This window comes from Periplaneta americana, chromosome 15, assembly GCF_040183065.1.
Source record: "Periplaneta americana isolate PAMFEO1 chromosome 15, P.americana_PAMFEO1_priV1, whole genome shotgun sequence".
In the NCBI taxonomy this organism is placed as follows: Eukaryota; Metazoa; Arthropoda; class Insecta; order Blattodea; family Blattidae; genus Periplaneta; species Periplaneta americana.
In genome coordinates this window covers 180,983,765-181,055,853 of record NC_091131.1, presented here as the reverse complement: position 1 = coordinate 181,055,853, position 72,089 = coordinate 180,983,765, and the positions used below count along the sequence as shown (strand labels likewise).

Genomic DNA, 72,089 nt, shown 5'->3' with positions numbered 1-72,089 from the left:
GTGGTAAATCGGGAATTAACTGTGGATTATGATGCAGAGAGTTCCATTTTTTCCCTTGAGATTGTGTTATCAAATTTTGTTTGTTGAAGTCTAAGTATGTAGATTTAATAAATCTTTTCACAGAGTAATACGTAGATTTAGTAACAGGTCTGTAAGTAGCAGTGCTTTGCTAAAGCATCCGCATTCTAGTTTCCCAGGATTCCACAATGGGATGGTATCCATTGGAATACAATTCTTTTATTGAGTGATATTAATTGAGAGAGCATTTTAGTTATTTCTGCTGTTTGAGATGAAGGTGTGTGTTTAGAGACTATTGATAGAATAGCTGCTTTGGAGTCTGACAATATAACTGCATTTTTAAATTTATTGATGTGGCATAGAAGATTCCTGAGACTTTCACTTATTGCAATGATTTCTCCATCAAAACTTGTTGTTCCATACCCAAGAGATCTATAAAGTGAGAAGAGACAGCATGTAACACCTGCACCGGCACCTTGTTCTCTGGAGATCAAGGATCCATCGGTGTATAAATGAAGCCAGTTTTGTGGAGGGTACCTAATATTAATTGTCTCTAAAGACAATTGTTTCAGTATTTCAGTGTTTACTTCTGATTTCAGTATTTCTTCTGTTAAATTTAGATTTATAAAAAATGAAGATGTAGCTGTATATTCCTGCTCCTGCATTTGGGTAACCATGTATTTGTGAGCCATCTGTGTATATTCTGAGCCATTCGGGTTCTGGGTATTTACTGTTGATAGTCTCCAAGGCCAAAAGCTTTAGACTCATTGTGTCTGTTCCTTTTTTAAAAACACTTTGGTTTAGGTCTGTGAAGCAGTCATGGGATTCTATTTCAGTTGGATTCTGTATCATGGGTTGGGGTTCATTTGATATAATTGAATATTGTTCTTTTAGCTTACGTACTTTCTTCACAAATCCATGTTGTGTTTTGGGGTTTCTTTCTTATTTTCGTATTTGTACCAGTATTGACCATCCGATAGTCTGATTAGCTCTTCATACAACAGCATGGATCTCTCTGAGGGTCAACATGGCATCCACAGCAGTTATTTTTACAGTCTTAGAGTCGACCAATTGTGTGTTTTACATTCCAGGAAGAACATACTTTTGATATGTAGTGCTTAAAGTTGAGCGAGCACATTCCCATTTGCATCCTGGAAGGCGTTTTAGGATCCTCCGTTGGTTTGAAGTTTGGGAGCTAATTTTCTCCACTTGTTGTTTCCAGGATAACTTATTATCAAAGGTTACGCCCCAGTCACCTCCCAGTCAGCTGTTAACTGATCAATAAACTTTCTAGACCTCAAAACTTTTATAAAACATTTCCGTTTTAATTTTGACATATAATGGAAACCAACCTCCAATAATCATTCTCAACATAATCTTAAGGCTGAGTTTTGAAGAACAGAAATTTTTTGTAGATGAGTTGCTGATGCTCCTCCCCATATTTCACATCCACAGGTCAATTTTGATCGTATATAAGCATTATAAAACAGACGCATTCCAAAATATCAAGAAAGTTATTTCATACCATGTTCATCCTCCTCCAGTCTTGACACTGAATTGCTAGCTATTGATGCTGCTCTTCAGTGTGTTACTCAAATTCCTGAAAAATCTATTTCCATACTTACCGACTCCAATTATATAATTAAATATGTACCAAACCTATGTGCACATAGAATTATTCCACTTCGGAAACAACTAAGTAAACTAAAAGAACTCCAAAAGGAAATAACATTTCAATGGATACCTAGTCATTGTGGTATACCTGGAAATGAGAAAGTTGGTAATATTGCAAAACAGGCAACATACCGTATTTACAACCAAGACCTCTTCAAGTGGTATCTCTATCCGTGCTTTTGCTTCAGTGAAGTCTCATTATACAAACCTATGGATCAACAATTGGCTCTCTTCTGACAAAGGAAAAATTTTACAGTCTGTACAAAAGAAACCAAATGACCTGGAAATGTACAAAAACTTGCCCTAACAAGAGCCAGAACAGATCACATTGTCACTCAATTATACCTACACCGATTTCACATTTCTGATAATCCTACTTGTCTGTGGTGTAATAATCATGATGAACACATTCTTCTATACTTCCATCCATAAACCACAAAAGAAGTAAATTAAAATCATCAGTACCAGTTGCAGAAGACACAGCCCGTCAGTATATATTGACTACACCCCAACTCTGGCTACTAGCAACAGGCATCTATAATGAACACCGATCAAACTACCCCTCATTTCTCGTGTGTGTGTGTGTACGTGTGTGTTGTTTTTTTGCTCTGGATTTCACAATGAAGTCGTCATCTTTCTTGCTTCCCCACATTTACAATAAAAAAGTGGTCTTCCAATGGATCCCGGCCCACTGTGGACTGAATGGTCACGAGAAAGCAGATATGTTAGCAAAGAAAGGAACTAAAATCAACTTAAAAACAGATTACAATAAGAAGTTTGATGACACAAAATGTGATGCACATTTATGAACCTTTTAGCTGTCACTTTTAAAGCTCTGGTGCACATAGTTTTTAAATTACACTAAACTTTGTTTGAAATTTCTGGTAACTTTAATTGTTTGCTTTATTCTCACACAAAATAGTTAATAACTTTATATCTCCGGAACTATTAATGTTATATGCATGATATTTGAAACACACATTCTTAGGCTATTAGGAAACTTTTCTGTGTAACAGAGATTTGTTATTTTGTTACTTACTTACTTTTGGCTTTTAAGGATTCCAGAGGTTCATTGCCACATTTACATAAGCCTGTCATCAGTCCCTATCCTGAGAAAGATTAATCCAGTCTCTACCATCATATCCCACCTCCCTCAAATCCATCTTTATATTATCCTCCCACCTATGTCTCGGTATCTCCAAAAGTCTTTCTCCCTTCGGCCTTCCAACTAACACTCTATATGAATTTCTGGATTCGCCCATACGTGCTACATGCCCTGTCCATCTCAAACGTCTGGATTTAATGTTCCTAATTATGTCAGGTGAAGAATACAATGTGTGCAGTTCTGCATTGTGTAATTTTCTGCATTCTCCTATAACTTCATCCAGGGGCGTATTTTGCGGGCTACCGGAGCTACCGGCGGTAGCCCAAGGAAATTACAAAAGAAAAAGTTTATAATATAACATAATGTAATAATTTTGTATTATTAGTTTTACCATAGTAATTAAAATTAAAGTAATTGTTAGATATATTTTGTGTAATAATAGGGTCAGCGGTAGCCCAAACCCTTTAACCAGTATACGCCACTGACTTCATCCTTCTTAGCCCCAAATATTTTCCTAAGCACATTATTCTCAAACAACCTTAACCTCTTTTCCCCTCCCACAGTGAGAGTCCAAGTTTCACAACCATGTAGCATACGTTTTTAGAAAAGTTTTTATGACCCTTAATTTTGCAGGTGTCTATGATCACAATAATTACAAGCTACAAATCTCTTTCAGTATATTTAGTCATGGATCTAAACCAGGGACAATCGTGTTCACATTGATTTCATGCAGGCATTGCCCCTGTAGTTTAAAAAACCCTTCATGCTCTTCTGTTTGATGGGTTTTCTATCAGGACTTTTAAAACAGTGCATAATGAATTATTATTATTGACGTAACATGATATGGACATAGATTTTATAATAAATGTTTAATGATGAATTTCTGTGAAGTTACATAGTAAAAAGGCAATATGAATACTGTATAATTTATGAATCTGATATACAGTAGGTTACCTTTTTTATAATCATTAACACTTTTGTTAAATGTAAATAACATGCAAAACAGACATTTCAAATAATATTACTGATGTAACATTCACTTGTTACTGACATAATCACTGCAAATTACATTTATCTCTGTTTAACTTATGGAAGAAATTTATCGTATTTAAATTACGATCAGAACAGTAAAAATAAGTATTAGAATATAAATGGACGATTCTCCTGGACTTAGTAGATATTGTAGAGTTTTCCAAGACGATATTGTACACTTTTTTGACAAACAGAATGTGGAAATATTCTGTTCTTCGCTGTGCATGGCATCTTCCAATATGATTCTGTTGAATGTTAATGCTGCACCTTTTACATGTTACACATCATCAGTGACCAATGCATATGATTTTGTACTGTTTAAAGTATTCAAAACAGCTGAAAATGTGATAATACCCTTGTTGACTCAATGTGTGGACATTTCATCCTTGTGTTTTATTCCAACATTTTCTGCAAAATCTTTTTGTAATAGCCTACAGCATGTTAGGTTGTAAGATTTCCTTTCAGATATTTTATTTCTTGCAGTTGTGTTTTTGCATAGAAACATAGTTTGCATAAACCCTTAAGATGTCTGATCAATATATTTCTTGCAGTTTCAGGAGGACAGGTGACTGCCTCCATTTTATGTGTCTGTCCACCTGTACTATCTGGGAATAGATTTGTTATAAACTGTTCAGTATTACTACATTTGGCATTCCAAGTAGCATGCGATATTCTAGTCACATGTGGACATTTCTAATAATTTATTAGTAGAAAGGATATTCCAGTGCACTTGCATAATCCGTCAGTAAGAAGGTCCACATTTGACAACAGCAAACATTTTTATCTTTTTCAGAAACTGGAAGTATATACTGTATTTTGGTCGTAAACTAGCAAACTTAGATTTTTTAATTGAACATTGGATATTCACTTTTAAAAACTATATGCTTCCATTGCTGTCATCATAAACACTCTCTTCTGTTTTCTTTCTTTTTCTGGATCTTTATTGATGAAAGTGACAAAATCTTTGTGCTCCGGACCACTTTCGTAAAATTGTGAAACAGCTGAATAATCATGAGAGTTTTCACCTTCCTTCTGCTTAATTTCGCAAGTTTCTATGACTCCAAACTTTTCAGCAAGTTTCTTCACAACAGCACGTTTCTTTCTTGGAGATGTTGGTAATGACCTTTGTGCTCGATGTATTGTCTTCCCCAATGACTGAGACTTAGATGGTGAATCATATCCAACATCTCTTAACATTGCTTCAGCCTTTAATTTCTCTCTGTACTTTCTCATTCGTAATTTACTATTATTTTCAGTTTATTTTTTCTTCTGCACTCTAGACCATTTCTTTCTTAAAGTGGTTTCTGCTGTGCATTCTTTTCTTGATTTCTTAATTTTTTCGTCACTTAGCTTCTCCCTGTATTTTCTACCTTTTCAGCAGAAGATTTTGGCAGTATGTTGTCCTAAACCTTGATATTTGAAGTTGATAATTAAAGAGTGTTACATCAGTAACATCAATAGCTTCAAAATTAGTTTCGAAAAAAAATCACAGATTGCATGAGCTGAATGGTAATTAAGTTTGTTAGAACCTGTATAGTCTTCCCTGATAACAGTCACGCTGTCCCCGCAGTGTTCAGGCTTAGGGTGAAGCATGCGTCTTGCAAAATATACATTACTTAAACTGATTTATTATTAATTAAAGTATTAAAGTACTCTTGAACCATAAATGTAATAAAAACATTATGCAAAATTATTTGTTGCAACTGAAAATAATAATGTGGACATGTTTACAAAATGGGTGTTTGTAAATGTGTTTAAAAGATAAAGGGATAAAAATAATCATAATTATAATTGCTATTTATGCAACAAGTTGCGAAATAATAGCATTTTAAGCATGACAAGTGAAGATTGTCCAACACGGCAAGTGCTTAAAACACTGGTTTCGCATGTATTTCGTGCAAAATATTTTGAACAGTCACTCGAGAATCCTAAATGTATTTATATTTTAAAGAGAATGAAATTGTTGATTCGTTATCACGCAATGGCGAACTTATGATGTTGAAGACGAAAGTGTATTATATTCATATAAAAAGAGATAGATTTCATGGCCTTTGGATATGTAGTGATTGTTTTGCTGGTTGTTATGAAGTTGTTTTCTGCTTGTTATGTAATTTGGAATATACAATTATTACAATGAAAGTGATAAATGTAATTAGAAAAGTGAGTGATTCGGAAGTGAATAATTTATATATCAAATCTCCAAATGTAATTTCAATTTTAAATAATTGTGTTGAGAATATTTATAATAAATAAATAATTGGAATTTATGTTTTCAGTATTTCTAATTAGTGTGCTTAAAAGTACTTCAGGCATGGAAATTTACTTTTTAAGCATGCTAATATATGGATGCAGAATTCAATGAATTTTTTATGCTAAAATGAGAATCGAAAAGTCGTCACCATGAAACGAATGTCTAAAAAATAATTATTTCTGAGAAATGTTAATCTTTCGAAATGATAATTGTTTCTCTTGAAGTCGTCAGCATCAGCCTCCCTGTATTTACTCAGCTGCATACCGACACCTCTTGTAAGGCACTACTCTGTATTATATCCCAAAATTGTTAGTCTTAATTATGAAACAATCTGTTTATCTGTATCCAATTAGAACTTCACAGAACATTTACCTTCAATAAATAGCAATACTCTCTAGTTACTGCTAGCCTCTTCATATAAACAGCATAAAACACATTCTTATTATTTTTCCAGCTATCTGTGTTTGAAGCTTGTAGCTATGTTTAAACACAGGTGTAACGTGGCTTTCCCGCAGTGAACAGTTTCTCAAACTCCAACCCATGGAAGTTATCCTTCTGTTCTGCAGGACTGCTTCTATTCCAACAAATGTAAATCAAATATTCAAAGTTCGTGATTTCGCACCCAGCTAAACTTCACATTAATTTGGAAAGTAATCAGTAATGACGAGGATTCCTCTGCTAAATTTCATATCCATGTGTCCTAAGTGAAAAGCTCTGAGAGGATTGCCTACAGGTTGTCGTTTGAGAATCACTTGTGCAAAGGTTCACACCCGTGGCACTGGACAGAACCAGAAATCTGGTGATGTCTGGTGGAAACCATGCACTTTGATGAGGTCTGGAAGCTTCTGGTTTGGTGCCGGCTTGAAGATGAAGTTCTGCAGCAGGACACTAAGGATCAACCACATGTTCTGCAGCCAAATGTCTGACCCACACACACACACACACACACACACACACACACACACACACACACTTCCCTGCAACACATTTCGAAATTATCAGATGGTACAGGAAAAACATTGACGAGAAAGTGTACTAGTGAGCACTTGAGTAAGTGAATAAGATACTGGGTAGTGAACCAACAAATAAATTAGTATGACTTGAGGCTTTCCCGGCGTTTGATATAGAATAACTCTTCTTGGGTTCTCAGCCAGGTGAGTTGGAGATTAGATTCCAATCTTTCGACGGCTAGCTCTGCCATCTTCTTCAGGGAAGAAGTGCATGTATGAGGGATTATGTGGTTGGAGTTGTAGGAAAATGGACGACGTAGGTATATAGGCCTAATGACGCAATAGAGGAATGGGGCGCAGTGTTGCATTCACCCGTGACTCACATCAGACACAGGAGCAGCAAAATCGGAATCCCAAATAGAAGTTTATTTTCGAAACAAGTCCAAGGTTATAATCTATCCATCTGTGAAGATTCTCACCACCATAACTCTGCCGAATGTGCAGCGGGAAGAAAGCTGATGTAAGTAGAGCAGAGAGGTCACCAAATTCTAACTGCAGTCCAAAGGACACCCTTTACCCTCGAGCATATGGATGCTAGAGCCCGATAAAATGTTAAAGAAAAGAACATCCAAATTGGCTACTCGGAGGAGACTTTTTTAGAAAACGAGAACGAAAGGGCTGAGATTCCCGCATGCTTTACTATAAATCATTCCACATTAAGAAAAAGTCATTGGTTTCATGGACCTTGCAGAGCACATTGTGGAAGCTGTGGCAGGCAGGCGTTTCTGTGCCAACTGTTCATTTGATCGAACAGCCCTATATGCTCAATGCGTTTTTCTTAACGTGGAATAAGTCTATAGCAATCAGTAAAAAAAATGAGCTTCTCCACCATTCCTGACAGACTTTACGTGAGATAAAAGTTTTTGAGCCTATCAAAAGTTGTTGCTTTGTCAGCTGTCCGAAGACAGGTCTGAATCTCATAAGTGACACCAATAAGTCATCACTCATGAAGCAACTAAGCCGGAAGATAATTGGGTAGGTGACCAATTTCTTTTCCCCTCCATTGCATACATTGCCGACTAGCTACATATTACATTAATCAGACTTCAGAATTATATGATACAAACAATTGTTCTTCCTCTGGCACGTATTGTCAAGTGAGATGTACTGTCTGATAATAGATGTACATATCAGCCAGAACCTCAATCAGAGGTACTATCAAAAGTGGCTGGGAATATTTCAGCCTTAATTCTGCAGTAGCCAACGACTGGACAAGAAGTGTATGGTTACAGAAGTAAGAGAATTGATAACTTGAGTTGTCAAACGAAAAGACGAATAAAGGATTATGAGAATAAATAAATAGGTCTATACAAATCAGTTTGCTATTATATCACTGTCTCTATAGCACTGATGAATTCTTAGAGTTGCTCTATCTTAGATCTTGTCTTCAAGATAATTCAGAGTAGTTAGATGAGGAGTCTATTCTACAATTTTACAAGTATTTGGTTTACACACTGCAAATGGTCCTTTTAGCTGAAGTTGGCTCAGCCTATAGTTTTCTAAAATTAAGTTCCAGATTTTGTGTATTTGTATTTAATATTATAGTCATTTATTATATTTAATACAGCACTGACGAAAACGAAAATAATGGCTTTTAAAGGAAAGGACCCAGTGAACTCAAAAATTGTAGTTGATGTTAAAATTTTCAAGCAGACGTCACATTTTAACAGTCCAGGTTACAATGTTTATTATAAGAAGGGTATACATGCAGATGGGGCTCATTGCAATTTTACGAAAAATTGGTTTATTGGCTCCGTCTATAGCATTTTCAGAGGACTTTCATTTAACATAAAGTGAACTGGAAAAAAAAAAAGACTAACAGCGATTAGTTCATTTTAAAAAACACTGAAATTTAAGGGGACTTGGTAAGCCAAAAAATCTTGAATTTTTCATTTTTCATTTATCTTTCAGATGACCCATGATTTAAGTTTGTATCTTATTCCTAAGTATGTTTTTTTTTTTTCGGTTTAAATGAACAGTGACATTTAAGTGGGCGTGTCCATAGGCGGAGAGAGAACCATTTCCTTGGGGAGGCAAAGGAAGACATAATTAATTACCTCCTCCTCCGTTATAGCTTGACCGTGGTACAGTATATTGGAATATGATCAGTTAATAAAGGTATTTTCGGGGGGAGGGGCATGTTTTTTACAGTGTTACATCCATATCGGCGATGTTTCAAACCGAGTTGTATAGGGCTTGAACTGTAGGTCTGCTACAAATTATAATAGGGCATAACTTAAAACAATCTCCCTCTTTTTCTCTCTCGTGCAGAAACACATGCATACATCAATAAAACTACGTAACAGTGCTAACAGAAATATTTTTATATGAAGCTTACCTTCCGAAGATATATGAAATGTAATTTCTAATAATTATTTTATTTAATCTCATTTTTTAAGTTTACACATTATACTGGGATCACTTTTCTTTTTCCTGCATTGTCGTGCAGTATGTTATTCATACATTTCGAAGTGGTGGCCTCAACAACTGCAGACTTCAAAGACAATAGTATAGGCTGTTACGAAAGAAACATTACAGTGCTTCCATTCCTCAAATGAGGTAGTATAGGAATTCTTATACATTCAGAAATTTAAAATAAATACAGTATTATAGTCCAGGCACATGATCAGAAGACATTAATTCATCAATTTAAGCACAAAAACTTAATCATAAACAAAACAAAAAAAGATATTTTGAATTCAATAGAATAATAGAAAAAAAAAAGAGATCAGACAAGTTGGGGGGGCAGTGGCCCCCATTACTCCGCCTATGGGCTTGTCTCCTGTTCATCTAGCATACTACCACAGTCTATTATATACAGTCACGAAGCTTGAGTTTTGAGGGTGCTAGAAACAATAGACTGTGACGGTATACCTTATTTTATTTCAAGGAGTGCAGTTCGATGTTCAAATAAGCCACCGAACTGCACTCCTTGAAATAAAATAAGGTATACTATTTTGTATTGCCTGTAATGAGGCGATATTAGCGATCCTAGTGGTGAGCAACTATCTAATGTTTGCATATTTACTACGTATTGAGCTTCGCGACTGTATATACTAGACTGTGATACTACTATGTTAGTTTCAAATTTTGCGCCTTATGTGCGAAATTTTTTCATTGTAGGGAATTTATGTGTATTGGCACACCTGGTTTACCGTCTGTGCTTTGTTTCGTAGCAACGGATTTGTTTACAGTGTTGTGATGTTATACTCGTGCTGTACGGAGTTCTATTATTAATTGTGTTACGATACAGTTCAGTTGCATTATAGAGGTGCATTTTGTGATATTTTCTTACAATATGGGTTACAAAAGTAGCTTGAAAGTATTTAAGAAGAGAAGAAATGTTGGTAAACGTAAGAACTCTGTTAGTAAGGTGAATTCTAACCTACAACCCTCTAGCACACGTGGTCAGTGTGAATCTGTAAATAGTGGCTGTGCATCAGGAAAGAAACTTGAAGATTCTAAAATCAGATATGAAACCCTCAAACAAGAACACAGTGTTAGTGATACCAATGGGGTTATAGATGTTGGCATATTATCTAGTGTACTGCAAAATAATGTATTCTGTAAAGGCTGTGGCAAAGGTGGGATATCTCTTGAGGTAAAAAAGCACATTGATCTTGCTGCAGAATTAGTTTTAAAATGTAAATACTGTGCGTATGGTGTAAATTTTTACAACTCTTCATCTATTGATATTTCAAAGATAAACCCAATAACATGTAAACTCTACACAATAAATGTTAGACTATGTATGGCCTTAGGGCTATAGGAAAAGGTAAGACAGGTGGAGAGACTTTATGTGGCATTTTGAATTTGCCACCTCCTCCAACCAGGTCTACTAGATATAACATAATAATTGGATCTGCGATTGAAAATGTTGCATTACATAACATGAAGGTTGCTGTGGAAGAAGCAGTTGCAGAAAATGATAATGTCAGAGGCATATCAGCTGCCTTTGATGGGACGTGGCAGAAAAGGGGTCACATTTCACTAAATGGCGTTGTGACGGCAACTAGTGTGGACACTGGCAAGGTAATTGATGTTGCTATATTATCAAAACATTGTAGGTGTGAAGGTAGAACAACAAATAAACATGAAACCGATTGTGAATGTAATTACAGTGGGTCAAGTGGTGGAGTGGAGGTTGCAGGTGTGACGAACATTTTCAATCGGTCACTCAGTTCATATAATGTGAGATATGTGAAATATTTAGGAGATGGGACTCTAAGTCATTCAGTGCTGTTGAGGAATTGAAACCACATGGGAATGACGTACAAATTAGAAAATTAGAGTGCATAGGCCACATACAGAAGAGAATGGGCATTTTGAGGAGACTGAAAACCAGTGTGAAGGGACAAAAATTATCGGATGGTAAGGGTTTATTAGGAAAGGGGAGGCTAACTGACTCAGTTATAGACAAAATTCAAAACTATTACGGCATGGCCATAAGACTTCTATTTACTATTTTCCCGAAACACATAACCACAGTGGACCATATGACGATTCACCATTGTTATTCTCATCCCAACCGACACTTGAGACAGGCATTGACAAGAACCGAGTTCTGAATGGGAGAAGTGAAGGCTGATGGGTGGGGGAATACCTGCTAGGCCACGAGGCCGCAAGAAATGTATGTCAGTTTCAGCTTTCCCAGTGCAACCATAAAACCCGGGGAAATGCAGAAGCCAGACACGGCATGAGTGATCCTGGCTTCAGGAACAAATTTTACTGCAAGACAGGTCTATATACATCACAAGGTTTTCTACTTCTACAACTCTATATGCTTCATTGAAAGAACTAATATAATAGCTATGATATATACGACTAAAAACCACTAAAATTTTGAGTTTAAGAAAACAAAGTGACAGAGGCCCAGCCTCACTTGCCTCAGCCAATCAGCCGCCACTGTACAAATCTACCAACATGGAATTTCATCTCAGACTAAAACCTGTCTTGACCCTTTATACCCATTGGTGACTGCACATGATAAGGTCGCAGGGCAGATCTTGCCTCCTCTGCTATACCAGATAATGTTGTTGTTTTCTAATGCCAGGCGTTTGACAGTAAAGTCATTTGACCTCTCCCACTCCAATATTTTTCAAAGATATTGTCATGGCCAGCCACTGAAGCACAGATTTTGAGGTGTTCCGAATCCATTTCTTGGTTTGAGTTGCACAATGGGCAGTTAGGGGACTGATATATTCCAATTCTATGCAGGTGTTTGGCCAAACAATCATGGCCTGTTGCCAATCTAAATGCAGCTACAGACGATTTTCGTGGTAAATCGGGAATTAACTGTGGATTTTGATGCAGAGAGTTCCATTTTTTTCCCTTAAGATTGTGTTATCAAATTTTGTTTGTTGAAGTCTAAGTATGTAGATTTAATAAATCTTTTAACAGAGTAATACGTAGATTTAGTAACAGGTCTGTAAGTAGCAGTGCTGCCCTTCTTTGCTAAAGCATCCGCATTCTCGTTTCCCAGGATTCCACAATGGGATGGTATCCATTGGGATACAATTCTTTTATTGAGTGATATTAATTGAGAGAGCATTTTAGTTATTTCTGCTGTTTGAGATGAAGGTGTGTGTTTAGAGACTATTGATAGAATAGCTGCTTTGGAGTCTGACAATATAACTGCATTCTTAAATTTATTGATGTGGCATAGAAGATTCCTGAGACTTTCACGTATTGCAATTATTTCACACTCAAAACTTGTTGTCCCATATCCAAGAGATCTATAAAGTAAGAAGAGACAGTACGTAACACCTGCACCGACACCTTGTTCTCTGGAGATCAAGGATCTGTCGGTGTATAAATGAAGCCAGTTTTGTGGAGGGTACCTAATATTAATTGTCTCTAAAGACAATTGTTCCATTATTTCAGTGTTTACTTCTGATATCAGTATTTCTTCTGTTAAATTTAGATTATATTCTATATTTAATAGAGTTAAGGGGTTTGGTTTAATTTGTAAGTTTTCTTTTAAATTTGGGATATTGATTTTCTGTTTTAATTCTTGAACAATGGATATGAAACTTTTTTGAGTTTTCAATCTACAGAGAGGACTGTATGAATGCCAATTGTTTCCTGGTAACCTGATAAGTTTTTCATATTGAATCAGTGCTTTTTCTTCTATTGTCATTTTGATGCTGTTAATATTGGTGAGGAGTCTCATACAATATACCAGATAATGTGTAGTACATTATTAAAAGATTATGGGCAAAATGAAATAGAAAAGCAACTCAGCTAAAATTTTACATATGTATGACGACACTTACTTCTCAGGAAAGTGAATGGTGGGTAATGTAATTAACATGAAGATTAAAGCCGTATAGAATCCTCAGAAATTAAATTTTTACATACAATAAAAGGATGCTCATGAGTGGACCAGATTAGAAATGAAATAAGAAAATAATTAGAACACGAACCTGTCAATGAGCAGATAAAATATGAACCAAAGTGGAGTGAACATGTGAAGAGGATGAACAGTGGTCAGCATGGAATTGTCGGACACATTATAGAAGAGATTTGGTAAATGTTGGAGTACTGAGCCAGGACAGTCCACGAAGATGAATATGGCGATATACTCTTGTGTATTATCTAACTCTCTATTAGTTTGTAAATATGACATGTCCCATGATCTAGTGCATGTAATAAATGGTTATGGTTACGATCAGGGCGCGGATTTTGATGACATGCCACCTTTCTTTTTTTTTTACATTCTTTGCAATGCCTGTAAATAAATACATTTTGGATATGAGCTGCTGGTTACAGAAATGTAGAGTTTTTGTCATTCTTAGGTCATTTTTCGCTGTTTTAATTCTTTGAAGTCATTTTTTAAATTTAGAGAGCTTTTTTTTATCATTTTTCAATTTTAAAATGATTTTTTTTAGTAGGCCTAATTTAAGCTAGTCTTCAATGACGAAGTAAAATTTCCCAATATAGAAAAACTCACAAAATTAGTACTGACACTACTTCATTCAAACGCAGAACTTGGAAGGATTTTTTCGATAGTCATGTCAAAAGGAAGAGGAGAATAGAATAGCACATGAAGCTCTCAGCTAAGTTGTACGCTTTGCTTCCAAATAAAAGAATTGAACTAGAGCACCTTTGAAGTCACCAGCATCCATTTTAGTTTCCGTTATTGGGATACATGTGCTAGATGTGGAGGAGATTTGGTGGTTGGTACATCCACCCTTCTCTTTTATTGTAGCTGAATGTTTAATTATGACCTAATTAATTATTTTATTGTAGCTCACACTGTAAGTTGTGGGAAAATTTGTGTTCGTGTGGGAAATTTTTATACTTTTATATGGGAATACCATAGTAGACAGTCTGAAGAGCTGTTAATTTAAGGTAGTATTTTGACTACTTATGCATAGTATTGTTTGTTTTTAGGTCTGTTTTTTCATCATTTCAGGTCATTATTACAGCCCGAAATTTTATGTCCTAAAAGTTAAGAATGTCACTGAGTGTAGATGAATAGAAGTAGGCCTAGTGCCCGTGAGGAAAGTTTTAAGCTTAGTTCACAAGAGTCCATTATGTAATAATAGACAACAGAGTCAGAAGGACTGAGCAATGGATCTTGTAAACCGTGTGCTAATTTGTAAGTGATGTTAAGAGGATTAAAGACCTTTAACGATACCAAAGGGAAAATACTGAATGACAAGAATGGCATTTCAATGAAGTGGAGGTATGGCAATGATCTTGTAAATCGTGCGCTAGTTTGTAAGTGGTGGTTAAGAGGATTAGACACCTTTAGCAGTACCGAAGGGAAAATACTGAATGACAAGAATGGCATCTCAAAGAAGTGGGGGCATGGCTTTTATATTAAACTATAGCGAGGAACAATATTAACTTTTAGCACCTAAAATTCCGGGTTCTAGCCATTATAATATAACTTTTTGGGTCTTTTATAGATAATTTTTTAAGTAATCAAAATCCTCACTCTGGCTGGGGATCGTCCCATACATCAGGGGCAATGTGGTAGCTGTACAGGCTGGTCAGCACCAGAGAGAAGCTGTGTCATATGACGCCTTTCCCCCACAACACACGTGATAGACATGAGCTTACACTCACCTTTGGCACGGAGTACGTGTGTGCAATGCCCAGACTGAAGACTGACACAATCCCCATGACCTTGCAATCGGGAAAACCTGTAAAACTTCCTATAGCTTTGCCAGTTTTCAATTCCATTACAGCAGTTTCTTGATTTCATCATCTTATTTATCGAAATAGAAACATCAATTTTGAGGCGTACTTATGACATTTCACTAGTTTCTGTGGCATCTCATAAACATTTCAAGACATATTCAAACATTAATAAGGATCATTTAAATATTTCTGCTGATGCCCAGTTCACTCTCTCGTTGTACAATTTAAGTTCTCTGCATTGATTGATGATTCAGTAATATAACCGTATAAAATGTAGATATAAACAAATTATATTATTAATTAAAGTTTTACAATTTAGAATATTATGCATTTATTGTTTACAATAAATTATATTGTTTGAATGTAACTTAAACATCCTTCAAGAGCTTACTTGTATATTTTTGTGAATGTAAACACATATCTCTTCAAAATGATCTGATGAAGAGAATTGAGAAAATGCATTAAATTTAATTGGCATTGGGTTGTAACAAAGGGCTGCCATATGCCTCGGACAGTCCATGGCTTTATAGTGTAGGGAGAAAAGACTGATGTCCACGATTTTGAATGAAGTCGGACAGAAATCTGGAAAAATGCAGTAATTTGTAAGATAGTGTTCAAATGATACTCAAATGGGTGCAAGATAATACATCTTACGAACTCAGTAAGAGCCTTCTGTCTGACTAGGTGATAAAATTTAATTTTTTCCTACTGCACAACAAAGAGGAAATTTCTAAAAATATGATTTCACACGAAATCTCGGTAAATTTTTGTCGCAGTTGTATTTCCGTGGTGCAGTAGCCTACTTAGAACTGCTGCAAATGGTAGAATTGTTATTTCTCTCTACGTGGATATAATACCAACGTTCAAAGATCATTTTCTTTGATGAATGGCCAGTGGATACAAGAAAGAAACAAATTATCACTTAAGTTAGTAAACGCATCTGCAGATAGAGTATAATGTAAACTGCAGTTAGCTTCACAACTCATCCTTCCTTCTCTTCACAGTTCTGAGAAGTATGAAAGGTTCTGTGACTGTGATCTACAGACATGAATGGTGTGGTGCTAAAATAAATGGTAATAATGTAAATTGCATGCCAAATAGTGTGCTAGATAAGGTAAAGTGTATCACTGAAGTGGCCAGTCTCATCCACATTAAGTAAACAAGTGATATTAATGTGAAAAATAAATTATATATACAAGTTTCTTATAAATTCCTGCGTTTTTTCCTGTCGATCAAATTGACTTTTGAATCATGTACTGATTTCTTTGTTTCTTCATTATGGCAACCCTAGTTTTAACAAGTTTCTATTGTTATGACATTCGTAATGAGAAATAAGATCAATTAGTATTATTTTCATTTAAAACGCCCCTGTATTCGACTGCATGATATTTAGAGTGCAAGTTCCCTATGAGCTTGAAATTTCCAAGATAGTAATTTATCATCCGTGACTGTACCATATTATTATTCTGTGAGCCCAACCTGAGTGGTAATATTGAATTTCTTTAATCTCTTCTTGACACAAAGTCGGACATTATCTAGTGAGATTACTGTCGATAAAATCAAGTAACCTAACAATAATGTAATACATAACTGCTTCATAAAATGTACGTTATATCAATTTCTTTAGAAAAATTAAAAATACGTTTTAAATATAAAATATGAAAACGACAATATTTAAATTTCCTTGCGGTCGGTTGACTACATTTTAAAATAAGAAGACCAGCTTTCTTGGTGTCATGCTCGATAAGTATCTTAGTTATCTTTTCACATTGATAACCTTTGTAATGTTTTAGACTCAATAAGGGGGGCAAAGACTAATTGGGATTTCCCAGTCTCTGATTGGGTCAAAAACCCTGATGGAACTGATATTTAACCCTAGTGGTAAATTTCGGTGAAGTCCGGAGGGCCTAATTAGTCAAATCCACTCTCCTCACCTCCACGCTGGGGCCCCCTGGGATCTTTCAAGATGCGAAAGAGAGAGTGGTGTGCGGATAGCAATGGGAACCTACCGCATTTATATATCCCAAGAAGATATGTTGAAAATGCCATGATGAGTCTTTCCCTGGTAAAAAACTCCGGACGTAAACTATCCCCCCAATCAGATGTCCGGGTGGGGGATACTGGGGAAGGACATGTCATGACACAAGACACAGAAGAGAAGAAAAGAAGATCAACGACTGCAACGAGGGATGAGAAGACACCAGTTCTACCGGGTGAGTTGGAAAACATGAAGGAAGCAATGAGAAGAAACAGAGTGGATGTGATGGGAATGTCAGAAGTGAGGTGGGAAAAAGTGATGAGTTGATGAGTGATGAATAGGGCTCGGAAGTTGATGAAATATCATATTTTTTCTTATACTTCAGAGACAATGCAGGATACAATATAAACTCTTTACACTTCAATAGAGACCAATATAGCCTACTTTTATTTTGCATTTATTTGCACTATTTGGTATTTTATTGTTTTTAGGAAATGTTCTACTTTCTGTTGCATTATTGCCCTATTGTTTAGAAAGGACCTTTTTTACGGTGTAATCATAGTCTACATTTCAGAACCTACTGCAGATAGCGTCATGCAGGAATTTGCCTTATGGTTGCAACAACCTTAACTTCTGATCACATGTGTGATGTGATTGTCCCCCATTCAATGCAACAGAACAAATACTGCAGCCACAGTGCTCGCAGTTAGCATATTGTATTGCACAAGTAAAGACAGTATTGATAGAGAAAGTGCTGCTTCTATAGCAGTTTCTCAAGGCTTGCTGGCTGATCCTCAAATTAAGGAATGTCAATGTTGAGGTTTTCTCTGCAGTTTTCCCTCAACCCATATAGAGCAAATGTGTCTTTATCACGCTTGTTTTTGCACTTAATTATTTTATTCAGATGCTAGATAATAATAGCATTTGATAAAGAGTCGTAAATTAACGCATGAGAAAAGATTACTAGCACACGGGTTCAAAAAAGTGAAAAATTATTTCATTATTATTGATTTACTGCATTTGTTAAAAGATTTCAGTATTATATTAGCGTATAAAATGGACAGTTTCTAATAACATTGCAGGAGGAAGATGACTGTTTGTACAACAAAGATGCACTTATAATACATCACATAAGTATTTTGGCATTATATTTAATGTGTTTGAAATTTGTTCCAATAAACATAATACTTCGAATACTTCCTACAATAAAGCATTATACTTAAGTAAACATACAAACGTGGCCAACATGCTGTCGTGTTAACACTAAACATCATTACACCGTAATAATTATTATAATTTACGTACTTCAGAAGAATGCTCTCCAATTGAGACCACATTTCTAATTTCATGTGTGCACTTACCAACTCTGTGATGCAATGAATATCATTTTGATTATTTACACACAATTGCACTGATAAATTGTCATATATTTTAATACATCAATATATTTGTGACACACCCTCAAAATTAACCAACAAAAAGTACAGAAACACTGGATTGAGATTAATGATCCACCTGCTATCTTTTTTAAAGTATCTATGTTACATAGTTCATCAAACGAATTAATTTTGTCCATTTGCAAGCACTTAATTTGTTGCTGCTCAAATCTTTGAATGCACTTGTTAGCAGGGTCCATTCTTGTTGAGGAATAAGATTATCTATTTGTTCCCGTAAACCTGGAAATAGTTATAAGAGATCTGCTTTAGGACTATTCTTGCACATTTCCTTCTCTGTCTCTAGAAACATGTACTAGATACAAATCGTTTACTTCAAAGTGTTTAATACACACAACTGAATGCTTTGTTGGCGTGAAAATATTTCATAGTATACGAGTAGCTTCCAGCCACATAACTTATCTTTTCAGTTGGAAATTTGAGAACTGTAATGTAACACACTCACTTAAAGCACTCTAGTAATTTTTGGTACACACAGAAACATAACATTTAGGAGCCATCTGTAAATAAAAGAATATGGATGATTTAATTTCATTTTTTAATAAAAGTCTAAACTTCTTCATTTCAGTTCTCTGAATTTATTTTTCTTAGAGGTTATGCCATTACTACGTGCTTCATCTTTTGATTCCTTTTCAGATTTTACTTTTATGATTCACTTATAGTTAATAGTTTAATTTGGTGATGTACATGTTGTCATGCTACTCTCCGTCCAAGTGGTTATGTCACACAGTCGTCAAAACAGGGGAAATGATATGACAATTACTTACTTAACGGGGCCCTTTTCTTTAAATTATTTTAAACAGTTGTATAATATTATGTAAACTTCCAATTCCGTACAGCAAATATTTGCACAGAAGAACTTAACAGCTCAGCCACTAGCCCTTACAGAGAGGACAGGAGAAACGAGTGGGACGAACTGGGATGAGACATAACCTTTCAGCTGGACAGTACCTATTTATTCTCTTCATAGTTAACTATCAGTGTATTACGAAGATTTCAGTTCAGAATTACACTGCCTTTTAGCTCGACATGATACAACTGGCAAGCTGATGATGCTAGACACTGCCACCCAGACCTCGAGCAGCGACCACTTCGAGGAATCCAGCAGACGGTACGCCGAGTGGGAGGAGGAAGTCAGGCTGGAGGAGCTGCAGCATCTGCAGAGAGTGGCGATTCGTCTTTTCGACTTCTCTATGTACTCAGGTACAGTAACTGTTTACATCCTGAAGTAGATGCTCTTTCAGCTATGCACAAGCAGAATCCCAGAGCAGTGCAATCAACTAGTCGGCCACTATTGTTATTCCATTTCAACATGCTTGGGATGGGAACATTTAAAGTAAAACTCAATTTAGGCCATGGCCCTTAAAATTAAAAATATTTGATTCTGATTTAGGCTACATTCATTCCCTTTACAAATGTGTACGGCAAATAGCAAGCGCTGTAATAAAAATGGCTGATTTGTCGGCATTTCCAGCGCAAAGGATTGCGGTACTCTGGATATTCACATACTCTGTGAACAAGTTCAGGAGACTTGGATTCTTACTGGTAGGGAATAGGGCATTTATCCAGTGGATTCACTTGTTCAATTTGCCATAGTTCATAGAACCTGTTCTTAAATGTTTGTAGTTAAAACAAATTAGGTTCTTGACATAAAAGGAAGAATATTAATTTAACATTTTAACACGAAATTATCTAGTTTTTTAATTTGACATTAAATATAATCGCGTCATATTATTAAATTATTGTTCCTTATCCAAGTGTGCAGGCAGTCAAAACAGAAATACAAAATCGACGGCCCAGCTTGAAAGGGAAACAACTCAAAATTTAAAGTTTAAAGAAAGCTGCATTTTGAAGCTTTATGTTGCTGTGAAGAATCAGAGGATCGTTTAACTTAATCCAAATTCAATTAATCATGTTTTATGTATGGTTGAAGCTTTAAACTTCATTTTTCTCACAACTTTAAATTTTGAGTTGTTTCTCTTTAGAACTGGCCTGTCGATATTACTAAGCTTGCAGGCTTGAGACTGATCTGCAATTACTTTGGCAGCCGTCTACCAATATCCCTTTCTCTTTGAGTGCTAATATCGCATACACAATTATGAACCATAATTCATTATTCAAAAACATAATTTAAATAAATAAATATATTTTCAGCTACAAAATACATTATTAAGCACATTAATAAGATAGGGTAAAGGTTGGTAAAATCGTGATATGAGTAATATCGTAATAGTTGGTATGAGAATTTATTACAATTTTACTTATCGAGACAAAAATCTGTTTTTTTTGACAATGTATTAAGGACAAGTTCATGGACAAGTTGCTGCATCAAATCGGTCCTTCTCTCGCTCTGTAAAAGCATGATAAGCTATCAAACACAGTAGCACGATATTACTCTTATCACAATATTAACAAGATTTACCCTACTTCGTTTTCCTCTCTCCTACAATTTGTTATTCCATTTGAATGAAATATATTATTTCCTTCTTTTAAAGTATTGACAATTCATAGGGAATGGAATATTTCTCGAATTTTGGAAAAAAATATTTCTCAACATCTAATTACAGTAAATATACATTATTCAATTCATTTATGCCTGATTTGAATTCGTGAAACATCGCGAAATCCGTATCAAGTCGGGAATGCGATTTTTTAAGCAATTAGCGAATTATGTGCGCGAATTTTCAATTTTTAATTTTTTTTACTACAATCGATAATCGATAGCTGTCGCACAGATAAGGTCGATATTTATGGTCGCTAGTATTGCACATTCGATACTGAATCTGTTTTAGTCAACGGTCAATGAGCTAGAAGGTTTTAATTCAAATACCTGGTCTAAACACACTCCTGACATCATATCTGATATATGTAGCGATGTGCGAGAATCGTATTGTGAGCATTGTGAGCCTGCTGAATGCCATATTATTTTGGACGTGTTGAGTGTGTTTGTTTTATTTGTTTATAGTGTCACACATAGGCGAAATAACATTATTGTGTTCCCGTGCAAGTGAGGCTACAAGAATGCTTAATAATAAAATAGCTCCAATAGAGCTTTCCAGTATATAAGGCATAGGTTTTATTGCACAGACAAAAGTACAGTCATGTGTAAATTTTGTAATTGTGAGGTCTCGTGGGAAAGAAGAGATACTGTTGAGAAAGATTTGAAGTCGGTAAAACATGCATCGGCAATTAATTTTCGCAAGGAAGACGAACAATCTCTTGTGCTGACTTCTATTGCCACTTGTTTTTGCAGTGTGCAAAACAAAAAGAAAAATTGCGAATATCTGGGAAAAAGTGTTGGAAAGACTTTATAAAAACGAACATACCAATTTCCAAGCTCGAAAACGAACAATGTGAAAATACTGAAAAATTTAATTGAAAGCACCGATTTCCCCATTTGAAAATCCCACATTTTGCACTTTGAACTCAACAAAAAATTCCAGTCTCTAACGATTCAGAATGCTTTATGGTTGCTGGGTCGTTAGTAGTCAATAACATTTAAGCTGTGCTCATGTTTGAATCTAAATCCACACAGCAATCAAGTCTTCAAAAGGCTTGTTTTTTAAGATCTGATGCATGCGAGGTGAGAGACCACACTATACGAGCAATAGTGAGTGGTTTGTAAAGCTAAGAGGTGTGCGGTCAGACGTGCGTTCCACCATGATTGTCTCAAATTCGGCAATCCTGAGTATGAGGCTTTTACATGAGGTGGGTCCTTCATCTTTCCATGCAAGAAATGTTTATCATCAGAAAGATTGTCAAGGGGTGACAGTACAAAAGTTCATGTCAGTTCACATCATGTTTCAACCAAGCTATCACTGGTGAGAGAACAACAGGATGGAGTCTGCAATAGATCGCCTACCAAGAAAATTTTATCTTCTGAGAGAACACTAAGTCTGCCAGAGATACGTACATGATACCGAATCTCTTACAGTCCAACTAGAAACAGTAAGATTAAACATGCAAAATACATTCGATACTCTCAGTCAAGTACTTAGTTATGTGAATATTCTAGAATCTGACATAAGAGATCTAAAAGACAACTCTTCACTTAAAAATTACATGTGTTTGCTAGTAGCTAACAGAAATTCCTCCAGTGTCTTGACATGGTAGTGTGATCCAAAAAACCAAACTTTGAAAAATTCAAATTCCCACAAGGCTAATATTATGCATTAATGTGTAAAACAAGCACAAAAAATTTCATTAAAATATTACCATTTACAAGTCGCTCCAGAGCTGAGAAGTTTATAATGTGTAACATAGTGAAAGAAAAAAGTCAGAGCAGCTTTTGAAGGAGTAGAAAACTCTTATCGGTGTTTGGATAAAAGTTATAGAAGAAACTGTTTCTATTCATCTTCTTCAATGTCTCATTGTACTTTTGGAACAGGTTGATAGTGCGTTCTGTCGTGTCATTTACTACTTCGTCTAAGAGGAGCAATCACGAAGTTCCTTGAAAACCACTCTGTAGGAAGTCTGTGCAGGAAAGATTGAGATTTGTCTCTTCCTATTTCAGTCTTCAAATAAATAACTGGTTCTCAATGTTATAGGATTCTCCAATTTCAGGTTTTCCAATTTAGCCAAGTTCTGTAGTCATTGAGGAGTATCAGGTTTCTGTGGAGGCTGCAAGTTTGTTACTATATTTTCCTTTTTTGCTGGTTAAACGAATTGAGTCCGCAACAGACCACATTATTTAAAGCCTGTTTAGTAAATGATGATGATGATGATGATGATGATGATTGTGATGATTTTTCTTTTTCTCTGTGGTCACTTGGTCATCAAAAAGCAACTAGATGCTCAGAGAGAAACCAAAGATGTTGGCAAAATGCCATAATAGCCTATAATTGTGTTTTCTTATCTACAGTTTGGTTGGGATATTTCTTATGGAGAGTAAGAAGCTTGATATCATTATATGGACTTTGAATACCAACAAATACTCTCTAACATTAATACTAGAAAGCTTTCCTGTTTAGCATTGCAAGCGGCGGCGAAAAGTAACAGTGCTGCCATCTAGCGGCTTGAAACGTTCGCACACTCCATGCGTCGTGCTGGATTACGTGAGGAAAAGAGGAGAGGTGTGCATTTGATTTCAATAAGAAGCTGCAAAGCAATAAATATTATACTTTAGAGTCACTTTGTTCATAACATTTTTAATTAATAACAAATTACAAAGTTATTAGAATAGAAATGAATTGATAAATTCTCATATTTTCAAATTTGATGAAATTTAGTTGTGCATGACTTTAGCAGCTTTCATACATCGCTTGTTTTCTTTTTTAGCTGTATGGTTGTCCATTTTATTTTTGATGTAACAATTTATTAACACATTGAAATATTTGTCAATGAAGACATGGCACAGTCACTGCAAATGGACATGTTAACAGGGAGCACTACCATTTTAACTAGTTCTTTTTTTACACCAATTCTAGTTTTATAAATAACATGATCAGTTTCTTTGGAAACATCAGAACACAATTGGCTGAGCATTAGAGAAACATCATTAGGAAAAATTTTTTGAATCTTTACAGTATTTTTTATTTGCGATGTGCGTTGTTACGTCATTGTTGGGGTTTTCTTTACAAGATAAATTTCTTCGACAAATTTCGTGATTTATTCTGCTACACACCCAACCTGCAACATAAGCTCTTGCATTTTCTTGCAACACGGTTTCTTCATTTGTATGCTGTACATTTTTGTCATCAACAGTTACATCCAAATCGGAGACATCTGTAATGCCTGGACTGCAAAAATTCAATTTAGCTGCCTCGATATCTCCTTTCTTGAGTAAGAAAGAACAAACGTCAGCTTCACAGTTGCTTGTTTCAGGAGGACTTAGGAATTGATTCATCATGATTGCCCGAATTGTAGCTCTAAACTTCGAGCAGTCTGGAGTTACGTTGTTTCCACCTTTAGATCGAATAATAGAAAAGAGATTTTCTATGCAGTCTTGTGTTAATCTTCTTGTTATTAAAAATTTAAATCCATAATTATAATGCAATTCTTTCCATAGCAGTTTTAAAGATTGTAAATTTTCTAGCCAGCCATTTATACATCTTGGGTTCATTTTCCTGTTGTTTATTACCTGGATATTTCTAAATGTTTTTTTCTATTTCATTAAAAAAATTCCAGTGTGTGGAATTTTCACTTAGTGGCCTATTTAAGGCTTTACTAGTTTGGAAACTAGAAGAGTTAAAACAATCAAAAGCTTTATCCATGAACAGGATGAAGTCTGCAGTAGGTTGAGCCTCCTCTGGTAACTGTTTGAATTTTATGAGTGTTGCCATAGCTTTTCCTACAGAATGACTTAATAACTGTGTAGCAAGGCACACTCGCATCAGTGTGAATGGTGGTAGATTCAAGTGATTAAGTTTTACTTTAGGACAAAGTCGGGGATTCATATCTTTATCTATAAAATAAAGTTTTTCTAGGTATTCCCACTTAATTAATTTATCAAATAGCTTAAAATTATAATGTTTTAAATTATTCCTTACGCTCTTAATCAAATGTGGTGTATCATGAAACAAATAAATTTTTTTCACCATCGTGTTCAAAATAAGGCTGTACTTCATTACATCCAAGCAGTCTTCTCAATTTAGTGTTGTTTGATCCTTGGTCTGAAACAATCGCTTTAGGGATAAATCCCGTATCTTATATTTCATTTATTTCATTTCAAGCAGATGTGATTTTAAAATCTCTGCAGGCATGGCATCTTTCGATAGAAAATAACCAATGGTTTGCTTAAAATTTTTACACATTCCTCGAATCATAAAAACCATTGCTTGGTTTGCAAGTGGTACCTCTGAATCTTTTACGTTAGTTGGAGATTGTTGGTTAGGGCTGTGTATACCCAATTCAATGAATCCCTCAAAAATGTCCACTTTAGCATTGTACGTTATATTTTCCTTCAAATACATTTCATCTACAGCAAGTGTTACTACCTCTTCATTTAGTGGCAGCATTCCAGACTTTACTTTTAATAATTGTAAAATGGTGGGATTTGTACCGGGGCCTTTACCAAATCCATGAAGCCAATTTCGGAGAGATCTGACTGTTAGCAAACACAATTTTCTCCTTAAAAATCTGTAGCCCTGAGGTGAGCAATAATGGAGTGCCAATGCAAAACTTTTATCGTAACTGGAATACCGCCTTCCCAATTTTTTCTTTCTTTTTAAGCACACTTGCGACATAATGAATTCATCATTAGAAACAATTTTGATTAAATCAGTATTTGAACTGGTTGTCTTCAGAGCTCTCACTTCCACCCGAAGGGATGAAATAATTTTTTTGTGTTTAGATACCAACTTTTGAGCTGCAATCAATTTCTTAGAAAGTGTCTTTATCAGAAGATTTTGAGCCATCTTTGACCTTTTAGGATTTCTTGCATCTTAAAAAATAAACAGGGACTTCATTTAGTGAAATATTAATAACGTCTTGAAAGTCTAGGGCTAGGTAAATAATATTTTGCGATTAACTAACTGAATCAGTTTTTATGAGAAAACATGAGTTCACACACTTTCTTCACAAAATCAATAATTCGTATTTTTATGTTACGTATACAATATGCGTCTATTTAGTTTGAAAAAGTCATGACTTTCTATATTTTATATGGAGAAACTATAAAGAAATTGTGTTTGGTATGATGGAAGTAAAGTAGTTTTATGCAGTTTAATAACTGATTCACTTAGCACAGAGAACATGTTATTGCTAATGTACTATCTGATTATGAGGTACCTGGTAGAGGACTATCGTCATTTCTGTCTGGAATCGGAGAGCCTGTCACCTCCTCGATGGAAGGTCTAATGCGTTTCTTTGGGGACCTTCGTGGTTCTTTCATTGTACTTTGACCCATATTTTCGGAAGAAGGAGTTGTTAAATTCAGTGAAGGAATAGCTGTTCTCTTCAGACTGTTATTAAAAAAATATATGAAAAATTAACAGGTCTATGACTCATTTGAAACTTTGGTACTTTTCCAATTACACCTTATTTTTACTTACTCCTGACTTTTCAAATTAGGGTTATTGAAGTCCGATAATCTAAAGTGATCTGAACATATTCTGTGATTTTTGTACAGATACTCTGTTCCTCTAGTTTTAAACGTTTCGTCTAGGTCTTGTCTTTTACATTTATTTACCCATATGGCACATCTATAAGACAAAAACAAATAACAGTAATAATAATAATAATAATAATAATAATAATAATATGATGATGATGATGATGGTGAGGACACGAGACCTGTCATGTGAATTGTGCAAGTGGGAAAAGAATGAGCTAACAGAAAGAGAGTTTGTTTCATGATTAAAATTATACGAATCTACTGACACGAAAGTTCATCTCAGACTAATTATCTTCCTTCTCCATATCCATTGGTGAGAGCCACAACACATGATAAGGTCACAGAACAAGTTATCTACTGACTCTACTGTAATAATCATCATCATCCTGTGGCAGAAAAGTAATAGACTACTTGTATTTACATGACTACTCACTCACCTACTCACTTCGGAAATCTGAAGAACGATCTAGCATCTTTTTGCCAAGCGTAGTTTTTACAGAAGAACACAGAACAAACAATTCCACTTTCCCTGACATGTTGTGGAACAGCCATGAGAATAATCCTTACGACTTACACCACGTGTTGAAGTACAAAACTCTTGTTAGATGCAGTTTACCGCGCTATGTGCCACGTTATCCTCACTGTCAACATTCCCTGCTGCTAGATAGCACTGATGAGTCATTCGCCTCTCTTATCGTGAACTGTCCAGTATTAATGTTAGAGAGTATTTGATACCAATAGATGCTTTGTTCCACTCTCTAATGTTATCTAGTGTCTCAGTAATGGCTCCAGCTACAAATACTGCTGCACAATCTGGAAGACTGACTCTATTCAAGGCACTGACTACTTTAGGTGACTGGAATATGGTTTTAGGGACACTAGGTGGTGAGGAGGAACATCTGAAGCGGGTAATAATGTTAAAAATCAAGATAATGATTCAGACAGTCGATATGCATTCTCGCTATCAGATGCACTAGGTGATTAACATGATGAAGAGGGTCGGTTGCTCTTCCTTTCATGGATATAAATTCACTTCTTCATGTCCACCAAGTTAGCGCTGTGATAATGCGTCTGCCTTCAGACTAGCCGGCTCAGGTTCGATTCTCGGCAGGGTCAGAAATTTTCATGTAAGATTTCTACCTCGGGACTAGGAGAGATGGTGGTGCACAACTTTTACTCACTAAATTGTGCACCAGTATGCTTGAATTAAATCCCAAATCTGTCCACGTGCATATGAAAAGAAGGCATATGTCACTGTTGATAGTGATTCATCCATAGGATGGGGACATTAAGCCTGGTGGTCCCCTGGGTGCTATTCAACAGGAGTAGGCTACGTGCCGGCACCGGGTTTCTCCCTTTCTTTCTTCCTTACCTTTGTCATCGTCCTCATCATTTCCTACACTACACTTACACATATACTCACTCTAATACACGACATAACTCTTAACAGATACACATTATGCATAACGTGGCCTGCCGAGTGGTGTGCAACTTGAAAATGGGTCACAGTCCTGCCATCTATCCGCGGTATGCAGAATCACGCAAGTGAAGTGGGTAGGCATTAGACACACACAGACTTCACTTCTTCGTACCGAGCTCTCTTCATTCATTCTTGATTTCTTTTGCAGCTGTTTGACATCACTACCTTCCATGCTACTTCAAAATACTTTTCTCTTTGCTTTTCAAGAAACATCTGGTCCTCCTCATTTCTAATCTCTTTCATTGCACGTGTCAAACTACTTGCCCAGATCTCTTTAATGTGTTTTGTTTCATTACATTACTTCCTTGCGGTCTGCTCTTTTTTTTAGATCCAGATATTTATCATAGTTTGGGAAGTTTCTTAACACACAAATCTATTCACAGAGTTGGAATCCTTGCATGCTCCCTTAGGTCAATTTGTAAGTATGTTGGAGGGGCTTGTCTTTGTCCAAGAGATGAACCTGTACACTTGGAGCATGTCTAATCCACGTGGTAATCTTGCTGTCGACAATTTAGAGATTGGCTTCCCAAGCAGCCAGTTCATTGGGGAAGATCTCAAACTATTAGACATATTCATTTACTCATACCCGATAAAATTGACATAAATTACACTAGCCTGCGAATTTCAACTTTGTGTTTGTTGCTAACTAAGTAATGTGATTTTATAACATAATGTTGATGTGCTGAATCCGAATTTTCAATCCGTTTGCTTCTATCACATCTGGTGTGTTTGCAAAATCACTTTAAATGTATTTTATAATTACGTGAATTTCATCACAAACTTTTTCATTTCACTTTTTTATTTCAAATTCAAAAGCAATATTTAAAACATACAACTTGCTGAAATTATGTGTATGGTTGTTCGTACATGTCACTAGAGTGTTTTTGCTTTGTTTTATCTTGTTTACTTCACTATTGGATGTATAAATTAGCACAATGTATCACACAAAAAATTACACCACTTGCTTCTTAGTTGAGAAAGTCCTCCTGTTCCTCTTTCTTTTATGTTTCTCTTCAGGTATTTCACGCTTTAACATCCAACAATAATCACCAAGCATACTGATGCTCCCGCGTCCCTGGTACCTTCTTTCGAACTCCTGCAGATCCTTGTGAAATCGTTCATCTTACTTTTAGCTGAAAAATTCTAGATTTCCGGCAAAATAATCTAGCTGAGAAAACAGAAAATTTTGATACTCATCTTACAACCAAATTCCTTGTATGCTTCAAGCATGTTAGCCACAATGTTTCAGTAATTAGGATCCTTGTTGCCAAGAAATTTTAAAACAACATCCATGCTGATTTCTCCTTTTCATCCATACTGTTTTTAAATGCTGCACCAGACATGTTTTCTTATGTCAAGACCATTAAATATGTATCTTCTTTCAATTTGCTTCAGATAGTAGTGGAAATTTGTCACATATGTACTTAAAACAGCCTCCTTCCTTATTTAAAGCTTTTACAAGCTGTTTCATTAAGCCAAGCTTGATGTGGAGAAATGGCAGCACAACTTTAGAAGAACTCACAAAGCTTTGGCGCACAACATTCTTACAACCGACTTCCAGATTTTGTCGAGGTGGCCAGTCTTTCATAGTCCAGTGATCAACTCGTACCCTACTATCCTATAGGCAAAGAATGCATGGAAATTTGGTAAAATCATATTGTTGACCCAGCAACTTAGTAAGAACTTTGAAATCATCACAAACTTGCCAGTTGTATTCCTATAGTCTAGTCGCAATGACAGCAGTTGCAAATTTGTGTATGATTTTTTGAGGATCACTGAATAGGCAATGGGCACTGAACCAAAAACGTTTCCGTTATGAAGGAGGAAATCCTTTAAACTTCGCTTGGAAGCATCAGTGAACATTCTCCATTCACTTAGGTCATAGTTTGGAAGTCCAAGTTTTAGCATAAATTCTTTCACATTACTGCAATATACAAAATTATCATCTTTGGAGAAAAAGTATTTAAAACCTATTTTATGTTGTCAGTACCATTAGAATGACGTTTGTTTAAGATTTTCTGGTCGCACAGGGATTGGTATACATTAGGCACAGGTAAAATGGCTGACCGAATAACTGAATACACGATTTGATTTTTATGTTTAGAATCGTACCCCTTCACATCACACGAACAGAAGTAGCAGTCATTACTATGGTTCAACTGCTCTCTCCAAACCATAGGTACTCCAAAAGATAGCAACGGTCTTCTCCAATTGATCAAATGACGAAGTTCTTCAGTGCATACTCTACATACTTTGTGTGGTGCCCAAGCTTTACTTTGGTTTCCAAGTTTGATTCCAAAATAGGCATGGTATGACTTTTTCACAAAATGTGTAATATTACACCTCTGCTTAGGCGATGTGTATATCCTACATAAGTTATATAACAAAAGTGGTCTGGATTATTTAGACATCCTCGATGCAACATGGTAAATACTTTCTTACTGAACTAAAAACTTTCAACATTCTACTCCACAATAAAGCTTCAAACTGATTTCGTTTCGTTTCCAGATGAAATGCAGACTAATGAAATGTGAGAGAAACTAGACGAGTTGAGTTGAGTCTCTCAACAAGGAGTGGCTGACATTTCTATCTTTCACAAATAAAAATAATGACAAGGCTGCACGTTATTTCGCCCTAACTTCCTTATGTGCTTGCACTCCCTATCTGCTAAGAAACATCCAGTGTCCTTGGTTTTCAAAATAAACACCTTAAAAATATGTTGAATACATTTGGTTTTCATATCCTAACATACTAAACCTACATATGTTAAAGTATTACAGTTTAAATGATTATGCTATAAATTGTCGTAATATATTATAAGAAAATAAAAATAACAAAAAAATGGTACGTGGTAGGAACTTTTTGGCTTTGAATTTGATTTCAGCATGCTAAAAATACCCTAAAAACATTAAAACTTTGGAGGCAGGAATTTCATCGCTGACTAGTGTTATTAGAATGGAACGACCTCTGATATCACTTCATTAACTTAAAATTTAACTACAAAATAGCAGTTTGACTGTCAAGAGACAAAAGCGAAGTATGTGGAGCTAAGATTAGAAAAACTTCAGTTTTTGCCATAGTATCATGGACAACCCCAGTCCATGCTTATCTTCTTCTTTCATATTGTTGGACAGGGAACTGTAAATGTGTAGAAAATAGTGTAAGAAACTCTTTTGTAACTTGTTTTAGAATCACTCTACCTATTTTTGTCTCAGACTGCCAAAAATGAATTATGTGGGAAGACTTTTTTAATGTTTTATATCGATAGGGATGTAAGTTCGTAATTATGCGAGTCCAAGGAACAAATCTGTGATAAAAATTAATAATAAAATAGGAAAATAAAACAATTAGATACTTGGAGTATTGACAGTCTACTGAAGATATCACTCTCTTCTCCACCAAAGTGTGCAGGATGATTTCTTCTTCATCCTTAACTTCCTTTCCCAAAAGTGGCAAACAGGCAGAGAGATTCATTGGACACAACTGATCCACTAAATCCTCAGCGTGAGGAACCATAAGCCTCGCACCTCATTGCAAAGATGGCACACAGCACCGGCCTGCACCTCACATGCCAAGCCTGTAGTAGTGGTGGTAGAGGTTGCTATCGATGGGCCGGCTCGATTTCTCCATAGGTATTGACAATAGGTACACTCTGGTGGCTGTTTAGTATACTTGGGGTTTGCCAAAGTGTCGCCATATTAGTTGTGAGTTGCTTGACGCAGACACAAAGCAAAAGTGAAATAAGGTAAGATTTTCACGTTTTTCTTTTAATTTACTAGTGTAATGAAGGAAGCATTTCTGTCAAATATTAATCCTGTATAAATTTCTGCAGACACTGTCTGAAAGTACGATGAATTCTCGTTATTTAGTCATATTTCCATTAAAAATTTAGTTACCTTGGACGGATACAGAGTCATGTTAAACGATGCACTCCTAGTTGCCTTCAATGAGTCGGTCTGCATTGCTATGAATGGGCTAGTGGCCCAATGATGGAAACCATAACTACTGTTTCGAATTAGTTAACAAAGAGCCGTGCTAGCTGATTTAATACGTGTATAATGTAAACTAATGATTAGTTATACATGCATATATTATAAATATGTATGTTTTCTTTCCTAGATACCGTCAAAAATGAAATATGATTGGTGGCAGGAAGATGGTATGAGTCGTGCTTTAGCTGCAGTACGAAATGGTGACATGGGTGTCAATGAGGCTGCCAGAACATATAGTGAGCCTAGGGTAGCATTACAAAGACATTTAGTGGGCAAGAATTGTTTTGCTATTGAACATAAAAAAAAAGTATAGGTATCAAGCTGATCTTCCCACAGAAGTGGAAAATGAATTTATTGCTAATGTTCTCAAACTTGAGGAAATTAGGCCTATTGTGGTTTTACGCCAAGGGAATTGCGCTTGCTATCTTTTGATATAACCAAAAGGAACGAAATCCCTCGTATATTCAGTAAAGAAAAGAGAATCGTCGGAAAGAAATTGTATTATACATCCCGAACTTAACTTGCGTCAACCAGAGTCGACCTCTTTTGCTCGAGCTAAGGGGTTTAATAAAGAAAACATAAGTCATTTTTTTGATACCTTGCAGAAAATTGTTGACGAAAACCAGCTCAATTCAATGGGAGTATTCAAGGTTGATGAGACTGGTTTATAAACTGTGTAAAACAAACCTAGAAAGATGCTTGCCTTCAAGTTAAAAGAGCAGTAGGTTTGACAGCCAGTGGCAACAGAGGTTTCTCTACTAATCCAGTTTGCTGCACAAGTGTTTCGTGTCAGTATGTTCCACCACTGATCATCTACAAACGTGCGCGTTCTGCAAAAGGATTAGAAGATGGAGCTTCATTGGGAACAATTTTTGCTTATTATCCTGAAAGTGGATACATTAACAAATATGTATTTGTGAGGTGCTTAAGGCATTTCATCGGCACTGTCCGTTCTTCAAAGGAAGGAGAAGTCTTGCTTCTTCTTGATGGACATTCAACTCACACCAGAAATCTCATCAAGCTGGCACACACTACTCTTAGGCTGCAGCCATTGGACGTGTCGTTTGTTAAGCATTTGAGTAAGCAAACCTGAAGTTCTTACCCAATTTCATATACCACGACTGTTTGGTAAAACATGTGGACTGGCGGCAACAATAGGGACTGCAGTAAATGGATTTGCAAAAACTGGAGTTTGGCCAGTCAACAGGGCCATGTTCCAAGATTGCCATTTTGTGGCAACGATGCAGTTTGAAACAGATGATGTTCCCATTAATGAAGCTTCTACAATTGGACTTTTCAATGAGTAAATTCCAGAACCAAATTGGCCTAATACCGTGAATCTAGAAAAAGGAGCAATAGCATCTGGAAGTCAAGATAGTTTAGAATGTCTTCCAGCTGATGCAACAACGTTGGCACCAAAATTGCAAGTTTCCTTGGGTGAAATCTTCTCCTATACCAAACAAAATTTCTTTCGGAAGAAGTGCAAATAAAGCTCAGAGAATGATAGTGATCATGAGCAGTCCGTACAAGCAGAGGCTGGAAGAGGTAAAAAGCGAACAACTAAAAGGAGACGTCTTGAAAATTCTGCACCAGAGAAGTCAGCTCAAACCAAACTCTCGTTTTCTTCAAATAGTTCAACGAGGTGTAATTATAAGAAGAAGTCATGGTATTGTGGCCTCTGTTGCAATGGCATAAAAGGAGATATGATTCACTGTCTGTCATGCAACGAGTGGGTTCATGAGAATTGTGCTGCTGTTCCAAAGAAGCCAAAGTGTTCTATTGCGAAAACTGTGACTAAAGTTTGACAACGTTTTATAAAAGTTTCGTTTTTTTCTCATGTTAGCTACTATAAAGAAAACTGAATTCATGGTTTCCATTGCACGTTCTTTTTTAAGTTTTTCAGTTTTTTATTTGGTCAGCCAAAGAGAGAAGAAGGATAGAGTTTAATTGGCTTAACAATAAGTAATGGTATTTATAGTCTAATACTTCAATTGTCTTGATATGTTTTGTTTTTAGGTATATAAATTGCTGTTTTGTTTGATTAGCCCTTAAACTTTCAACTTTCGTTATTTTTTAAATGTTTTAGTTCTGTTTAATCACGCTATAGAACAAATAGGGCCTAAAGTCTTTTCTTTTTATTTCTTTAAGATCGTAAATAATTTGAGATATAAATGCTGCAGGTCGAAGCCTGATTACCAACTGACAATGATGTATTTCATTTTCTTGTGTTAATGAAATATCTGAAGATTTTTGTAAGTGCCCTAGTGGTCTTGCTTGTGTTCGAATACACATTCTGTGGTTCCACATGCCAACACACTACTCATATTAATGCCGAAGATATTGTGTATAGGCATTTATTTAGATGCGGGTTGTTATTTAACAATATTATTCTGCAGCCCATTCATGGAAACTACCTAGTCCAATGAAGGAAACAAGCTTCTTTCATTGGGCCGATGATGCTTACTTTTATTTTCCAAATATTTCATTAACATCGGATATTTATAACCTCTGTTTGTAGCATAGTGAAATACAGAAGATAATGTTTAAGTTTGCTTGAAAAAGGAAATAAATATTACTTTATCCGAGGATATTATATCAGATTTATTTTAAGTTGCTCATTGATAGCAACCTTACCCTATGTCTGAGAAAAGTAAAATTGGTTATGGAAAGACTCAATCCTGCCACTTTTTGCAACAACATATTGTATTTTCCCTGGACCAAATATACAATATGGCGTTGCTAGAAGTGGCAGTGATATGCTGAACATATTAAATTACCTTGGTGTAACAGTGTGTGGTATAAGTGTGTATGCAGATGCATCTTGGGATAGTATAGTATTTCCTTATGTGGAGCACAACAAACAAGCACCACATTATCTTATTCCTGGCTGGTGCATCTTGGCATAATCCAAACAATACGTTGGTGTGAGCAGATATTGAAAGTTAGTTAGTTGGTGTTGTTCTGTGGATTTCTCACACTTTATCTGCCGTTATTGTGTTGGAGATACGAACGTTGGGAGAAAGTAAAAAAGATTTTGTGGATGCATAGAACAGCACTTGACCCATGCTGCCTCATTTCCAGGAAACATTTATTTATTTATTTATTTACTCTGGTGGAATTAAGGCCATCAGGCCTTCTCTTCCACATCACCAGAAATACAATACAACTACAAGAAAATTATACATCAATGCAATTAATCTACAGTAATGTTTCTGAGTAAAGAACACACAAACACATGTATTTCCTGCTTCTATTGTTTTTATTTAATTTGTGTATATAGTATAATGCTGTATATTTGTGCATATAATAGCATAGTAGGTAGGACAATGTATGTGATATGATGTGAGGCAACCCTCTGCTGCAGAGCGCACAGATGAAGTGTCAGAAGTCTACTCCCCTTCTTTGCGACACGAGACAGCATTTTAAATTATGCACACATACAAGAGAATGTTGAATTGCACTTTTCCTTTATTTGTAGCTGTTTATTATTGCGTCATTTAATATTTTTAAATTTGCGATTATTAGCAGAGAGAACCAGTTGTTAAAAAATTAGAATGACATCACAGGATATATCAATGGATTTGCACATACGATTACTGGAATTGCGATGTGTTAACCTTATGACCAGAGATTTCAACGTTGACTATGAAGCCGAACAAGCATGTACATAAGCGAAAATTTTAATATTATAATTTCAAGTTATCATAATACATACTTATTATTAGGAATTTTATACAATACAGGTCATTATGCAATGCAGAAAGAAAGAAGGGCTGACTATTATTTGGAAATAGGCCTATGTAGATACGACCTCAAGTGAAGTATTCATATCATGAAATAATGTTATTTAATTATTCTCTCTATTTACAATCCCTTAGTTACTTTCTTCTCACTATGTATGGGAGGCAACTTGGGCATGAAGTTCTACCTTGTTGACCCCAAAACGCCTTCATTGCATGTAAAGACGACACCTTCACACTTACAACTCTGCTCAAAAACATGACGGCTTTCCCTCACATTCTTCACTACGAGCAAGAAATAAACACTTAGCTCAGTTGCCAATTCTTGAAGTCATTGTCATATTTATTTCTACCATGCGCCTAAGAGCTGAGGAGAAAATGGGAGTTTATGAGGGTTTACCAATTCTAGGAAAAAAGGCCGTCATGGCATGCCCTCACCATTACTACAATCTAAAAAGCGCCCACATTCCAGTACAGTGTCCTGAAATTTTCGCATGGTTTACATTGTGTGAATACTGGGTGAAGAACTTTTAATTGCACAACTGAACAACACAGCATGTCTTAGTAGTCAACTGTTGTGTAACATTTATTGTTATAATTGCAACTAACAAACAATAAAATTACAAAAATTGGATAAGCAATAAAAAAATCGAGCGAGTCGGGTCAAATGGTAGTCTTTGAGCCTCGTATTTGGAAGGTCCTGGGTTCAAACCCCTTGGTCAGCCAATCTGATTGAGATTTTTTATGGTTTCACTCAATCACAAAGGCACATGCTGGATTGGAAATTTACATACCAAGATTCATGATCTCCTTAATCACCAATATAATAAACATTAAAACAAAATCTAAATCAGTTACATGAACATAAGCCATCTATAACACACAATAAAAACAGAGTCAGAACAAAAGTCCACGACCTATTGATATACCCTACACACGTGATATGACCACAGATGTTAAAGTGTGTATAAATAAACTTCATAAAAAAAGTTACCAACTGAGAATAAGTAAAACAGAGAAAATGTGATTATGGGATTTTTAGGTTAGGTAGGACAAATTTAATTTCAGGTAAAATTAATAATAGGACCTCAGAATGGCTCGAAATTAACATAGAAGTAAAACAGCAGTCTCTCCCTCCTTCTGTTTATAATGCACATGAATTACATTCTTCAGGAATTGAGACAAATGCGACATGGTCAGTTTCAGGTAAACAGAAATTTGAAAACAGTTTCATTGATATTTGCAGATAACCTACTTTTAATATCATCTGCAGAAAACTATTTACAATACTCAGTATATAATTTAAACATCATTGCAAAAAAAATATAACATGGAAATAAATACAGGAAGGCCTTCTGGTGAAAATAACCTGTCCCTAGTAAAATATGTGTAGATGGCAAAAATTTTAGAATGAGTCAATGATTTTACATATCTTGGCTACAAATTAATATTTGATCATTATTTGGATATAATAAGCAAAATTGTAAAGTACTCCAAAACTATGGAAATAATAAACAGGATAATGAAACCTTCCCTGGTACAGAAAAGCACTAGAATACGCCTTTAACAAACGTTGTATTCTGTTATGGTAGTGAGGCATGGACTTTAAGGTGGATGAATGCATGAGATTTATGCAAAGAACAGCATGATATACGAAATGAGATCTTAAACGCAAGGACGAAGTAATGGAAGAACTCGGTCTGGAATCAGTATTCTATTTCATACAGAAATATTAGAACTGGATGAGCCATTTGCAATGTGTGAGATCCCACAGAATTCCAAAAGCTATGCTTCACTATCAACCCCATGGGAAAAGATCTGTGGGACATCCGAAAAAGAGTTGAGGAGAAAATTCCTGGTTATTATGAGATTGTAATACTTGACATGGCCTAACACTTGTATAGATTATGATGATGATGATGATGATGATGATGATGATGATGATGATGATGATGTTGAAGTCAGGTAGGTAGAGGTGTTTGGGAATGCTTCTTGTTGTGCAGCAGCAAAATGAAACAAAAGCATAGTGCGGTGGTTTTGGTTTTTCCACACCCATACTGCATATGCAAGGAATTTCCCACCATCGATTACAGTTAAGGGAAAATTATTACGTGCTGAAAATAAATTCTAAATATTATTGTTTTTACAAAATATACTAATTTGGGGCTTTATGCCACAAAATACTGGAATATGCTACAGTGCATGCTCAATAGTCCATTATAGGGGAATGTCTTGTGCTATCGGACAGCAGCTGGTATCGGACAAACTCAGTTGCCAAACAGGTGCTGCCATAAGCGGGAATAGGAAGTAACTAACAGATCCGGCTGCATGCTGTTCGCCACATTTAGTCCAGCTGTAGTGTTGTTTGTGTGTGGTTAATCCTTTTGTTGTTGGTGTTGTGTGTAGCCCTGCAAGGAGTTAAATTTGCCAGCAAGTTTCTGGAGTAAAAGTAAGTCGAGTTAGATTTTAAGCACACTGATTAAAACAACATATTTTACTCTATAAACTGCAGTGTTAAAATCCCTTGAACTTCAAAGCTGCTCCTTCAGACATTTATTTGTTACTGCGCGTCATTCAGGTGGTATCGGACAATAAAGTGGCGGGCAGTATCGGACAGTGAAGGTCGTGATCCATGCATTGATAATAATGGCTCTGCATTTTATTTCAGGAAAAAAAAAGGGAAAAATAACAGGAAAATGGGAGGAAGAAAACATGGTATTGGCTGTACATAAAATACGTAACAAAGAAATGACAATAAGAGAAGCAAGTGTTCGTTTTAATGTACCCAGAAGTACTTTAGGAGATCGAATTAAAGCTCTTGAAGATGGTAAGGTAATCCCTTTGAAATCATGTATGGCCAATAGTGGGACTTTTCGGAGAACTTTTACTGACGAGCAAGATGCCGACTTGTACAATCATATAAAGACAGCCACTCATGCCACTAAATAAAAATGAGTTTTTAAAACTCGCTTACCAGTTTGCAGAGAAACTAAAAGTTGTTCATCGTTTCAATACGACAAAAATGATGACCGGGAAGGAATTTTATTACGAATTCATGAAGAAACATAAAGATCTGAGCTTAAGGATGGCAGAATCAACCAGTTTACAGAGGGCAGCAGGTTTCAATAGAGAGCAAACAGACAGAATTTTTGATCAGCTAAGTGATCTGATGGGGAAATATTCGTACAGACCATCAAGAATATTCAAAGCAGATGAGACTGGTGTGTCTTGTGTCCACAACAATCACCTCAAAGGAAAAAAACAAGTGGGAAAACTAACATCTGGAGAGAGGGGTAAGAATGTTACTATCCTTTCAATAAATGCTTCTGGTGATCAGTACAGTCCACCATTGTTTATCTTTCCACGCGTGAGAGTTGATAATGACTTAACAAAAGATGCACCAGTGGGAAGTGTTTTTGATGGCCAGCCAAGTGGGTGGATCACGAAAGAAGGCTTCCTCAAATGGATGAAAAGTTTTGTAGACAAAGTGAATCCATGCGAAAAAAAGCCCTGTTCTTTTGATTGTGGATGGGCATGCCAGCCATAAGGGTCTGGATGTGGTTTTGTACGCAAAACAGCATCATGCTCACATGCTTAGCCTACCATCCCATACTACCCACAAATTGCAACCGCTTGATAGAGTTGTGATGAAACCTTTCAAGAATGCTTATAATGAAGCATGCTCTTTATGGATGAGAAAATATCCTAATCTGAAAATTGGTCTCAAGGACATAGCTGGATTGGTAAACCCTGCCCTGCATTTCGATCTTTGGCACCTCATCTCAGTGGCGCATACTGGTTAAAGGGTTTGGGCTACCACTGCCCCCATTATTACACAAAATATATTTTAAAATCCCTATAATAAAATTCCTTACCTATTTATATGTGAATTCCAGACGTCTTGATTGGGACGAAAATACGTTGATGACTTCGTCATTCAAATTACAGTTGGGCCACTTGCAAAGTTTCTGTAGAAATGACTTTTCAATGGATATTAGTGCCAAGCCGGATAAACGTTCTTGTGTATGAGTTGATCTACAGTAGGATTTTATTCTCTTCAACGCAGAAAATGTTCTTTCTACCGATGCTGACGTAGCTGGTATTGTCACAATTAATGTTGCCAATTTAAGGACTTCAGGAATAACTTGGTTCAGCTGGTTTTCATATATGGCAGATAATATTTCGTGGATAGGTTTGTTCGAAAAATCAAAGACTTCTGCTGAATATATTACACTTAATCCATTTTTCAAACGTACTTGATCAAAGTGACTGTTATAGGACTGAAATAATTTGTTTAGTGCCTCATTCGGGAAGTTTTCTCTATAAGCAAAAAATTTTTGAGAATCTATAAGCTTTCCATAATCAGAAAATCTGTCAGTAATTTCCATTTGCATACGATCTAGTATGCTGTAGTACAGCTGCCTGTATTTCAATTCATCATCTCCTTTTCTTCGCTTTAATGGTGGTTCCATTGTATTGGCTGAAGAATTTTCATTTTCCATATTACTCCATATGGACGGAAACCCACTACATCTGAACTCGGATATAGTATTTTTTTAACTTTGATACCTCTTGCAAGTAGTATGCTATGTGTAGACTTTTTGTCTGAAGAATATTGTAGAGCACATCTGTATGTGCGAACACTGTAGCATAGACTTCAAGAAGAAATATATTCTGAAACTGTGTGAAAAAATTAAGATATCCTTGAGCCTGCACAATTACATCATCATAGTTTTCTTCAGAGTCATTACAAATTATATTTTGAAAGAAAGCAGTCCGTTTTTCTCTGTATTCCTTTACTGTATTTACAAGCCGAGATGTAAAATTCAATCTAGTTGGTGCTATTTTTGGGAGTTTCTTGTTCATAAATTCCTTGAGTTTTCTGATCTTTTAGGAGATGATGAGAAAAATGCAGCTAAACCCGACGGTGTTTTGAAAAAAATGCGGCATTCTGAAATGGATGAAGTAGTTTTTTGCAAAACTAAATTGAGAACATGGCTGTAACAGTGGACAAATAGTGCTTGAGGATACTTTTCTTGAAATTTTGTTTTTAAGCCATTAATATTTCCCGCCATAACTGAAGCACCATCGTATGTCTGTGCAATTAAGTTATTGCCGACATTGTATTCTGCTGTAACACCTTCCACATGCTGAAACAAAGCAGCAGCAGTTTTGTCCGATCTGACATTTGTGAATCCTATAATCCGTTCTTGAACATTGGCAGTACTGTCGACGTATCTTAAAACAGTGGGCAATTGACTCTGATTAGAGCAGTAACTTGTTTCATCAACAACAATGGCCACAAAAGGTTTTATGTTCTTTATCATAACCCCACTTATAGCAAATATTAACTCATTCTGAATTGCGGGAGAAGTACCACGAAATACTGTTGAACTCTTAAGATGATTGGCCAGTAAATGGTCAAATTCACTTAAGGAACTTAAATATTCAATATAATTTCCTATATTGTCTGATTCCACACTCTCGTTATGACCCCGAAAAGCCAATTCTTGTTTTCCTAGAAAGCAGACTGCGTTAATAAGACGCAGTAAAATCTCCCGATTTTTTTTTTTCACAAGAGCATTGTGTTGGTTGATGTGTAGAGCTTTTTGCTTATCTAGCTGTAAATCAATTCTTGTCTTCCCAAAGTTTGCAAAGTTCATGCTACTACAAATATGAGCTTTTGATTTGTCGTATTCTAGGACTGCCGTTCGAAGGGAGTTCATATTAGAAAACCCCTCTTTTGACCACACATTAGTTTCGTGGCTAAATAACAAACATGGCCAGCAAAATAGTTTAGACAGTTTAGAAGTATCACACAACCAATTCCACTTACCATATGATGTTGAAGTGAAATGGCATGTGTACTCACGCTGTTTTTCTTTTACATCCATGGACAAATTTAACTCAGGAGTTGGTCCTTCCATTTTCACAATTTCAACTTTCTCGTTGTTATGTACGACGGTTAAAAGGCACTTTTAATAAACCTTCTATTACACAGTCATTTTCAACACAAACCTCTCCAGAAACTTGTTCTGCCATATTTTTCACAATATCACTTAATTGGGAAATTAAAATTAATAATTCACAATTAATATAACTCTTAGGCACTCGAACAAATCACAGATTTAAAATAATGCACTGCAAGAACACAATCACATTCATGAGCTAGCATGCTAAGCGTATTGTTGCTTCGCGCCTGCAAAGAAACCGATCACGAGAGCGGCAACTCGCCCGGCCTACACTGCACGATGGAAACAGAAGGGAGCGGGGGACAGGACAGCATGCGCAGTTGTGCGACAGGACAGCATGCGCGGAACGATCACAGGCTACCTCACGTAGCAAGCGGTTTCTCCAGCGATGCCGCCTTGACAACTTGTTTCTTTTTGTGAGCAGAGAGCGCATATAAATCTAACAATTGCTTTAATTTTAATTACTATGGTAAAACTAATAATACAAAATTATTACATTATGTTATATTATAAACTTTTTCTTTTGTAATTTCCTTGGGCTACCGCTGGTAGCCCCGGTAGTCCGCAAAATACGCCCCTGCCTCATCTCATCATATTGTACTGGTGTGTTGTAAAATCTGCCTCCAGGAAAAGCGCCAATGCTTCTTCTTCATCATAGCATCATGTAACAGAGCTGCTAGTTGATGCCAATGTCCAGCTTTTTCTAATTTTGAAAGCTCTAGTAGATGTTTTATTCATCTCCTCTTAAAGCCTAGCATGGTGTTCACTGCCAGACTCGCAATACTTCATTTTTGCAGCAAATGTTAAACTTTCCGCACTTTCTGCAGATTTTCTTACATTTTCAATTTTTCTACGCTTAGACTTACTACTGTTCACCCCAAACTCTGCCTGTGGTCTTCTTCTTTTCTGTAGAGTAGGTTTCACAACATTTAAACCACATACAAACTCTTAATCTAACCACTGCTCATTGTTTTTAAAAAATCTATCACTCATCCTGTTCGATTTATCGAGTCTGCAAAACAAATTACTGAAAAAACGGGAAAAATGTCTTTCTAACAATTTAATTTGATCGTAGGTGTCTTCTATACCGATTTTTTTAAAAGAAACTGCAATACTACATCTTTCTGTTTTTCTCTACCGCTTTTTTCCTTCTATAAATCATCTAACAATTCCTTCCTTTTGCAACGGTACTCCATTCTGAAACCAAAATAAATGACGAAGAATTTGTTAATTTTAACTTTTCTAACTATTTGATAGCCAAATTGAACATAGTTTTGCTTTAGAGAAGAAATTAACTAATACTGATAATATTCGTATTTTTGACGATTAATTTGAAATACGCCAATAAATATATTTATCTAAATCTTATCAAAAGGGGCAAGTATGGGCAGTTTTACCTTTCGAGATCATTAAGTAAACATGTGAGACTACACATTGGTCGAGGAAATAACACAGGGCAACGTGAGGCAATTTTTGTTAGTCTGCATAAAGACCGAACTTAAGGAATCACAAAATCAAATTGTACATAATATGGTTGGCGGCCAGGTAGCTCAGTTGGTAGAGCAACTGGCTACGGACTGGAAGGTCTGGGGTTCGATCTCAAGTAGTGACAGAATTTTTTCTCGTTGCCAAACTTTCAGAACGGTCCCAAGGTTCACTCAGTCTCCTATAAAATTGAGTACCAGGTCTTTCCCGGGGGTAAAAGGTGGTCAGAGTGTGGTGCCGACCACACCACCTCATTCTAGTGCCGAGGTCATGGAAAGCATGGGGCTCTACCTCCATGCCCCCAAAGTGCCATCATGGCATGTTACAGGGATACCTTTTTTTTTTTACATAATATGGTTACATGTCCTTAGCCAAGCATAATATACTTAATCATTAGAATAATAACAACGTACTCTTAATTCAAAAACATAACTCTAGCAATCTATAATAACACTTACCTGAAAATCAACCATAGAAGCACAAAAAATAATACCGGTAACTGAAATTCTGATTGAAAAACACACAGCCACAACACAGCAAAAACGACACTTGATGCACTGGCTTCAAAGGTTCGAATACAACTGCATAGAATTAGACCTGCTACGAGGGTGGCTGTTTTATGACCGACAGACCTTGGAGATAGTTGGGGTATGTTGTAAAGACCATAAAATTAAAAATGGAAGAATTATTTTTGACCAGCTTTTGAGTCTCTTGGAAACACTGTGCAATGTGGCGACAATTAAGCATTGTGGTCACATTTTCCATTTATTTTATTTCTTTTTAGTAGGTTATTTTGCGATCCTGTATCAACATCTTAGGTTATTTAGTATCTAAATGAGGTGAAGGTGATAATGCCAATGAAATGAGTCTGGAGTCCGGCACCGATAGTTACCCAGCATTTGCTCACTTTCCCTCTAATTACTTATCTTTTATTATAAACCATGAAGTCATTACGACATAAATATGGAATTTATTATTAGTGAAGCTACAAGATCTCGTACAATTAGTTAACACAAAATGAACACTTTCAGGAATATCTGGTTTACTAAAAAATATTCTTTTAAATATACATATAAGCATGGATCAATAAAACAACCACAATGAAAATTTAACTATTGGATTATTAAAATGTGTGTTACAAATGTAACATCAATAGGTTATAGAGAATAACCAAAGTCCATATTATAAAATATGATGCCATGGTTAAATGCAAAAACTAATAAAGGATTTTCTTGATAGTAACGGTGTATATGTCATAAGTGTGTAGAACAGTTTTAATGGTTAGGTCTACTCAAAACAGTTAACATAATTTAAAACTAAGGTACACAGTGTATAATATAAATATCCTGAGTATCTTCATCAATATGCAATCTGGTTGTACATGCTATGTTACGTAACGTGATCGTGTTGTTTCATTTTGGATGATAAATTTGAGGAGAAATCATGCAACCACAATAAGGGAAGATTTTTAGAAAAATTTTAAGTATGAATACATGAACCGTGAAAGGGAGCGAAACTTGTTGCCCGATGAAACAGGTTAACTGTTCCTTGACTGTAGATACGGGTTTGTTTACATGCGCGTAAAAGTAGTCATGTTCAGCTGTGAAGAGGGATAAGCAGAGACAACAGATTTTTGCATAATGGCATGAAGTGTGGATTGAATATCATAATTTATAATAATGTAGGGGAGTCGGTAGACAAATTAATTAACCATTTTAGCTTGGACTTAAAGACTGAAATATAATAATTATTTAAACATGTGCTTCAGAAAATTGAAAAATATGAGTTAAATTATTCATATTGTTTGTAAATTTAAATGACTTATTCAACACAGCAAATATTGTACAGATAAATGCTAATAATGTTAATGCACTCACAGATAGGGTTAAAACAACGAGTTACTTCAAGGATATAAAAAGTAGGCCTACTGATTGCGGTGTAACATTTCTTACTTTGAAAGAAATAGTTCTGAAACAATCAGAAATAGTTGAAACGTATCTGGGTTCCTTGTGAATCTGTTTAATAAATTGATGTATAAAACCTTTATTATCATTATTTTGACGCCTAATGGGTAATAAAGGGTTATTTTTTCGCGTAAGCAATCTCTTACCCTTTATACGAAATTATTGCGATTATATCTTACAACTAATTAGAGAAAAAACGCAAAATATAATATTTTTATCACGATTTTTTTTCTAAATTAATACGGAATTCTGTGGTCTCTAGCCTATGTTGTGAGTTACTCGTCGCAATTGATAAAGCATCATCAAGTAACGAATTTTAAAAAAGTTCCTCGTAGACTGCAACACAAAGCAAGTAAATAGCGAACAACTAAGGCACAGTAATTCAACGGGGCACGACCCACGCCGCTTTCTTTGTACATAGTAGAGGAACTTTAGAACATAGTTAACCTAAAACCACTCGCCTCTTTTCCATCGGGCACTAAGTTTCGCTTCCTGATATAATTAGTGGCAATAATGTGTTTGTGGCGCTATCAACACTAAATAACGTAAGCTGATAGCAATGAGAAAGGAGAGCAATTTTGATGTGTGTCATCTGTGAGTTTGAAGAAAATAAACTCATTTATAAGATAGGAACAGATGCATTATAGGGGCCACCCATCGTACATTATATGAGTAGCTTAATATCAAAGACGGACATCTGACCTCAATAGAAATTTAGATAGCTGTGGTTTTTTTATACAACTTTTCATGCTCTTTCCAGTTATAGTGAAACCATATGCAAACTATAACACTACATTTATAGAAAAAATTGTGTTAAATATTACAAAGAACATTGTGAATTAAAAAATTGCCTCTAGATCAAAACTATGGAGATGACAGATGTTCGTCTTTGATATTAAGCTACTCATATGCAAAAAAAAAAAAAAAAAAAAAAAAAGTCAGCGTAAGTAGGTTCGATTAGCGTTTTTAGCATTCGATATTCGAAAGCATTAAATGCTACCAAATTAAAAATAAAATAAAATAATTTAAACAGTTTGTTACTACTGATGTGATTTTAGTCAGTTTGTATTATATTTTTGGTCCAGGGAAAATATATTTTACCATTACTGCCGTTATTTCCATTTTGAAGTAGGCTACAAGTCAACAATATAAACCAGACTGTTAATTTAGAAGTTGGCAACATATTTTATGTCGATTATAACAACAACCTGCTAAGAAACAGAGGATGGGAAGTACACCCTTAGACAAAAAAAATGACCGGGCTCCAGATTCTATGTCCGATTCGGAAGACTTCGGGTGGATTCGTCAGAGCATGATATACACGCAGACGAATTTCTTCTGCCGTAAATGTTTCCAACACTCCACTGTCACTACTATATGATGATTATATAACATGCTTCTTAAAGGGAAGATACATCATCTCTCTCCCATAGCGCAGTCGGTAGCATTGTGGTCTTGTATTCGAAAGGTTTCGAGTTCGAATCTCAGTCTATACTTTGTTTTTTTCATTCGCATTTTTTACTTCTTGTATACTGATAATAACCTGTATTGTGAAATATTTAACAGAAAGTTAAATATTTACAAAGGGCAAATTAGATACATAATAGCAATCCCTTCCTTTGTATCTTGTATTTAAAGAGACTAAACGAAATCTTCTCGGATAGAAATAAACAAAAATAAACCTTAAGTAAAAGAAATCCTTCTTGGATAGGAATAAACAAACATAATCCTTTTCTGTGTATTAAACAAAATAAAGAAATACATCTCGGAGACCAATAAACAAAAATCAAAATAGACAAAACATTCAACACCGGGTATGTAATCCCTCCGCATCTATAACCGCCTGCATCCTACGGGGTATGGATGCGATCAGGCGTCTCAGGTACTGTCGACGTGAAGATACACGATCCCAAGCGTCCTCGATAATGTTCCAGAGTGCATCTTTTGTGGTCGGCCGACGTGGTATTGTAATTATCATCGCGTTCACAGTTTTCTTCACCTCCGACCACACATTTTCTAGGACATTCAGATCTGGTGAACGCGGAGGCCATGCTATCAGTCTGATATATGGCCTCTCTGAAAATCATCTCATGTCCTCGACACATGTGTGAACACGATGATTATCCTGTTGAAATATATCATCATCATCATCATCATCATCATATATCATCCGTACAGAGGGAAGCATAACATTTTCCAATAAGACCTTGTATTGTTGGGCATTAAGATTTCCGTCGAGCCGCCATAGAACACCTAGACCGTCACTGGACATCCAGCTCCAACATGGAACAGATGCATGGCCACTGCGAAAGTGAGTTGTCACATGCGTAGGATCATATCGGGATCCCCGTGAATGGTGGACTATTTGCCGCCCGTAATTGTCAGAGGAAAAAGTAACTTCGTCTGAAAATATTACCTTATTTCAATCGAAATTAACATTTTCCTCTGCAAATGCAAGGCGGAATAATCTGTGATCATCAGTAATGCACTCCCATTTTAATTGCATTAGCGACTGTACTGCCATCTCGTGTTCGTTTACGGCGGATGTGTGGCGATCCTGGCAACCAATTTTAACATAGGAATGAACAATCTATATATGATCTGGGCTATTACAAAGCAAGTATGTAACGGCACTGTTTAAGAGTGTAGCCTATATCTGGAATGCATTGGGTTTGTCTTTAACATTATTCATCTCGTTTTTGCAATACTATTAACATTATGATGATGATGATTATTATTATTATTATTATATTATTATTATTATTATTATTATTATTATTATTATTATTATTATTATTATTATTCTCGTGTTTGTATTACTGTGAATAGTATAAACTGCTAACAACTGCCGAAATGAGGTTCATGAGAAAAACAGCTGGATACTTCCTTCTCGACCATCATCGGAACGTAGATATTCTGAAGGAATTAAAGATTGACTCTATTGTCCATTATCTGCAGCAATACAGGCTTCAGTGCCAGACAGATGTCAAGAGGAGGATCGCTCTAGATGGCCCAGGCAGGTTTTGTCGTATGTCCCAAGAGGTCGAAGAAATTTAGGACGACCTAGGAAACGCTGGCAAGAGACCGTAACAGATCCACTGGCGTCTAACACTTGAAGACTGATGATGATGATGATGATGAATAGTATTATTGTTATTATTCTCGTTGTTGCAATACTATTATTATTATTATTATTATTATTATTATTATTATTACTACTACTACTACTACTACTACTACTACTACTACTACTACTACTACTACTACTACTACTACTACTACTACTACTACTACTACTAATACTAATTTTAGTAACTGAACAATACTCCTTATGGAAAAGGGAGAAGATCCAAGAACTGAGCATCTGTTTTAATTCAAGTGTAATTAGGAAGAAGTCTCCGATATTAATGAACGTTTTTGTTTAATTTGACAACTAATCCCAACTCCTGTGCACGTTAATAAATGTATCATTCGTTTCCAGCTAGAGAAAAAAATAAAACGAAACTAATATATATACTTATACGGGAGGCGGATACGAACCCGGGTTTTCTGCGTGTGAAGTCAGAGTTTTACCACGGAGCTATGGCACATATACAGTTCAAACCGTTGTTTGCCGATATAAGAGTATGTTCTTGGATCTCGCTGGTTTCGTCCTTGCTACTCTGATTTTAGTCCTGTGTATCAGGCGCACAGCCGAATGGAACTTAGACAAATTTACGCTTCAAGAGTCCGGTCATTTTTTTTGTCTAAGAGTGTACATGAGGAGATTCATTGTGTGTCTGATGATGATTCTCATAGAAGAGTCGATATAATTGCCATCAATAGAAGAACCCAGAAAGCGATGGTCTTAGACCCTACGATTTGCTTCGAAATAGGTTGGAAGTATTTATATTTCAAACTTTTTGTCACACTGAAATTCATGAAAAGATACGTATATCTTCCCGTCTTAAAGGAATTTTACGTACATTCTGTAAGTCAGCCGTGGCGAGAACGTGACTCGCGAGACATTGTGGCTCGCAGTGATAGCTGTGCATTTCGCTTCTAACCTCTACGCCAACCCCCACCCTCTCACTCCCTGGAGTCAAACTCCGTTCCGTTTGTATTTGTCTCTGACCTGCGAGTGGCATATGTCTCTCTCGAAACCATGTACGAAAGTTCCAAGTAGGATGGGAGGACGCATTTTTTTGCTGTCAATATGATGAGAATATTAAATGTATGATTTGTTCACAAGTATTACGAGGAAAACGGTTGTATAACATAAAACGGCATTATACTACATGTTACTGATAAAACATTAAAAAGTTAAGTGTTATTGTTGTTGTTGTTGTTGTTGTTGTTGTTGTTGTTGTCGTCGTCGTCGTCGTCGTCGTCGTCGTCGTCGTCGTCGTCGTCATCATCATCTCTGTACGTCGACCCTTTTTCAGCAGATGTACGAATAATGCGGTTAGCTCTTCAATTTGAACTCACTGATTTACTATGTGATGTCAAATGAAAGCTAGATGTAAGGACTTGACAAATGTTGAACTTTCAAATTTTTGCCAAAAAATAAATATCCAAAGCTTCGTTCTATCGCTTGCTCTGTTGAAGCCATGTTCGCTACAACTTACGTTTGTGAAAAATTATTTTCAACAATTAAAATAGTAAAAACCAAATTTAGATCACGACTGACAGACAAATACCTTCGTGATCAACTACGACTGACAGTAAGTGACATAATTCCTGATTTTGAAACTTTGTCACGGAGACATTTTGAAGACAGTTAATTTTAGTTTGTGATATTGTTCATTTTGGAAATATAAAAATTGGAGATTTATCCTTCGAAGAGGTGGAAAAATTCAAATATCTTGGAGCAACAGTAACAAATGTAAATGACACTCAGGAGGAAATTAAACGCAGAATAAATATGAGAAATGCCTGTTATTATTCGGTGAGAAACTTTTATCATCTAGTCTGCTGTCAAAAAATCTGAAAGTTAGAATTTATAAAACAGTTATATTACCGGTTGTTCTATATGGTTGTGAAGCTTGGACTCTCCTTTTGAGAGAGGAACAGAGATTAAGGGTGTTTGAGAATAAAGTTTTTAGGAAAATATTTGGGGCTAAGAGGGATGAAGTTACAGGAGAATGGAGAAAGTTACACAACGCAGAGCTGCACGCATTGTATTCTTCACCTGACATAATTAGGAACATTAAATCCAGACGCTTGAGATGGGCAGGGCATGTAGCACGTATGGGCGAATCTAGAAATGCATATAGAGTGTTAGTTGGGAGGCCGGCGGGAAAAAGACTTTTGGGGAGGACGAGACGTAGATGGGAAGATAATATTAAAATGGATTTGAGAAGGGTGAGATATGATGGTAGAGACTGGATTAATCTTGCTCAGGATAGGGATCAATGGCGGGCTTATGTGAGGGCGGCAATGGACCTCCGGGTTCCTTAAAAGCCAATAAGTAAGTAAGTAAGTGTATTGTTCATTTCTTTCTTGTTACACGTACTAAACATTAGTTTGTAGTCTTGTACTGTATAAAATTATATTTAAGTGCTTGACGTAAGGAAAATGAAAATCCGTTAATAAGTCAGACAGTTGCTTCACTTCCCCTTCGTGTGTCCGTCTCCTTCCATAGGTGCTATGCACGTTGCAGGTTACACAGTGGTTCGGCGCACGATTACATTTTCGCCACCGCTGCTATAAGTAATGCAAACACAAAATAAGAACAAGGTACTAACTGCACCTTTTACAGAATAAAGAAGAGCTTGAAAAGGGGATGAATACTAGCGCTAACCGAACACGGAATGAAACATAAGATAGGCTGTTGTGGGATGAATGACCAGGCAAGCCATCTCCAGAGATGTAGGTCCGGGTTTTACACGCAGAATACTAACGATGCCGTTAATTCATTTCCTATCTAGGTTAGAGGATAAATAACAGGGGGATTTTTGGTTACTGTGCAGAAAATATACGTCCGGAACGAGACAAGTGACTATTGTATGCTGTTGGACAGGTGATAATAGGCCTATAACATATTTGAATGTATTTTCTTGTTTGTCGATCATTTTATAATGAAATGTGTAAGTTCTGATGGGCTGCTGCGTACTAATATTAACTGCAGTAGCAGTGGAGGGCTCTTATTGTTTTGAATGCAGAGACAGTTGGTGAAAGAATGAAACTTAATGCTTCAGTTTAAATAGAAACTTAAAGATTAATATCACTTACGAGTAGAGTTCGGATTTTTATGTAATATTGATTCTAAAATGATGTATATAAATATATAACTAAAAAGCTCAAAACATTTTCTATATCAAAATTCTCCCTTTTCATTTTCGTATCTCTTGATTCTTCCTTACGCAAGCTGGACATTAAGACTTAATATGCAAGCTTAATAATGAACTGATGGTGTGGCTGTGTTTTCTTTGGGATATGGGATTGAAATTGAAGTAACAATATGTATACTTATTACTAATTTCGGAAGCTTCCTAGTAGCTGGTTCTCGTTGCATAAGCCATCAAGTCAGCCATTGTTGTATATTCATAAAAAGATGTATATTTTCTCTGGACCAAAAATATTTTACAAACTGACTAAAATCACATCTAGTAACAAACTATTAAAATTCTTTTCAGGAGAAACATTAAAAAAATTAGGCGTTACATAAATCCTGATATGAATCCGAAAATTAACCTACAACAAAACTTTTATGTGGAAAATGAAGATACTATGTGCTACGTTAGACTTTAATCTCTGAGTATTATGATCAGGGAAAGGATTTATATGTAAATACATATTTACTTATAAAGCTAATATAATTTATATTTTGCATTATCTTTATGTTTCACAATGTGTAGGGTTGAAAAATCCTACTTTTATTTTCCATATTTTTCCATATTTTAGAGTTTAGTACATATTTTCGTTAATTTCCATATATTTTCCATATTTCATATAAAACAGTCCATATTATATTAGGTTTAACAATAAAACAAAACAAAATTCCATTAACTTTTAAAAATACATTTCAACAATAGAGATTTAAACACATGTTCAGTAATCCCTTTAACATCAGAGTTATTTGAAAATTAGCAGTCCTATCAACAATGGGAAAGTAAGTTACAAAACTGTATTAATTTAATTTAAAATTTTTAACAGACTTCAGTTGTGCAGCTCAACAGTTAAATGCCAGTCAGAGTACACATAGGTTCAGTTTTGTAAATCATACTATAAAGACGGTAAATATGCCAAAAGTACGTCATTCAGTCAATTTAAAATCAAAACTAATAAGTTACATTTCAGAATTTAAAGAAGATGGTTTATCAACTGACAATAAAATATTATTTTGTAATTTGTGTCAGTGTGCAGTATCATCTACACAAAAGTTCCTGGTGCAACAACACATTACAACTAGTAAACATCAGGCCAACAAACAACTAAATTCCAAGCAGAGACAATTGTTTTTAACACAACCAACAACATCGAATGTAAGATCTGAGTTTAACATCGACCTGTGCCGTTCTCTCATCTCTGCTGATATTCCTCTCTACAAACTAAAGAATAAGGTCTTCAGGGAATTCCTTGAAAAATATACTCAACATACAATCCCGGATGAGTCAACACTTAGGAAGACGTATGCTCCATCCATCTACGATGAGACAATACAGAAGATAAGAGATGAAATTAAAGATAGTTCAATTTGGGTTTCCATTGATGAGACTCCCGACAAAGAAGGTAGACTTGTTGGTAATGTAGTTATCGGTTTGTTAAGTGAACAATATTCTGAACGAATTCTTTTACATTGTGATGTTCTAGAAAAGTGCAATAACAAAACTATAGTTAAACTGTTCAACGAAGCTATGGGTATCCTGTGGCCAAAGGGTATTATGTACGATAATGTGTTATTCTTTATTAGCGATGCTGCCCCTTATATGGTCAAAGCTGGACAAGCATTATCTGTTGTATATCCTAAATTGACTCATTTTACTTGTGTGGCGCATGCATTTCATCGTGTGGCAGAAGTGGTCAGAGACAATTTCCCTAAAGTAGATTTGTTGATTTCATCAGTGAAAAAAGTATTTCTCAAAGCTCCCAGTAGAGTTAACGTGTTGAAAGAAATGTACCCTGAAATTCCATTGCCACCAAAGCCAATTTTAACTAGATGGGGTACATGATTAGAAGCAGTTGAATATTATGCCGAACATATAGACTCTATTAACAATGTTCTCCTTGCATTGGACTCTGAAGATGCAGTCTCAATTGATACTGCGAAAACAGTTACCTGTGACATAAGTGTGAAGAATGACTTAGCTCACATTCAGCATACATTTTCATGCATCATAAAAACGCTCAAAAGTCTCCAAAATAGGCACCTTTCACTATCTGAAAGTTTTGAAATTATAAATAGTACTGTGGAACAACTGAATCGTGGTAGAGGTAAAGTTGCAGATGCAGTAAGAGCTAAGGTGGACACTGTACTTTCAAAAAACCCTGGATATGAAGAACTACAAAAGGTTGTTGCTGTGATGAGTGGTGAATCAACAGTGAAGATTAACTTGGACTTATCCCCAGCAGACATTGTGAAATTGAATTATGTACCAGTTACTTCTTGTGACGTCGAACGCTCTTTTAGTCAGTATAAATCTATCCTCAGAGACAATAGAAGAAGATTCACTTTTCAGCACTTGAAAGAAATGTTTGTAACCTATTGTTATGGTAACAGACAATAAAAATTGTGTTTTGTTGAAACTACATTGGAAGATAAGGTACGTCCATTATATTTTTTGTTTAGTTTGATTAAAATGTACCAATATTTAACGTACATAGTCATTTTTTTATAATTTTAAGTCCATATTTAATTCCATATTTTGGTAAAAATCCATATTTAATTCCATATTTTGGTAAAAATAACTACATATATATTTACATATTTCATATATTTTTAGTCCATATAAATCCGTTCCCTGATTATGATAATAATAAATCTCTTTTATTAAACCCTTTTATACTCGTATTATGACGGTCTTTCCCCAGTCATTGGGAGATCATTTTAGGTGAATTAAAGGCAAAGCTTTCATTTTATTAGAGTGTAATTATTTTCTTTTTTCAGAAAGTAAAAGAATTTAATTTGTGACGGTTTTCCACAAAAACTTAAAATTATGGGAAAATGAAAAATGGTGATTTTTGAGTTGTGATTATTTTATTCCAAGGCAACGATTTGTCACCAACAGATGTTTATAACGGTCATTATGAAAATTGTTTATAATTTACATTATCGTTATTTTAAATGTTATGTATTATTATTATTATTATTATTATTATTATTATCATCATATTACAGTATTATTTATTTTTATAATGTAGTCTTATGGCCGAATCCAGAAATGCATATAGTGTGTTAGTTGGGAAACCGGAAGGAATAAGACCTTTGGGGAGCCCGAGACGTAGACGAGATGAATTTGAGGGAGGTGGGATATGGTAGAGACTGGATTAATTTTGCTCAGGATAGGGATCGATGGCGGGCTTATGCGAAGACGGCAATGAACCTCCGGGTTCTTTAAAAGCCATAAGTAGGTAAGGTATTTATTTATTAATATTGTACTGTTTTAATAGAACATATTCTTGAATATCCGTATAAAATCTTTGAATCGTAATTTTTTCACAGTTATCTAATTTTTAACAAATTTCAACCTGTTTAATTTTGTATAATAAAAAATACTTGTGTTATTATTACACTTACATTAAAAGTTTAAATTAAAGATATGAACTGTCAAATGCACAAAACGTTAAACGAACGTTTCACAATAAAGTCAGAACCAGGGGCGTATACTGGTTAAAGGGTTTGGGCTACCGCAGACCCTATTATTACACAAAATATATCTAACAATTACTTTAATTTTAATTACTATGGTAAAACTAATAATACAAAATTATTACATTATGTTATATTATAAACTTTTTCTTTTGTAATTTCCTTGGGCTACCGCCGGTAGCCCCGGTAGCCCGCAAAATACGCCCCTGGTCAGAACTCTAACTAACGAACGGGTGAATACCACTCTTAAGATTAATTTAAAATCGGCAATGCACAATATTTAACATCTGCACTGTAAAACTGACAAAACAAGTTTTTCAATATGTTTCACAAGAAGTTAGATTTCATATTGTGTTGGCTTTATTTTATTAGGCTATAGGTCTCTTTGTAATAAAGATAGCATGATTATAATTCGTACGTGCCGCGGCATCAAGCACAGGGATTATATTGAACAAGGATTAGGAGGGCTATGTCTTATGTCGATGTAGATTTTGTTACTCTGGCAGTGAAAAATTAGACAAAAGAAAACGATTATGGATACAAAAATTACTCAAATCTAAATATGCCATTTTTTTAAGTTCAAGGGGGGGGGTTAAAATCCCGTAACCCCCTCTTACGTACGGCCGTGTTAGGACCTGATGATGCTCGACATAAGTGAAGACGTTAGTTCAAATGATATAAAATTGTATTAAACATGAGTTATTGACGGAAATAAAAACTTGTAAGTAAGATTATTTAAGTTATCGGAACCACAATGTCATCAAACTATGACTCATTCATTCATTCATTGTTCTGTCCAAGGGCAGATCTTTCACTGCAAACCCAGCTTTCTCCAATCGTTCCTATTTTCTGCCTTACTCTTAGTCTCCACATATGATCCACATATCTTAATGTCGTCTATCATCTGATATCTTCTTCTGCCCCAAACTCTTCTCCCGTTCACTATTCCTTCCAGTACATCCTTTAGCAGACAGTTTGTTCTCAGCTAGTGACCCAACCAATTCCTTTTTCTTTTCCTGATCAGTTTCAGTATCATTCTTTCTTCACCCACTCTTTCCAAACCAACTTCATTTCTTATACTGTTTGTCCACTTCACACGCTCCATTCTTCTCATATCCACATTTGAAATGGTTCTATTCACTTCTCTTCACTTCGTCGTAATGTCCATGTTTCTGCCTCGTACAATGCCATTTCCATATAAAGCACTTCACTAGTCTCTTCCTTAGTTATTTTTCCAGGGATCCGCAGAATATGCTCCTTTTTCTATTCAAAGCTTCCTGAGCCATTATTATCCTGCTTTTGACCTCGTGGCAGCAGTTCATGTTACTACTTATAGTACACTCCAAGTATTTGAAGCTGTTCACTTACTGTACTGCCTCATTTAGAATTTGAAAGTTTACCTTTTCTATTTTTCTTCATCGATATTTTAAATTTTGTGTTTTGTTGTTATTATTATTATTATTATTATTATTATTATTGTTATTATTATTATTATGTTGGGTATTATTTATTAATATTGTACTATTCTAATAGAACATAGTCATGAATATCTTTATAAAATCTCTATAACGTGATTTTTTCATAGTCAATTGTTAACAAATTTCAACTTCTGTTTAATTTTGTATAATAAAAATACTTGTGTCATTATTATACTTACATAAGAAGTTTATACTGTATTAAAGATATGAACCGTCAAATGCACAAAATGTTAAACGAACTTTTTATAATAACTAAGGAACGGATGAATACCGCTCTGAAAATGATTTTAAAATCGACAATGCACAATATTTAACGTCTGCACTGCAGAACTGTCAAAACAACCTTTTCAGCATGTTTAACGAGTTAAATTTCATACTGTGTCGGATTCATTTTATTACAAGGTCGGTACTAGGCGGTATAATAAGTATAGCATTGTTATAATTCGAACGTGCCGAAGCATCAAGCACAGGGATTATATTGAAGGAGGGGTAGGAGGACTGTACCTTATGTCGATGTAGTTTTTGTTACTCTGACGTGAGAAATTTGAGGGAAAACGATTATGGATTAAAAATACTCAAATCTAAATATGTTTTTTTTTTAGTTTAAAGGGGGTTCGAACCCCCTCCACTCTTTGCGTATGTCTCTGTTAGGACCTGATAATAATCACATCAGTGAAAACGTTAGCTCAAATATAAATTTGTATTAAACATAAGTTATGAAGGAAATAAAAACTTGTAAGTAAAATTATTTAAGCTAACGGAACCACAAAGTTAATCAAGCTTTGATTAAAGAGTGTTTATTGGCATAATGGAAGCGAGAGGATTACAGGATGGTGACTGGGAAGGTAAATTGAATGTAGGAAGAAAATTTCAATTGTAGTATAACAATCAGGCACAGGGAGATGATATATCTGTATATATAATTTGAACTGGTAATGGAAATTACGGGAAAACGGCTGAACGGATTTCAATAAATGACCCCTCATTTTGAAGATTGGAACCCAAAGTTTTAAAAAAAAAAGTTTTCAGTGAAATTTCAATTTTCCTACATCATTTTCCTATTTTCCAAAATCCATCTTTCGTCAGTTTTGAGAACTAATTAATTGCATATCAGAATAAAACAAAACACACACTACAATAAACAATAGACTATTACACGGAGGCCATGACCTACAGGATTGCTGACATAGAGTTCAGATGGCTCAGATTATTTCACATCATAATTCAATATGTCTATCTTTATTTGTGTAATTTTTTGATAATTTATAAAAAATAATTTACAGGTCTGATTCTCTAGTCTTAGTCTGTAGTTTTCTGGGTACAGCTGTGTATTGGATATTAAGAACTACAAGAATAAGAATGTTTTATGACATTATTACCATTAAAATGAAATATTATTATAGTTAATGCAACACATAATGATATACTGATGATATGAAAGTGAATCCTTTTGGGGCTTTAACTAAGTAGACGCAGAGAGAATATTTTATATTAGATCTTCATTTTTATAATTTACAGAGTAACGGCTATATATGTTACTGAAAACTATAAAACTTACGTAAGGTAACTATATTGTTATTAAAATTGAAATACTTTTATAGTTATTAATCAAGTAGTGTGGGTCTTTTTCATATACAGTATTTAATGGCAGTGTGGTATAGATATGTATAATTATGATGTCTGATTCTCTAATTTTCCTTGGTAGTAATTGAGTCATGCTTCCTATTTTAGCTGCATCTTTAAACTGCATAAAAATTAATTTAATACTTCTTTGGTTTAATAGATTAGATTTGTGATCGCTGCCAAACATATTTTGTTGTAGGGAAAATAGAATGCCATTTCACTTCTTGCTACCGTGATGAGTAAGTTTATTTTCCGCAACCAGCAACGAATGAAACACTGAAAGTGCTAACGATTTATGATGGACAATTTTATTTAGGGCGCATATAAGATTCTACAACTCTGACATATCATTCGCCTCATTTTCCGCATCTCAGCAATAGATTCCTCACAACAGCCTATATTACAGAAAATATACGGGCTAACATTCATTGTTACACAAATTAATCCAGCAGTATTTGGTAGATCAGTATTGTCTGGAGGAAGCGCAAAAATTACAATTCCTAAGAAAAGACCAAAAGATATTACTTACTGGTAAAATAAGAGGCCTACAAGATTTTATAGTCTTTTGATTGATCACCTCAGCAAGATCTCTTAGTGGGAAAAAGTGATTCTGCCCTCTACATTTCAGGGTAGTTCACGAAACATGCAGCAGCTATACCAAGATGTTAAGTCTTTTGTTCAAAGCATGACAAACCTTACATTTTCTTAAGTTTCACCTACAATCTGCAATGACCTGACATAGCTACTGCATTACTCCCACATGAAAAACTCGCTTATCGTCCTGACATTGTTACTTGCGATTTCGCATTGAAACTCAAGAACTGGAGACGGATAAGTTCAAGAAAAAGTATTTGGTATAAAAAGAAACATTCAGAGGCAGTATGTTTCACTATTATGGAAGCAAATAACTTTCAAAATGTCAAGTATTCTTCACTGAAAATAAATCTGAAAAAATTTTATTTGAACATCTCACGAACTTAGTTTGCGGCAGCATTTGCTGCACAAGCCACTAGTTTACATTTAAACCCGTGTAATGCTGTTTTACATTGACGACGTGCACTCTCGGGTGGAAAATACATTTCTTACAACTTCGCAACGTGGCGAAGGGTCGACGACTGCACAGGACTGGCTTTATTCCGCTGCAGTGCTGCAGTCTCGAGTTATCACGGCACTGCAGCTGCTTGCACCACGAATCGATTATTTGGGAGGGGGGGGTGCTGTGTAATTGTGCGCCAATGCGATATTAGGATGACACATATCTATTCAAAAATCTGTTTTCTATTTATCAGCCTCAACTTTAAAATCTTGCGCTATTTTACATGATTTCATGCAGTCAAAATAAAACTGGAGTTTTTGTTCAGAGGTTCTGCAGTAATACGGAGGTTTGAGGGACACTGGGACTGAGTTTTGAAGCTTTTAATGTTTTCGATTAATTTATTTCAAATTCGGCAGGTTTGTTGTGTCTGTACATTTAAATAACAGTACCAAATTTCATCAAGTTTTATTCATTAATTACTAAGAGTGCTATGCATAGACATTTCGCTAGCCCGCGCTACGAATGTGCTAAACTAGCCCCGGCTATCGACTGATTACTTGTACAGGATTCATATCATATCCTATTGCTAACACTGATTTATGAATACGAAAAACGTTAGTTCGCTGATCATACACTGGAAGTCCGCGCTAAGAATGTCTATGAATATGACCCATAGACATTAATTTTCATTTATTTTAATAATATTAAATTAATATTCAATATGACTCGGTTAAGAGAGAAGTTTTATATGATATTCTTATTGAATTTGGTATTCTCAAGAAACTAGTTCGATTAATTAAAATGTGCCTCAGTAAAACTTACGGCAGAGTCCGTATAGGCCAGCTTCTGTCCGATGCTTTTCCAATTCACTGCGGGCTAAAGCACTGTCACCTTTACTTTTTAACTTTGCTCTAGAATATGCCATTAGAAAAGTTCAGGATAACAGAGAGGGTTTGGAATTGAATGGGATACATCAGCTTCTTGTCTATGCGGATGACGTGAATATGTTAGGATAAAATCCAGAAACTATTAGGGAAAACACGGAAATTTTATTTGAGAAAGTAAAGAGATAGGTTTGGAAGTAAATTCAGAAAGAAAAAAAAAGTATATGATTATGTACGAAATGGAAATATAAAAATTGGAGGTGGAAAAATTCAAATATCTTGGAGCAACAGTAACAAAATATAAATGATACTCGGGAGGAAATTAAACGCAGAATAAATATGGGAAATGCCTGTTATTATTCGGTTGAAAAGCTTTTGTCATCTAGTCTGCTGTCAAAAAATCAGAAAGTTAGAATTTATAATACCGGTTGTTCTGTATGGTTGTGAAACTTGGACTCTCACTTTGTGAGAGGAATAGATGTTAAGGGTGTTTGAGAACAAGGTTCTTAGGAAAATATTTTGGGCAAAGAGGAATGAAGTTACAGGAAAATGGAGAAAGTTACACAACACAGAACTGCACGCATTGTATTCTTCACCTGACGTATTTAGGAATATTAAATCCAGACGTTTGGGATGGGCAGAGCATTTAGCATGTGTGAGCGAATCCAGAAATGCATATAGAGTGTTATTTAGGAGGCCAGAGGGAATAAGACTTTTGGGGAGGCGGAGACGTAGATGGAAGGATAATATAAAAATGGATTTGATGGAGGTGGGATATGAAGATAGAGACTGGCTTAATCTTGCACAGAATAAAGACCGATGGCGGGCTTATGTGAGGGCGGCAATGAACCTGCGGGTTCCTTAAAAGCCATTTGTAAATAAGTAAGTAATTTTAAATTATGCGTAAATTCAAAATATAGTTCTAGCTGATGGCTTCAGAATTGTTTGTGCTTTTAAACATTTTCTGTGAGGGACTTACATTCCATGATAAAGAAAACTGCGTATGGATTTTTAAATTTGAGAATTGGTTCACGAGATAAATATTTTCTTACAAATAATAATTTTTGCTTAATAATTTTCTTTAATTTTTTTAAAGTTAAAAATTCATGTCATGAAAAGTTTTCGGTAAAGAACTCATTCCATACACAGCTTTGTGTATTGGACTAAGCTGGTATTATTGCAAAGTTTCATGTAAATCGGAGCAAACGGAAGCCTTCAACATAAATGATCGCATTAAGTTATGCAACTCCTGAAATAATAGCCGTTCTATGTTGACCAAAGCCCTAGTTTTGAGAAAACTTTATTTTTAGTGGGTGTGGTAGGTTTAAGAGAGCTGCGCGTAGCATCTTAAAAATGGTCACCAGAGCTTTAAAATTTGTAGGTGGGGATTAAATATAGGACAGAATGTTAAACAAATTATGTTGTTGTTTAGTCAACTGTTCGAAGACAGGTTTGAACCTCACAAGTGACACCAACAAAGCACTGAGGCAACTAGACCAGGAGATAATGGGGTAGGGTGGTCAGTTACTTTTCCCCTCCATTGCAAACATCGCCGACTAGCTGCATATTACACTAGACAGACTTCAGATGCATACAAACAATTATTTTTCCTCTGACACATATCGTCAAGTGAGATGTACTGCCTGATAATAGATAGGCTATACATATCAGCCAGAACTTCAATCAGAGGATATAAACAATTGAAGAGTTCGCGGGAAAAACGATGAATGTCACAGTTTTGTTAAGGTTGATGTCATTATCTAATTCAATGGATCACTGCGAAATTTAATGTTGTTCTTATGAAAAATGGCAAAAAGGAGAATTATCACCACGAATACAGTAATTTTTCCTTTATTTTCTATAGAAACAGCACTACATCTTGCAGTTATAGACTCAATTAGATCATTATGTAATCCTTAACAGAAATGTGAAATTCATCGTTTTTCCCGCGAGCTCTTCAATTGTATAAGATAATTATTTATGGAAAGAAACAAAAATGTTTATTTTTACTATTTTGGCCAAAAATTCAGTCCTAGTGTCCCTCAAGGAAGAGTTTTCATGAAGATCCTAAATAAAAAATAGTGCAATAAGTAGTTAAAATATTTTGTATATTTGTTTCATTTCAGTAAGAAATCTTTACCAATATTCCTCTCATAAAACTAGAAAAATTTGTACGGAAGTGTGTTTAAAAATATCCTAATTTAGTTTACCCTCGAGCATATGGATGCTAGAGCCCGATAAAATGTTAAAGAAAAGAACATCCAAATTGGCTACTCGGAGGAGACTTTTTTAGAAAACGAGAACGAAAGGGCTGAGATTCCCGCATGCTTTACTATAAATCATTCCACATTAAGAAAAAGTCATTGGTTTCATGGACCTTGCAGAGCACATTGTGGAAGCTGTGGCAGGCAGGCGTTTCTGTGCCAACTGATCATTTGATCGAACAGCCCTATATGCTCAATGCGTTTTTCTTAACGTGGAATAAGTCTATAGCAATCAGTAAAAAAAATGAGCTTCTCCACCATTCCTGACAGACTTTACGTGAGATAAAAGTTTTTGAGCCTATCAAAAGTTGTTGCTTTGTCAGCTGTCCGAAGACAGGTCTGAATCTCATAAGTGACACCAATAAGTCATCACTCATGAAGCAACTAAGCCGGAAGATAATTGGGTAGGTGACCAATTTCTTTTCCCCTCCATTGCATACATTGCCGACTAGCTACATATTACATTAATCAGACTTCAGAATTATATGATACAAACAATTGTTCTTCCTCTGGCACGTATTGTCAAGTGAGATGTACTGTCTGATAATAGATGTACATATCAGCCAGAACCTCAATCAGAGGTACTATCAAAAGTGGCTGGGAATATTTCAGCCTTAATTCTGCAGTAGCCAACGACTGGACAAGAAGTGTATGGTTACAGAAATAAGAGAATTGATAACTTGAGTTGTCAAACGAAAAGACGAATAAAGGATTATGAGAATAAATAAATAGGTCTATACAAATCAGTTTGCTATTATATCACTGTCCCTATAGCACTGATGAATTCTTAGAGTTGCTCTATCTTAGATCTTGTCTTCAAGATAATTCAGAGTAGTTAGATGAGGAGTCTATTCTACAATTTTACAAGTATTTGGTTTACACACTGCAAATGGTCCTTTTAGCTGAAGTTGGCTCAGCCTATAGTTTTCTAAAATTAAGTTCCAGATTTTGTGTATTTGTATTTAATATTATAGTCATTTATTATATTTAATACAGCACTGACGAAAACGAAAATAATGGCTTTTAAAGGAAAGGACCCAGTGAACTCAAAAATTGTAGTTGATGTTAAAATTTTCAAGCAGACGTCACATTTTAACAGTCCAGGTTACAATGTTTATTATAAGAAGGGTATACATGCAGATGGGGCTCATTGCAATTTTACGAAAAATTGGTTTATTGGCTCCGTCTATAGCATTTTCAGAGGACTTTCATTTAACATAAAGTGAACTGGAAAAAAAAAAAAAAAAAAAAAAAAAAGACTAACAGCGATTAGATCATTTAAAAAAACACTGAAATTTAAGGGGACCTGGTAAGCCAAAAAATCTTGAATTTTTCATTTTTCATTTATCTTTCAGATGACCCATGATTTAAGTTTGTATCTTATTCCTAAGTATGTTTTTTTTTTTTTTTTTTTCGGTTTAAATGAACAGTGACATTTAAGTGGGCGTGTCCATAGGCGGAGAGAGAACCATTTCCTTGGGGAGGCAAAGGAAGACATAATTAATTACCTCCTCCTCCGTTATAGCTTGACCGTGGTACAGTATATTGGAATATGATCAGTTAATAAAGGTATTTTCGGGGGGAGGGGCATGTTTTTTACAGTGTTACATCCATATCGGCGATGTTTCAAACCGAGTTGTATAGGGCTTGAACTGTAGGTCTGCTACAAATTATAATAGGGCATAACTTAAAACAATCTCCCTCTTTTTCTCTCTCGTGCAGAAACACATGCATACATCAATAAAACTACGTAACAGTGCTAACAGAAATATTTTTATATGAAGCTTACCTTCCGAAGATATATGAAATGTAATTTCTAATAATTATTTTATTTAATCTCATTTTTTAAGTTTACACATTATACTGGGATCACTTTTCTTTTTCCTGCATTGTCGTGCAGTATGTTATTCATACATTTCGAAGTGGTGGCCTCAACAACTGCAGACTTCAAAGACAATAGTATAGGCTGTTACGAAAGAAACATTACAGTGCTTCCATTCCTCAAATGAGGTAGTATAGGAATTCTTATACATTCAGAAATTTAAAATAAATACAGTATTATAGTCCAGGCACATGATCAGAAGACATTAATTCATCAATTTAAGCACAAAAACTTAATCATAAACAAAACAAAAAAAGATATTTTGAATTCAATAGAATAATAGAAAAAAAAAAAAAGAGATCAGACAAGTTGGGGGGGCAGTGGCCCCCATTACTCCGCCTATGGGCTTGTCTCCTGTTCATCTAGCGTACTACCACAGTCTACTATATACAGTCACGAAGCTTGAGTTTTGAGGGTGCTAGAAACAATAGACTGTGACGGTACTATTTTGTATTGCCTGTAATGAGGCGATATTAGCGATCCTAGTGGTGAGCAACTATCTAATGTTTGCATATTTACTACGTATTGAGCTTCGCGACTGTATATACTAGACTGTGATACTACTATGTTAGTTTCAAATTTTGCGCCTTATGTGCGAAATTTTTTCATTGTAGGGAATTTATGTGTATTGGCACACCTGGTTTACCGTCTGTGCTTTGTTTCGTAGCAACGGATTTGTTTACAGTGTTGTGATGTTATACACGTGCTGTACGGAGTTCTATTATTAATTGTGTTACGATACAGTTCAGTTGCATTATAGAGGTGCATTTTGTGATATTTTCTTACAATATGGGTTACAAAAGTAGCTTGAAAGTATTTAAGAAGAGAAGAAATGTTGGTAAACGTAAGAACTCTGTTAGTAAGGTGAATTCTAACCTACAACCCTCTAGCACACGTGGTCAGTGTGAATCTGTAAATAGTGGCTGTGCATCAGGAAAGAAACTTGAAGATTCTAAAATCAGATATGAAACCCTGAAACAAGAACACAGTGTTAGTGATACCAATGGGGTTATAGATGTTGGCATATTATCTAGTGTACTGCAAAATAATGTATTCTGTAAAGGCTGTGGCAAAGGTGGGATATCTCTTGAGGTAAAAAAGCACATTGGTCTTGCTGCAGAATTAGTTTTAAAATGTAAATACTGTGCGTATGATGTAAATTTTTACAACTCTTCATCTATTGATATTTCAAAGATAAACCCAATAACATGTAAACTCTACACAATAAATGTTAGACCATGTATGGCCTTAGGGCTATAGGAAAAGGTAAGACAGGTGGAGAGACTTTATGTGGCATTTTGAATTTGCCACCTCCAACCAGGTCTACTAGATATAACATAATAATTGGATCTGCGATTGAAAATGTTGCATTACATAACATGAAGGTTGCTGTGGAAGAAGCAGTTGCAGAAAATGATAATGTCAGAGGCATATCAGCTGCCTTTGATGGGACGTGGCAGAAAAGGGGCCACATTTCACTAAATGGCGTTGTGACGGCAACTAGTGTGGACACTGACAAGGTAATTGATGTTGCTATATTATCAAAACATTGTAGGTGTGAAGGTAGAACAACAAATAAACATGAAACCGATTGTGAATGTAATTACAGTGGGTCAAGTGGTGGAGTGGAGGTTGCAGGTGTGACGAACATTTTCAATCGGTCACTCAGTTGATATAATGTGAGATATGTGAAATATTTAGGAGATGGGACTCTAAGTCATTCAGTGCTGTTGAGGAATTGAAACCACATGGGAATGACGTACAAATTAGAAAATTAGAGTGCATAGGCCACATACAGAAGAGAATGGGCATTTTGAGGAGACTGAAAACCAGTGTGAAGGGACAAAAATTATCGGATGGTAAGGGTTTATTAGGAAAGGGGAGGCTAACTGACTCAGTTATAGACAAAATTCAAAACTATTACGGCATGGCCATAAGACTTCTATTTACTATTTTCCCGAAACACATAACCACAGTGGACCATATGACGATTCACCACTGTTATTCTCATCCCAACCGACACTTGAGACAGGCATTGACAAGAACCGAGTTCTGAATGGGAGAAGTGAAGGCTGATGGGTGGGGGAATACTGCTAGGCCACGAGGCCGCAAGAAATGTATCTCAGTTTCAGCTTTCCCAGTGCAACCATAAAACCCGGGGAAATGCAGAAGCCAGACACGGCATGAGTGATCCTGGCTTCAGGAACAAATTTTACTGCAAGACAGGTCTATATACATCACAAGGTTTTCTACTTCTACAACTCTATATGCTTCATTGAAAGAACTAATATAATAGCTATGATATATACGACTAAAAACCACTAAAATTTTGAGTTTAAGAAAACAAAGTGACTGAGGTCCAGCATCACTTGCCTCAGCCAATCAGCCGCCACTGTACAAATCTACCAACATGGAATTTCATCTCAGACTAAAACCTGTCTTGACCCTTTATACCCATTGGTGACTGCACATGATAAGGTCGCAGGGCAGATCTTGCCTCCTCTGCTATACCAGATAATGTTGTTGTTTTCTAATGCCAGGCGTTTGACAGTAAAGTCATTTGACCTCTCCCACTCCAATATTTTTCAAAGATATTATCATGGCCAGCCACTGAAGCACAGATTTTGAGGTGTTCCGAATCCATTTCTTGGTTTGAGTTGCACAATGGGCAGTTAGGGGACTGATATATTCCAATTCTATGCAGGTGTTTGGCCAAACAATCATGGCCTGTTGCCAATCTAAATGCAGCTACAGACGATTTTCGTGGTAAATCGGGAATTAACTGTGGATTTTGATGCAGAGAGTTCCATTTTTTTCCCTTGGGATTGTGTTATCAAATTTTGTTTGTTGAAGTCTAAGTATGTAGATTTAATAAATCTTTTAACTGAGTAATACGTAGATTTAGTAACAGATCTGTAAGTAGCAGTGCTGCTCTTCTTTGCTAAATCATCCGCATTCTCGTTTCCCAGGATTCCACAATGGGATGGTATCCATTGGGATACAATTCTTTTATTGAGTGGTATTAATTGGGAGAGCATTTTAGTTATTTCTGCTGTTTGAGATGAAGGTGTGTGTTTAGAGACGATTGATAGAATAGCTGCTTTGGAGTCTGACAATATAACTGCATTTTTAAATTTATTGATGTGGCATAGAAGATTCCTGAGACTTTCACTTATTGCAATGATTTCTCCATCAAAACTTGTTGTTCCATATCCAAGAGATCTATAAAGTGAGAAGAGACAGCATGTAACACCTGCACTGGCACCTTGTCCTCTGGAGATCAAGGATCCGTCGGTGTATAAATGAAGCCAGTTTTGTGGAGGGTACCTAATATTAATTGTCTCTAAAGACAATTGTTCCATTATTTCAGTGTTTATTTCTGATTTCAGTATTTCTTCTGTTAAATTTAAATTATATTCTATATTTAATAGAATTAAGGGGTTTGGTTTAATTTGTAAGTTTTCTTTTAAATTTGGGATATTGATTTTCTGTTTCAATTCTTGAAATTGTGGAGAATTTAGAAAAAATTCTGGTGGTGTACAGTGCAGATAATTATAATAAAGTCTGAGCATGGAACTGAATTTCAATAACTTAAAATGAGTAATCTTGATATCAATAATCATTATTTCATTAGTTTCAATATATTAAATTTGTGCAGCTCTGTTTATAAATATAACATAGTATTCTTTTTTAATGTTTAAACATACTTTTTTGTGCGTATTTTAGTGTATAACTAAAAATTTCCGAGTGGTAAATGATAATAGAGCATTGAAAGTGTGATGTGGTTGTTTTGCACAGAATTTCATACTGACGTGGCACAAAGACATACGTCCCAAGGGCCGCACCATGTGTTGGGACGTGTCAGATGTACAGAACAAGGCTGCAGTGAACTTATTCCCCTGTCATGGCATGCAGGGAAATCAGCTGTGGCGATACAATCCGGTGAGCTAATTGTGCCTTCGAATTCTATTTTATAATTGAATCAGGAATTTTCAAAAGGGACTAAGTCTGGAAAAGTAAATTTGAAGAAAAAGATATATAACAGTCCAAACATGTTGATACACAATTTAAATGTGTACATTCTAAAGGACTTCGTTCCTTTTAATGCTGAAATCCAAGAAGAGTGTATGGAGACCCAGAAATGGGCATAAACTCAATTTACAAAAAATATGGACTTGGTCCCTTTTTCAAATTCCTCATTCAATTCTTTCTGTCATATATGAGGAGCTCACAACCAGAGTGGATCAAGTCTACCAGTGGTCAGTTTGTGGATTAATGCAATCTCAGATGAAGAAAACTTAGATTTATTCATTGCCTTAACAAACTAAGTCAATAACTCATTTGTTACTCCAGAGAGGGCAGCATTTCCTATGGAAAGTGAAGGTTGCTAAGCATGAGTCAGGTACTTTTAAGACTCAATTTCTCAAAATTATTCCAGAAGGACTTGGTCCACTCTGGTTGTGAACCCTTCATATATTTTTACATTAATTTCTTTATTGACTACTAGAGTTCCACGAAAAATTTACTGGTCTCATTTCTTGCCCACGTCAAATGTAGCTCTATCAGTCATCATTTTCAACCATGAACGCATCATTGTAGGTAACGAATTCGGTGTTAAGAGATACTTCTGTCTCATACACAGAATTCTTTTAACTGCCAGACTCATAGAATCCATGATGGTTGGAATGACCATAACCAAATTTGTTACCAACTGACTTATCATCAAGCTACTTGTTTATATATTAATTAGTTCCTTCAGTCCTTCCTCTGTTCTTTACTTTGTTAGTTCACTTATTTATCTATCCATTAAGGTAAGATTAGAGACCTTGTATTACCAGTGTTAAATTCACCATCTTTAAGTACCCTTACCACAGAAAGTGTTACAGATATGTCTGTGAATATTTTAAACTGATTCTTTGTTATCTTAAAAGTGCTGAGCTCTTGTTTAAAAAGTGAACTTTGTGAAAATAATAAGTTATGACTTTCTACTACATATGCACTTTCTTCCTGTCTGTCCTATGTAAAAATGTGGACAACTATTGCATTTTAGTTTGTAAGCCCCAGTTGAATTATATTTATTTGAATATTTGATGTGATTATTTAGATATTTCTGTGTTGTGTTTTTGTTTTGTACCTATGCTATCTTGTGTTTTAGTTTTCTGAATGAAGTTGCAATTTTGTAAGTATTGATATTGTGATATGTTAATGTTATGTATTTATTCTCACGCGGTGTTTGTGTTGGTTTGTTCTGTTTTTGTTTTGTCTTTTTTATTAGTGTATCTATCATGTTAGGATTATATCCATTGTCTTGTGCTATATATTTTATTGTGTTTAGTTCTTCAGTATAGTTGTCATTGTTCATAGGTATGTTAAATATTAATCTGTATGTCATTGTATGGAAAGCTGCATGTTTATGTTGTATAGGATAGTTCGATGAATTCTGTATGTGTGTTGTAGTTGTGGTTTCCTGTATATTTTGAATTCATGTCTATTATTTGTTTTGGTTATGGTGATGTCTAAGAAATTTATAGCTTGGTTATGTTCTGTTTCTATTGTATACTTTAATTTGAGATGTATTTTGTTGAGTTGTTGATGTAGGTTTTCTATTTGTCTTTTGTTTCCATTATATAGGACTATTATGTCATCTACATATCGATGCCAGTACATTATTCTCTCTGCGTGTTTGTTGTTGTCAGTGTTTAGTATGTGTGTTTGTTCTATATAATGAATGAAGATTTCAGCTAATATACTTGATATAGGTGAACCCATTGGTAATCCTTCAGTTTGTGTATAATATTTATTGTTATGTGAGAAATAATTTTGTTTTGTAATAATCTTTCTTTAATGTTTCTAAATCTTTTGTCCAGAAAGGTTTGTAGTTTGGGATCTTTCCTCGGGGCACCCATTTCTTTGCTGCTTTTAGCATAGTTGCACAAATTATGTCGTTACATTTGTCTGGGGATTCGTTCATATTAATGGAGAGGTTATTTTCTAGATCTTCTCTAAATTTAGTCCAATTGGATTTTTTAAAATTCCAAGAACATCTGTTATAAGATTTGTTTGTAGGTTTCTGATGTAGTAAAATAGAAGTAGCAATGATTTTGTGGCCAAGTCCAGGGTCTTCCAGAACTTTCCTGCTTGCCTTGTTATATATGTCTGAAGATATTAGAGTTAAATCTGGATTAGATGTTCCATGGGAATGAAGATATGTTGGAGGGTCTTCTGGGTTGAATAATAATTGGATTGATTGGGTGTTAAGAAAATCTTCTATTGAATGGCCAACAGAATTGATGCCTAAATATCCCCATTCTTTAGAATGACCACTGAAGTCTCCAATTATGAGAGTCTTTGGTGTAACTACTATATTGTCCAAATTGGGTTTGTTATTAGGGGGTTATATATGCTATACATTTTGAAGTGTTATTTATCCGAAGTTCTATTTTACAAATTTCAGATTTGTGAATAATTTCAAAGGAAAAATTGTTCCTGGGCCAGGTATCGATCCTGGGACCCTTCGCTTAGCGCATGAATGCTCTACCGATTGAGCTACTCCAGGAACTATACAAGACACCGTCACAATTCTTCCCTTTAAGTCCACACAACTCAAATGGTTTGACAAGACGCCAGAAACCCAACTTTGAGTGCACACAATTCTGTGTGACTTAAATTGTGGCTTTCTGTTAACGTACCTACAGCAACCAGTGGCGTATACTGGTTTAAGGGTCTGGGCAACCACTGACCCTATTATTACACAAAATATATTTTAAAATCCCTATAATAAAATTCCTTACCTATTTATATGTGAATTCCAGACGTCTTGATTGGGACGAAAATACTTTGATGACTTCGTCATTGAAATTACAGTTGGGCCACTTGCGAAGTTTCTGTAGAAATGACTTTTCAATGGACATCAGTGCCAAGCCGGATAAACGTTCTTGTGTATGAGTTGATCTACAGTAGGATTTTATTCTCTTCAACGCAGAAAATGTTCTTTCTACCGATGCTGACGTAGCTGGTATTGTCACAATTAATGTTGCCAATTTAAGGACTTCAGGAATAACTTGGTTCAGCTGGTTTTCATATATGGCAGATAATATTTCGTGGATAGGTTTGTTCGAAAAATCAAAGACTTCTGCTGAATATATTACGCTTAATTTATTTTTCAAACATACTTGATCAAAGTGACTGTTATAGGACTGAAATAATTTGTTTAGTGCCTCATTCGGGAAGTTTTCTCTATAAGCAAAAAATTTTTGAGAATCTATAAGCTTTCCATAATCAGAAAATCTGTCAGTAATTTCCATGTGCATACGATCTAGTATGCTGTAGTACAGCTGCCTGTATTTCAATTCATCATCTCCTTTTCTTCGCTTTAATGGTGGTTCCATTGTATTGGCTGAAGAATTTTCATTTTCCATATTACTCCATATGGACGGAAACCCACTACGTCTGAACTCGGATATAGTATTTTTTAACTTTGATACCTCTTGCAAGCAGTATGCTATGTCTAGACTTTTTGTCTAAAGAATATTGTAGAGCACATCTGTATGTGCGAACACTGTAGCATAGACTTCAAGAAGAAATATATTCTGAAACTGTGTGAAAAAATACAAATATCCTTGAGCCTGCACAATTACATCATCATCATCCCAGTTTTCTTCAGAGTCATTACAAATGATATTTTCAAAGAAAGCAGTCAATTGTTCTCTGTATTCCTTTACTGTATTTACAAGCCGAGATGTAAAATTCCATCTAGTTAGTGCTATTTTTGGG

General features: G+C 35.4%; 1 protein-coding gene across 2 annotated transcripts; it reads left to right on the top strand.

Annotated features, from left to right (window-relative positions):
- The first annotated feature begins 15,699 nt into the window (after positions 1-15,699).
- Positions 15,700-68,550, top strand: LOC138715564 (uncharacterized). 2 transcript variants are annotated; one of them, XM_069848634.1, is made up of 3 exons: positions 15,700-17,454; positions 19,697-19,876; positions 68,115-68,550. In XM_069848634.1, exons 1-3 carry the CDS (start codon positions 17,208-17,210, stop codon positions 68,291-68,293), a joined length of 606 nt encoding a protein of 201 aa, XP_069704735.1. In that variant the 5' UTR covers positions 15,700-17,207; the 3' UTR covers positions 68,294-68,550. The 2 variants fall into 2 exon arrangements, with proteins under 2 accessions (XP_069704735.1, XP_069704736.1); XM_069848635.1 differs by lacking the exon at positions 68,115-68,550 and adding an exon at positions 32,326-34,774 and having other exon boundaries at positions 17,025-17,454.
- Positions 68,551-72,089: the final 3,539 nt, after the last annotated feature.

Excerpts from the sequence above, each read along its gene's own strand:
- LOC138715564 (XM_069848634.1), top strand. The coding sequence starts at position 17,208 with ATGCGAAAGAGAGAGTGGTGTGCGGATAGCAATGGGAACCTACCGCAT. Across the intron at positions 17,455-19,696 it reads GAAGACACCAGTTCTACCGG|CTCGACATGATACAACTGGC; the intron begins GTGAGTTGGAAA and ends ACTGCCTTTTAG. Across the intron at positions 19,877-68,114 it reads CGACTTCTCTATGTACTCAG|AATTTCATACTGACGTGGCA; the intron begins GTACAGTAACTG and ends TGTTTTGCACAG.